The 72,089-nt window shown below is 29.9% G+C and overlaps 3 protein-coding genes and 1 pseudogene across 3 annotated transcripts; 3 read left to right on the top strand and 1 right to left on the bottom strand.

Annotated features, from left to right (window-relative positions):
- The first annotated feature begins 19,321 nt into the window (after positions 1-19,321).
- LOC129289003 (kelch repeat-containing protein At3g27220-like) lies at positions 19,322-24,292 on the top strand. Its single transcript, XM_054925839.1, has 7 exons — positions 19,322-19,644; positions 20,238-20,426; positions 20,665-20,894; positions 21,583-21,753; positions 22,438-22,543; positions 22,764-22,970; positions 23,910-24,292. Exons 1-7 carry the CDS (start codon positions 19,447-19,449, stop codon positions 24,078-24,080), a joined length of 1,272 nt encoding a protein of 423 aa, XP_054781814.1. The 5' UTR covers positions 19,322-19,446; the 3' UTR covers positions 24,081-24,292.
- A 2,210-nt stretch (positions 24,293-26,502) lies between these two features.
- Positions 26,503-36,074, top strand: LOC129287986 (beta-glucuronosyltransferase GlcAT14C-like). Its single transcript, XM_054924287.1, has 4 exons — positions 26,503-27,257; positions 28,765-28,840; positions 33,386-33,501; positions 35,270-36,074. The coding sequence occupies exons 1-4, from the start codon at positions 26,723-26,725 to the stop codon at positions 35,866-35,868; spliced, it is 1,326 nt and encodes a 441-aa protein (XP_054780262.1). The 5' UTR covers positions 26,503-26,722; the 3' UTR covers positions 35,869-36,074.
- A 3,186-nt stretch (positions 36,075-39,260) lies between these two features.
- On the top strand, positions 39,261-47,388 carry LOC129289267 (beta-glucuronosyltransferase GlcAT14A-like; annotated as a pseudogene).
- Positions 47,389-52,293: 4,905 nt separating this feature from the next.
- LOC129288868 (B-box zinc finger protein 32) lies at positions 52,294-53,452 on the bottom strand. Its single transcript, XM_054925671.1, has one exon. The coding sequence runs from the start codon at positions 53,128-53,130 to the stop codon at positions 52,393-52,395; it is 738 nt and encodes a 245-aa protein (XP_054781646.1). The 5' UTR covers positions 53,131-53,452; the 3' UTR covers positions 52,294-52,392.
- Positions 53,453-72,089: the final 18,637 nt, after the last annotated feature.

Raw genomic sequence — 72,089 nt, forward strand, 5'->3', positions numbered from 1 at the left:
TTTTTTAAACTACACAAACAAAAATTTTAAATACATAAATTTGAAATGCAATATTTTAAATATAAAATTCATATCTCAATCCATATAGATAACAATCATAAATGACAGGACTTTACATTAGTTTAAACAAGAAGTGATAATAAAACTTTTTAAGATACCGAGCAATGGAATAAAAAAAAAGAATAATTATCCACACTAATGAAGAAGGAGGGAGAAGGAAGAGAAGAGGGGTGGCTTGTCAACTTATTGCATCAATTTTTTTTTTTTAAATAAAGTATGAAACTCAGCTTGATTGAAACCAAAATTTATACTTTTAAATGAAAATTGGAACTTAGTTTGTATCAAATCAATTTCAAAATTTATAGTATGTAGGAAAATATTTTTGAAACGTAGCATATGGGTAAATAATTTTTGTGTGTGTAGTATTGCAGTCAAATTGCCTTTAATTTACTATTATTTTAATGGATTGAATAATCAAAACCTCTCATTGGGCAGGTTAAATGGAAAAATAATCCAACCCGCTAGAAAATATTTTTAAAAACATAAACAAATAACATATATTTTAGCAGTTTACTTTTAAATGTCTTAAATTCAAAAAGTATATATGGATCTTGCCATGTAAATATAGTGTCACCTTAAACGTCAATATTTCCTCCAGCTCTACCATGAAAATCAAGGATGAGCAACATTCACGGAATTGATATTAGTGAGGGTTTAATATTTTATTTAATTATAATTGATTTGTTTTAATATCACAGTGTGTTAAATGGGTCAATTTGCCTAATTTATGTTTGATTCATTTTTAACTCACTGTACTTAATTTGTCAGGAATGAATCTCATGTAGTAGATTCGGTGCATCGGCTGGGAATTGAAAACAGGTTTATTAAAATTTATATATATTTTTTTAAAAATTTATTTTAATAAATAAAAATTAACAATGACAACTTTATAAAGTATATAAAATGCTTCGGTGCACAAAGTTTTTTTTTTTTCATAAAAAAATTCATATGCATAATCTTATATATATATATATGTGTGTGTGTATATATTTTGCCAAAACTTGATCTTACGCCCTTAAGGTACTTATTTCTAGTTAAATTAAAACATATTGAATTTTTATAAATTGTTTATTCCACAACAAAATATTATTATTAATATTAATATATTAAAATAGATTAAATAAAAATATATTAAGTATATAATGCTATGGTGACTATCACTACTACCATTTCACCATACATCATCATGGTTTGGTAGTAGAAAAATGGAGGGAAGTGATGTAAGGAAGGAAGATTCTAATTAATTTGATTTTTCTAAAAATAGTTAAGCAATGTTAAAATGTTTTAATGAATTTTCCAACTCTTTGAATTGGCATCTTCCTTTTTTAAAATTTTATAACCCTGCTTATATATATATATATATATATTTAAAAAAAATTAAATCTATTATAGCCTTGCCTGCTTGCCATTATCTACACTATTGTACACAACTTGTTCACATAACTAGAGTCAAACCCAGTGTAAAAACAATTGAGAAAAGCTATTGTGGAAAAAAAAAGGGGGGGGGGGGGGACATGAACTTAGACATGTATCTCATGCAAGAATTTTGATCTTATACATAATGATATTAATGTTTTTTACAAATACTTCCTCCGTTTTTTTTATAAAAAAAACTGTATCACACAGTTTAAAAAATTAGTTGATTATATTAATTGTATCTAAAAATAAAAGACTTGAACTAAAATACCCTTCATTAATTGTGTTAATCAAGTCTTCATTAATTGTTTTTTAAGACTGTGAATGATAAAATTATGAGGGATAAATTAAAAAATTTGTAATAAAAGTTTATTGAAAATTATGATTTTACTTATATAAAAAAACAAACTGAAAGTGATAATTTCTCCTATAAATAAATACGGAGGGAGTATGTGGTCATTACTTATATTTATTGCTTCTAAGCATGCATATATGTGTTTAAATTTTTGTATCATAGTTCAAGAAATTTAGAGAATTAATTAGATTGTTTAAAAATGAATTATTTTCCATTTGTTTTTTTAATGAGATATAAATTTTAATAAACCGAAGTGAATACAATTATATTTTTTCAATAGTTATTATCTGATTGGGGAAAAGTCCCCTATAATATGTCAAACGTTTGCACAACTTTTTTTTTTCTTTTTCAACATTTACTTTAAAACAAACTGTAGTGTAATGGCAATCAATGCTTGTTAAAAAAAATGTCAAAAATGAACTCATTGGAAACCATTGATGACTAATAAATTGCTTGAAGTTTTACAATACATTTATTAAATTTCTTAAAAATGCTTCCTTTCATTATTTCGTGCGAAGGAGGGGAAAAAACTAAAAGCAGAAAAAAAATCAGAATTCAATGAAGAGCAAAGAAGGGACATGAAAGGTAAAATGTTTCAGTTTTGAATAATAAAGTGATGCCTTGAAATTGAAGACTAACCACCATCAATTCCATCCTCGCAAATCCAATGACAAAAACCAAATCCTCCTTATCAGGATGATTATTATAACCATGGAAAGCTCGCCAAGAAGGACCATCATGAAATTCACAATTGATGTAGCTTTCCCTGTGAAAATAAAGAGGAGGCTTTAAAACTAATGACATATTAAAAAGATGATGAATATCAAAATGGAAAGGACAATACTAGCCATCTTGTATGATGAACACAATTTTCCAATGAACGAAACCTTTAACAACAATCTTTTTCAAAGGGCCAACATCAGGCATAGAATTAGGAACATTTACAACAAAGATGAACTTAGAGACCAAGCCAGTATAAGGTGTTTTTTTATTAAAAAAAACAAAATCACATTTGTAAAATAGAGAACTCACGAAATAGTTGCTTTTGAATCATCCTCCTCTTAGCTAAAAGAGCCAGTGAAGAGTGTTTGATGGAAAGGATGAAAATAGGTGTAGGGATGAACTATTATCATATACTTGGTAGTGATAAGGTTCAAAGATCAAACCATTTCGAAACGACCAATGTTATAAGTAATGCCTTCTAGCAAAATAGGCCAAATTTGATGAATCAAAGAAAGTTGATTGATTTTCAACATGATACGAGATCCCTAATATGGATAATCTAAAAACAAGTTTTGCATATAGGAAGAAAAATATATACAAGAGAAGATCAAAACACTTGAAAGTCAAAAAGAATTAGTGCAAGTGCATAGAAGAATATAAAAAAAATTGAGAAAGAAGAGACATCAAACAACACTTGAGAGTCATAAGAGATAGCATTGAGAGAGTTAACTACATCACTGAAAACCATGTCATTCTCCTAGAACAAATGCATGAGACAAACACGTATCTCATAATGGACGACACCTTCTTCAAGTAGCCTTAACAAAGTAAAATGATTATATTCTATATGTATGAGTGAAGAGAACGTCAACAAAAATAGAATGTAAAAAGGAAAAGGATGATCAAAACAACTATTTATATATGAAGGATAAAGAATTACATACATTTGCAAAAGGGATACTCGAACACAGAGAGACAGAGAGTAGATGGATGGCAACACAGACAAAAAATGGGACACCTTAGATGAAGAAAATGAAGAGTTACAAGTTGGAAGAATTTGAAAAGGATGAAAGCCGATTGGAAGGGCAGCAATTTCAAGACTATTATTAATAAAAGTAGCTAAAAAAAGTGCATCAATTGAACCAAAAGGCACGAGATAGACCATAGTCTAAATGAATCCAACTAATAAGAGGATTGTAAAATTCCAGTGTGTCCAATCAGATTCCACCAATAGCTAAACAATGGAATGTATTTTACAACTTTTATATAGTAACTAGAGTCAAACCATGTGCATTGCACGGATGTGGGTAAACTCAAATGAACTTACAAGATTTTTGATATTAGGAAAAAAAATTTCAACATGAACTTACACATTTTTGCCATGCAAGATTTTTGATAATATTTATACTGATATTGTTTAAGATTTTTTTTAAATATGTGGTAATTAATGATATTTAATTTTTTCAAGCATGCATATATGTGTTTAAATATTTGCATCACAGTGTTGACCATAAAAGAAAAAAAATCTTTGTATCATGGTACAAGAAATTTAGATAATTAATTAATAATTAATAAGTTAATTAATAATTATGTATGTTGTTTTGAAGTGAATTATTTTCTATTTTCTAAAATGAGTATAAATTTTAATGAATTAAAGTGAATATAAAACTATTTTTAAAACATTTATTATCTGATTGGCTAGCAAAAGTGAATATAATATGTGAAACGTTTTTTGGAAAAAAAAAATTTCAACATTTTTCTATAAACACAAATTGTCACAAATATTGATGAAATTTAATAAGCCATTAATTCCAGTAAAAAAATGTAAAAAAAGGAACAACAGAAGTGAATTCCTTGAAGTTATATAGTATATTTATTAAAATTCTTTAAAAAAAATGCCTCCTTTCATCATTTCGCATAGAGGAGGAAGACGAAAGATTTTCAAACTATTGCTCATTCAGCAACGATTGTGAAGCTTTTTCAAGAATAGTGAAAGACAACTTTTTCCTATTTGTGAGCCTAATTTTTTTTTATGAATGATTCTCACAGTAGCTTTTTTACTACGGAACTACTGTTTTTGTTTTTGTTTTTGGATTTTCAGGGACATTATTCGAGTTATGAGGATGGTTAAGCTTATTGATAAGAGTCTTGCTAAATTGCAATGGCCATGCCACAATGTTCAGATATTAGTTTATGTGGTCCATGTATTCAAATATAGGCAAGTAGTAGACCCATTGAAGATCACTAGACTTAACTACATTCTCATGGATTTTGAGGTACCAAGCAAATGTATTCTTATTATTTCATTTTAAGATTCATTTGAATTTATTATTTATTATCAAATCATATTCCTTACATCTCCCCTTGCCTATGAATGTTTTAAATTTTAAGTTATGAAAATACAAGCTACTTTAAGTGATGAAGAGCAATCTCAAAGGTTTGAAATGATTGTTGAAGAAGGAAGGAGATATATGTTCAGGGATTTTTCAGTAATAGAAAATGATGATGATTACATGCCCTGCCAACACCCTTATGTCATTGTATTTAAAAAGAGTATTGAGATATTCCATGATTGAGGGTAATGACATTTCTTACAATCATTATGAAAGCATCCCTCTGTATAGATTTCTCAAGACAATCGTGGATCATAGAAAACTCAAATGTTACTTATGATTAATTCAAGTTTATTTGATTTCATTTCACTTAAAAGTATGCTAATAAAATCTTATCTCATGGATTTGTTTAATAGATGTTATTGAAATTTTTGATAAATTCAAGAGATACAAACTGTATGATATTTGTGATGGATTCAGATCTGTGTTAAAGTTTTACTTAAGAGATAATAGGTTATGTGTTTCTTTCCAGCAACTAATTTGGAAATAAGATTTAGTTGTTTCTTTTTGTAACTAAATTTTCAAGATCAAAATGTGTTTCCAAGGGAATGTCATTAAATGTTTTTTGATTGATGAGGTAGCTGATACAACTTATCAAAGATTGAGGAATTATGGTGACAAAGTCAAGGTTATGTTATTGCAATTTTGTTAAGTACTCTCTATTAAAGGTTTATTACGTGAATGATCTTCTGCAAATTGTGCTGAATGTGTGAATTTTAAAGTATGTTGATATTTGGATGAACTTATCTTGTATTTTGTAGGTAAGAAGGAAGTTAGAGTTTCTACAACATATCTAAGGTTAATTTGACCTTATAAGTAGAGGTGACAAAGAGTTTAGATACCTCTTTGGAAGAGAATCAGATGAAGATCATACAAATGGTTCTACAAGTTGAGGTCCCAGATTAGTTAACTTTTTGGTTTGACAAAGCATTGTATTTTGAAGATGTTTAGTCATTTATTTTGATTAGTTGTTACCATGATATTAATTATCTTATGTAGGTGGTTTTAGCTGTCAGGATGTTTCTTTATGTAATGAAATATCATGAACATTGATGTAAATGGCTGTAATTATCATTTTATCAATGATATCTGATGTGAATTACTTTTCATTATTATCTCAAAGATGTCAAACTATATCTTTTTTTTTTCAAGTTCTTATTAATGATCATATTTAAAAATATGTTTAGAATATCATATTACATTCCTTGATAGCTCTTCAATGTCAACTTTCTTTTACATGTAATTCTAGTGAATAATATGTCAGACTTTCCTTGACCAAATTAAACCTTTTGATTGTTGGCAACATCAAAAGTTAAATCCACACCATATGATTTTAAGAAGAGAGAAGTCTGGCAATTCTTACTAGCATTTATTACATTCTTGAATATATTATTTAGCTAACAACAGTAATGTATAATTGCAAAAGTTATTTTAGAAATGTCTAATGTATATAAATGAAATATAAATAACTCTAATATAAATGCAAAAAATTTCACACAAACTTGAATATAATTGGACATAAAAAAGATATTATATTTATTTTACAAGTAAACAATATTCAAAATACAATTATTTGTAAGGGTTATTACAACTCAATATTATGAAAAATCTCCCTATAAATTGCCTTGGTTGTACTACTTTGGGGTTTTTGTTTTGCATTATGGATGAGTAATTTTAGACCTTCCTTCCTCTTAACTCTTGACAATGCAACATACAATTGTCCATGAGTAAAAATAGGCTTAGGAAGATAGACTCTAACTCTTGACAGTATTTGATCTTGACTTTTATTGACAGTCACTACAAAAGAAACTATTAATAGGAATTTCCTTCAACGTATTTGGAAAGGAAGCTTTATTTTTGAAAGGTTCATGTCCAACCTATGAATTAAAACTTCATCTCCTTGATTTGAGCCATTCAATGTTACCCCTTTGACAAAATGCTACCCAAGTTGAGTAAGTTTAAGTCTAGTACCATTATAAAGTCCAACTGATTGATCTAGGTTGCGCAACAACATTACTGGCACACTAACTTTAAGTGAAATCATGTGAGGTGGCACACCTAAGCAATTGATTAAATTGAGAAATTCTATGCTATACATATTTTCAAATGAATTTGAATCTTTATTTGCTGTTTCAACAGAATTAGAGTGAAAGTAATCAATTTGATCTCTAAGAAGTAAAACACACATATGATTATTTATTTGTTCAACTATATCTAGTATTGGAGCCAATATTGCTATCTCACAGAAATATTTTAGTTCATTGAACCTGCCGAGCAACATAGGATAAGTACATTGAATTATTACTTTAATTGGATCATCATAATTCATGATTAATAATTTAGGAAGGATTTCAATTTCTATGATTCCTTGGTGTGGAAGACCTAAGAATCCATCACCTACACTCAGCAACCATTTTGAGAAGATTTCAATTTCTTCCTTCTCTATTTCAGTTGTAGAGTTATTGAGTCTCATATTTTTTATAAGTTTGAAAAGCTTACAAGTATACCAAATATAAGAATAATTAATTTTTAAATTAACAACTTCTACATGGCTTTCCTTTAGTATTATAGGTAAAATTTGTCTAAAATCTCTACTCATTATAGAACCTTACCTCCAAATATTTTAATGGATCTCATTATATCCTTCATACTCCTGTCGAATGCTTCTACACAATGTCTTTTCATCATAGTTGCTTCATCCCATATTATTAAATTTGGATTCCTCAGAAGGTTTGCCAGTGGACAGTTATGAAAGATATTGCACGTTGAATCTTCATTTACATTAATGGGAATAGCAAACCTTGAATAAGTAGTTGTCCTTGTAGGTAAGAGAGTTGCTGCAATTCCACTTGTTGTGACATTGAGAACAATCTTTTATTTATTTTTAATGTGTTCTGTCATCATATTCCACAAGAAGGTCTTTCTGTAACACTAGCCTTGAGTGTTATCCAAAAATCACATAATTCAAACAAACTAAGTGTGGTTAAGGAGTTGATCCTCTAACCAACTTAAGAAATAAATCATTTAAAACCTTAAAAATAATTATAGGTTCTACCTATAGCGCACGGAAGCAAGTTAGACGAAAATGGAATAAAAAGATGCTGTCATGACAGTAATTTATTGCTGTCATGACAGCCCTCCTGGGCCAACTTCCAGGAGGCGGTGTTCCGTCATTTGACCTCCGATTGAAGTGATTTTAAAGCTCACACGTCACATTCAAAGGGTACTATAAGTTTACCAAATTTCAAAAAGATCCAACGGTCGGATTAAAAATTAGACATGTTAAAAGATTGACTATTTTTGCTGTCATGACAGCTTTTTAGCTGTCATGACAGCACTTCCGGACCAACTTCCGGAGTGCACCATTTCATCATCTGACCTCCGATCGGAGTGATTCCAAAGCCCACATATCACTTTTAAAGAATACTATTAGCATACTAAATTTTGAAAAGATCCAACGGACGGATTGAATTTTGTGCAGGTTACAAAATCAACACTGTAGCTGTCATGACAGCAATTTAATGCTGTCATGACAGCACCTCCAGACCAAATTCCGGAGTGCGTCGTTTCTCCGTCCGATATCCGATCGACATGATTCCAAAGCCCACACGAAGCTTATAAAAGGTTTTACTTGTGACCCAAATTTTAGAGAAATCCAACGGTCGGATTAAGATTTGGACACCCGGATGCAAAAGTGCAGCTTTTTGGTAAAAACCATTTTCAAAATTGTCCAAATCCCATCCTAATGGTCACAAACCTGTGGAAACACTTTGGACACGTCAAATAAGATTAAAAACACTTGATAGAACATTCAAATGATGGAAAACCCCCATACATCAAAATTTGACCACCCGGGTGCCATTTCCTAAAATGGACCCTAAACCCCCAAAATGTACAAATCATACAAGAGTGGTCACAAATCAATCCAAATACCATGTATTTATATAAATACATATGCTAAACATTTTCACTTGGCTCAGAGCTCCTTGTGGGGCCCACGCACCCACTCTCTCTATCCAAGCTGTATGTTTTCCCATAGCACACCATTTGCAATGCAACCACTTTGCATTTGCTTATAAAATCACATATATATCAAAATAAAGATCTGCTTGTAATAGAAACTTGGTCTACTAAGTAAATCCATCAAAACCACACACCATAACCAAGTTTCCTAGCCACAAGTCTGCAAACAGACAAAAAATTCATACACAAGCACACAATCCACACATATTCACACACACACACACAATCATATCCTACTGGCACCCTAATCTTAAATACATTACAATATATTTGCTCAAAAGAAAGGGGTTGCAGTTCTTTACAAATCACAAGCAAACCCCTAGCTTTGCTCTTTTCCCTGTCCACCACTGGATCCTTCGCCTGGACCTAGAATATTGAAAAGAAAGGGGTGAGACAACCACAGTCTCAGTAACAGTGAAATCTATATTGATTATTACAAAGTAAGCCATAATCAAATAAATGAATAATAAATTCAACATAGTATATAATTTAGCCATTTAAAATGCATGAATGCATGACCTAGGCCGGTATGGCCTTTCATGACCAACAGAATGCCCCCTAGCACTCTTTAACTCGCAGGTAAACCTTATACCTACTTGTACCTCCACAGGCACAAAACATAATCTAAGGCATGATCTAATCTACCGAACCGCCTATGCCCCTTCGACGTGAATCCTGAGCAGTCAAAGCTAACTCCCTCCCAGAGCCAGCCCGACTTACTCTCCATGTGAGGGCTACCTTGGCCTAGGCACTCAACCTCACACTTCATATGTCGGATTCCCTCCCCCACTGAGAGGTGTCGAACACTCAATACACTAACCACTTTAGTGCACTGAGCCCACAATACGTAAGACAACACTGAGTACTGACAGTGTGCCATAGAATATCAAAAATCCACACCTTCTCATTGGTGAACTCCCACCGAGATCATACCTTTTACTCTTGTCTACCTTTCCTGAGTATTGACCATTCAACACTCTAAAGTAGTATAATATTTATAAATCTCATTTCCATAAAAACATTGTTATTAAACAATTAGAAAACATATTTGCACTATAATCAAAGTAGTACCCCATAACCCCTTATAAAGCACATTTAATCTTTTAAAACATGTAATGCATGATAACTAGTAATATTTATTCAAAAATAGCTAAAACAAAGTAATAAGAAATATAAATTCCCCTGTTACCTCAACCCTTTGGTACTAAAAGGGTTCCCCTTGTACAAAATAGGGCTCGGCTTGTTCCTTACTTCTCAATAAGTTCCACCAACAATTTTCTACAACATATAAGTGATCCACATCACTTATCATGACAAATAGTATTAATGAAGACTATAACTTATACCACACAACTTAGGTCAATGAGTCATAATCCACCCTAATGGTCCATATATTAAACCAACCATTCACATAGTATCACTTAACCACCAAAACCATTTATTAGCCATTACTAGGCTAATTTTCAATTTATATAATTTTTTATCAATTAAAAACCTTCACTTAGTGTCACCAACTTTCACCATTAGCCCTTATAATGAAAACCAAACCTTAATTTAAATCTTATTGGGTTCAAATAGCAAAATTATAACTAAATCAATAAGCTTAAACCATTGAAGAGCAAAAACCCAATTTCTCAGGATTTATTTTGTGTCCAAAACACCTCTTTTCATCTAATTATCCACTCAAAATATTAGATCACTATATAGAAACTCAAAACATGCTCCCTAGGATCCAAAGAAACAAAAGCTTACAAGAATAAAGCCTTTGGAATCAAAATCCAAAAATCTCCTCTTCTAAAAATTGAAGAAAATCAAGAGAAAGAGAAGAGGATTGAAGTAGGGAGTTTACCTATCGTGTAGCCGAGCTCGCAACGGTCACAAAGACTCCTAGATCCGAGCCTAACTCCCTCTCTTTCTCCTTTCTTCTTCCTCTCTCTCTCTCTCTCACGTGTTTCCTTTCTTTCCTTGTTTTCTTTTCTGCGTTCTGGTCTGGTTTTTCATCTTATAAAAGCTGATTTAAAAGTTTGGGGAAAATTACAAGAAATGGCCCAACATTTTTTATTATTGCACAAAAGCCCGGGTCAACTTTGGTAATTTTTCCCATAGTTAAAAATCAAATAAAACTAAACTTTTGCTTAGTAAAATTCAAACTCTGGACCTCTATCAAATTATTCTAAATTTTAATTTAATTATAGATATTTTATTTTATTTTTATTTATTTTTTTAAATAAATTTGAGTCTTAAAATTTTTAGGATGTTACACTTTCCAATACATCTAAAGTCATAAATGAAGAAGAACCCTCCTTCATTCCTTGTTACTGCTATAATAATTTTATTGTAGATTATTTTCTATTCATCAATCAGCATTTTCCTATATTTATCATACTTAGTATTGTAATATTAAACATCATAATTGAGTTCTTGAATGATCAATTGATTCTAAGAATTAAGGTGGCAATTCCTTGAAAGTGGAGGCATTGTTGGGAAGTCATTAAGAGATTTTTCATTGGTTATAAAGAACTTCTCTATTTTCAATAGTGCTTCATTTTCTTTATCTTCATGTGAAATTTTTACACCTAAAAAAGCATATTTAAAGTATTGATTAGGTACTATATTGTATACAATTTTTATTTGGAATTTTTGAATGTATGTTTTTTAGTCATTACAAAGCTTTAATTAATAAGTCCTATGCATTTATTTGCAAAATGACAAATTATATAATTTTAAAAGAAGACAAAAGATGTCTATCACTATAATTTTGATCACCATAAGGGATGTAGAAAAGATCTTCATACAGAAGGTTAGATGTCTCCTTCTAAACTGAGTTAGGTTGACTAAGGCAATGGCTAAGCAACATGCTTACCAAGAATTTTCTTAGATATTTACCAGATGCCTAAATTGAGGCTTCCTTTATAACATCTATGTATTCTTGGTCATCTTTGAGGAGACCTAATGCATATCATGCTGATCTAAAAGTCAGATGAATAACATTATTAACTATCCTAATTTCTTCAAATGATTTAGGACCTCTAACCTTAGTTAACAATACTTATAGGTAGTATGATTCTCCTTGGGATGGAGAAGCATGTGCTACTCTTCCTATTGCAAACCCTATTTGCCCTTCTTTCTAAATTCTTAACTTCCTGTTAAAAACACAGTGATGAGGGAACTTTGCGTAGGTTAGAGTTCTTGCAAACCCATCATCACTATTTCTTTGCATTCATAAGTAAACATTGAATCTTTGATTGTTTGGTTATCCACAATACTTTGAACTTTTTAACTTGCTTTGTAAACAACATATTGATAGTTAGGCAAATGATAAGTGATAGTTAGGCAAATGATAAGCTAATCTTTCTACAAGAGGGTATCTCTCATGTATATCATATGAAAATATTCTCTAAGAGCCTTCACACATAGAGATATACCTATAATTAAGGTAGTAAGTAATTTCATCAAACCTTTATTGAGTATCATAATCATTACTGTTATTGCATATGCTAGCAATGACACGGTCATTTCCCTTACTAATATACTTGAAAAGATACTTCATGAAAGTAGATTGATTTGTCTTCTCAACATTCACATGAGCTTAGAAAAGTTCAAGTAACCTTGCATTATAAAGTACAACAAATCTATTATCAAGAGTTATACCATTCTTTATTATTGTTTTGCCATCATTTCTCCTTCTACAAGTTGGATAACCATCATCATTGACAATTGTGTGGTAACAAATTTTTTAGAAAATTACTTGCTACATTTGCCTTCCTTTGCACATGTTGAATTTGAATTTGCATATCCACATGGTTCATGAATCAGAAAGTTTTTCACTAACTCATAAAGAATAGGATTTTGATCCTTGTCTAGAATCTCAACTAAAATAATCTTGTCAACATCATTAGAATCTTTTAATTTGTAACCTTCTTCAAGAAAGAGGATTATATAAGCATGGCACCTCTTTTCTAGAATTCTATTATGTATATATCTGCAAACTCAATGATTATTATATAAGCACATTGTAAGGAATTTGTGATCAAGAAAGAACATATTAATTATAAATTTTTTAATTTTTTAAAGACATACTTGCTTTTATAGCTCCAAATTTTTTTTTCTTTCTCTATTTTCCATTAATTTAATTAGCTTCATATGAAAAATTCTACGCAAGATGTTTGGACAATCACAAGGAAGTACATTCTCTTGTTGACAAAACCTTGTAACCTCTAGCCAAGCAGGATTGCACGTGAAAGCTATGAAAATATCAGGATACCTTGCCCATCTACATATGACCGTCATACCTTAATAGTTATTAATCATATATCTTACACTACTAGTGAATGAAGATGGAAGAATGATTCTTTTTCTAGTAGTTGCAGCTTTTATTTCACCTTTGAAAATTGCATATGATAATCTCTTATATAGATTAACTTGAAGCTCATGTTGCTGAGATTTAATAAAATCCAACCTTTGACTTTCCATCATTGCATAACCATCAATGATGAATTGATAGAGAAGTTTCTTTCCATAGAGAATTTGAGAAAATTCATTTGTCCTGATCACTAATTTGTAACAAAGATTCTTTGATTGATAGTTGCTTTTTCTTTTTAGAAATTTCAACAGATTCCTCCTCATGTTTTGTTTCAGGATCATATCCATTGTTCCTATAAAAGAAAAAAAGTGGGTATTGTAGAGGAAGGCATGCCTTGTGTATTTCATCAATTCTTTTCAATGCTTTACTTCTCTTTTCAACTATCATGTCCCTCTTGGAATTTCTTTCATCAAAGTCTCCTATAGCTAATGCAGCAATTTTTGAAGCTATTAGTAGTGAGTAATTTATATTATCTCTATCATTCTGTCTAATCAAATAGATTCTAACATCAGCATCTACATCTTCTTAGAGAATTTGAGAAGCCATTCTATATTTCTTGACTAATTCATTGTGGTTATCCAGCACATCCTTTATATATGATACTATATGAGGATCTAAATGAGATCCTTACCTATTCCCTTTATAGAAGTGATTTAAAATAGGAAATGAAGTTAGTCTAGATTATCCATACTGAAAATACAAGTTGTTTTGCAATTAATCAGCTATAAAATGATTAATCTGAGATGGCAGTGAAAAATTTACTTGACAACATTCATTCTATTTTTAATCTCATTTTTAGTATCATATATATACAAGTGAGAGTATACAAGTTGACATCCATTAGGAGGTAGAAGGCTTCCTTTTCTATGATAGTTCTGACGTGATAAAATAAATGTATATGGACCACCTCTATTGTTTAAGGAGTTATCAATTTCACCTCCCATTGAAGTAAAAGAGAACGTACTATTGTATGATTTAATATTTGAAAGAAAATTCTTTAAGGCTTAGGATGACTTATTAAAGAATAAATCATATAAAAAATTTGGACATCTCTCAATGTTTGGGACTAAAACTTTCCCATAACAACAGCATATTGTAAAAGAATGCTCATGAGGTCCATTTGATCGTTTTAGTTTTTCTGTCTCCCACATTTTTGCATAAAAAAAAACTAAATATAGGATCTCCTTCATCCAAGTAGTTTGCATTTTGTTCACAAATATATTAACATGAATGATAAATGTATTTAAAGAAATTAAGGGAGACAAAATAAATTTTATTTTGATTAAGTTGAGCACCTAGTGATAACCTTATAGTTGTGTCTGGGTTAAAGAAAGGATCTTCCAGGATAGATGTCTCAAACACAGCTCCATCTTGGCATTCATTTATCATGCTTTCTGTATGATTAATAAAATAAATTCCAACTTAAATATAGTTAACATTTTACATATGATAAACATGCAAAATTTTACCATGAAATCTGTGAAGGTTTCCTTTGAGGTGAGAAATATTTTCTAGCCCTAGTTTTTTCTTGAAATTCTTAAAATACTCTGCTCCACCAATAATTAAAAATGAATCAGGTATGGTGTTCTGGTTATTTGAAGCTTCCATTGTAGGAGTTACATTACTGTTGAGAAATTTTAATATTTGGCAAATTGACCATTTTGTGGAAAGAGGTATCAAACTTAACCATATGAGATATCCTTAAGTGCCTTTCTTTTGTTTTTTGCAGCTTTAAATGAACCATTTGAGTTTTGATAAAATTCCATAGATTAGGTAGAATAGCCAATGCTTTTCCCAACAATTGAAACAAAAAGTAGACTTAATTATGAACTATATTTTAAAGCATACTTTGTGGCTATATGTATCAAATATATAACCATTTGAGACATCATTAGATGCATTTCTTTTGACTTTTGCAAGTTTAAATGAAGCACTTGAAATTTAATGAAGTTCCGTGAGTTGATTTCTTTTATTAGCAGAATAGGCAATACTGTTACCAATACATAAAAAAATTACTACTAATTATGAACTAAATTTAAAAGTACGTTTTCATATGTTAAATAGCTATACCGTTAGAGCTTTCTCCATCTTTTTCTACTAAGTTGATCTTTTTTTTTGACTTGATCTTTTTTTAAGACCACTTGAGTTTTGTTCAAATTGGATAGAAACAAGTGTAAAACTGTTCTACATATAGAAAAACAATAAGAGTTATTAGGACATATGATAAGTACACAAAAAATATTATATGAAATAATTATATACCATTTGTGATGTCACTTAATGGATTTATTGGTATGCATGTATCCTTTTGACCACAAACGGATGGAGTTTCATTTGTCTGGTAATGTACTGCCCTTTTAAAAGAATGTGTTCCTGACATGATCGATCTTGCAGCTTTTTTAATGTTAAGCAATGACTTGATTGAAGTTATACTAATATAACAATTTCAAATCGATGAAGGAAATCTTCAGTTCCTTATCTATATTGTTTTGATGAAAGGGTTTAGGAAAAAGATTGTACTATTGTTAGTATCATTAACCAAATTTCTTATGATGCATGACTGTTGCTGTATAGAAATTGACTAAATCACTTGATACTGGCTATCTCTCTTGAATTGACTTTTGTTTGCTTCTTTTAATGTCATCTTTTCTTTAAATGTAACATATTGTGGTTGTTTAATTCTTTGTTTAATCTTGCAACTTTCTTTATATTAATGAGAGATTCAATTGGATGGGGACCTACAGAGTACAAAATTAGAGAGACAAGTATTGTGAAGAATGTTTTCAAAATATAGAAAAAGTAAAATGTAAAGTGTACCTTTGAAATCCTTCATATCTCCCTGAAGCTTAACCTTAATTGAATGAGGATACTAAAATTCTCACTTTTTCACAGATGTTATTGATGTTGAGCTAAGAAGTATTCAATCTCGACTGAAATACATAAACATTACAAGTCTTAGCTTTGTGAATCAAATTAAACATAGTGAAAGAATGACAAAAGGGATTCAGAAATTGCTGGAACCAGAGCTAAAGATTCAACTATTTAGAAAGGGTTGATTATTGATTACACGTTGGAAACATGTTGAGGCTTTAATTCAATTTTTTGAAAGAGAAGATTTAAAAATAGTATTAATGGTTTTCAATTTCTATGTGTTCCTGACAAGTTGTGTTTATTATGTTTATGTCATATCATCTTGTAAACTTTTCCCTTACATGACATATAGAGTTATTAGCTTATTTTACTATAATCATTACTACATAATATTTTTAAGCACTGCTTTACTTAAGTAAGAGGATGCTAATTTCTATTTGGCATAATATGACAGATTTGTAGCAATATGACAGATAATACTTGGAATTAAATTCATACTAACCATATCAGAATAAGCATTTTTAAGCATAGCTTGACTGATACTTCAAGACGAGAATTTGGATTTGACAGGGATGTCTTAAAGTGTAGGAAGATGAGAGTTAAGAGATAGTTTTCAATTTACAAAAGGCTATCATAAAAAAGAGCATGGCTTTTTTCTATTCAGTGATGAGTTAACTTGATGCTATTACCACTCAATGATTCTTAATGCTGGAATATGCATCCACTCAATTTATTAGTCTTTCTTAATATTACATTGTTAAAAATCCATGCTGGTAAGCTCTATTGTCTTGATGTTTATATGAAGGCTGTGTACGAAGTTGTCTCATTTTTATAGTTACCAATTTAATTCTTCCTTAGGCAAGACATTAAAACACATAACACATAAAACCAAAAGATGAAGTACTTTAATCGATAACTTGATAAGAAAAAATTACGCTACACCTTGAGACAATAATCTGCGGATGATCACTGTAGATATAGAACTTAATTGATAAACCAAAAGTGGCAAAATGGAATTCAAAAGAAGAAAAGACATAGTTCAAGTTAATTCTAATTCAAACTTAATGCAAGTTAATCCTAAAAAAGCATGGCAATCTCCCTTTACTTCTCCTTCTTGATTATTCTTGAATTCTTAGATGTATTGAATGTTGGGGTACACATATCTCCTAAGCCAACCATAGTTTTTTCATAATCACTTATAATGATGTTTGTTCTTTTTTTGCTATCAATGTTAGTAGCTAATAAAGCCTCAGGCGTAGCAAGTTTGACATTATCCACAACCTTGGAGTGTTTCATGTCGCATTTCGATCCAGAAGACTCACTGGGAGTTGAGAAATTGATTTCACTCTCAGAGAATGTAGAAGGAGTTCCCTACATGACAGAACATATAAGATTTTAAAAAATAATAGAGTAATAGAATCTTTGAATGATGACATGTGACATTTGAAAATAAAAATGAGGAAAGAAAAACTAAAATGGTTATTTACAAATCTAATAATGTATAAGTATTTTAGATATAGCAATACTAGCCATAAGGGGAGATTATATAATAGCAAAGAATGACAGACATGGAAGAAAAAATAAACAATTATTAAAAAATGTATAGATGAGTAATCACATAATTAATTAACCAATTAGATAACTGAATTTTTGTAAGATCCATCTACTTGTCCATGGGAGTATGTAAATTTTTTTAATATCTCAAGGTCTTGACTGTATTGGGATACACTTAAAGAAGAGTTTCTTTGACAGATATTGTACTCAGAAACCTTGATTCTCAATACCATTTCTCTCCCAACAAGGCTACTCAATTTCCTTAGGAATGATCCAACCCTTGTATTCTACAAACATGATTTTAGTAATTATATAGTTTGGTTAATAAATGTGCAAAAGATATAATAGATGCATAGAAACATGCACACTTGATTAATCATGCTTTGAGCTGCCTCTTTTAAAAGTTCTACTACAGTTCTATTGAAGAAAACAACAAAAGTACGGCTATAATGATCCGTAAAAGTGTAGTAAATTGTATACATTTGGGAAGGGGATACCCGAACACAGAGAGAGAGAGAGAGATGGATGGCAATGCAGATGAAAAATGGGACACCTCAGACGAATAAAATGAAGAGTTACAAGTTGAAAAAATTTGAAAAGGATGAAAGCCAATTAGAAGGGCAACAATTTCAAGATTGTCATTAATAAGAGTAGTTGGAAAAAGGTGCATTGGTTGAGCCATAAGGCACAAGATATACTATAGTCTAAATGAATCCAAGCAATAAGAGGATTGTAAAATTCAAGCGTATCTAATCAAATTCCATCAATAGCTGAACAATTGAATGCATTTTACAACTTTTGTATAGTAATTTTGATGTTGATTCTTTCCCATCATTCTTTTTTGGTTCTTAAATGTGATTTTCAAAGCAACTCACTCAACCAAGTTTTTATTCCTTGTTTTTTTCTAAATTTATTCTAAAAATAATTTTGCAAAGAAAATAAAAGTACAAAAATTAAATTAAATAAATTACTTTTCTTCAATAATTATCAATATCAATAATAATAATAAATGTAGATTCCTAATTGCTGTTATATCACTGTACACATCAATTTTTTATTTTCTGCGTGTGTGTTTATGTACATACTTCCTTCATTAAAAAATATAAAGTATTTTTTATAGGATTGGATGTTAAAAAATATAAAATATTTTTAATCTTTTAAGATATAATCATTATCTTTTTTCAAAAGTGTCCTTTTTTGAATAAATCACTTTATATTTATTTAGGATGTAAATAGAGGTAAGTATGAAAAGATAATGTTAGTTTGAACATAAGTAATTATTTTATTAGGATGTGAGATTTAATTAAAATATCTTATATTTTTAAACAGGAAGAGTATATATTCTTATATACTCTCTCCATTTTTATTTATAAAAAAAAATTGTATTGTACAATTTTAAAAAATTAATTAACTATATTAATTGTATTTGAAAATAAAGAAATTTGACTGCAGTATTTTTTCTTAATTGTGTTAATTAATTTTTTATTAATTATTTTTTATGATTATAAATAATAAAATTACGAGAGATAATTTAAAAAATTTACTATATAAATAAAAGATCTATATCGGTGAAGGTGAAGTCTCGCTTTAGCTCAGATCTTTGGAGCAGGCGAGCTTCGATTCAAATTCTGTTCAAAGAGCAATTTTAGGATTTGCAATCTCAGTGAGGGCTTTATCTTCCATATGAAATGGTCAGGCCATCGGCGAAGCTTGGTTCGGCCAAGTTGGTTGTGATATGCATCTGCCTTTTAGGATTCGCTCTTGTCGCTGACTTTCTCTGGGCTTCTTCCTCTACATTGGCGTCTAATTGGACCTCTCAAGATTCTTCCTCCCCCAAAATAGTTGTGTCCCACGACGCCATTAATAAACAAAAACAGAACGAGTTGGTATGATATTTTTTTTTTCTCTGTCTTCAAATCTCTTTTAAGATTTCTGGTTGATGCTGGCGAATTCACCGATTTCTAGTTCTAATCGGATTTCTTTTCCAGGAAATATGAATGGATAAACTCGTATCAGGAATCTCCATTGCTTTTGAACGATTGTGATGAATTAGAATTGCTCTGTTTCTTGCGTAAAGAGAATGAAAGAACGCTAATAATATGAGCATAGGCATTAGCAATATCCTTGTCTGGCCCATTCTTGAGATGTCTGAAAAGCTACAATCTTCGGCAGGTTGATGCAACTAGCATTTATGGATCATTTTAAACTAACTGAAACCAATCAGCATATCTTTGCACACTGCTGTGTTCAGCTTATTGCTATTGAATTTAGTTTATCGTTCATGAGAAAATAACCTAATGTTTGTTTTGTATTGAAGAATTGGCCTAGAATTTCTGGTTAAGTAGACAACAGTTGTAAATTTCTTTTGTGTATTGGTTAACTCGACTAAACCTGAAGTTATGGATGGTTTAAGTGAAGAAAATTTACTAGCTATCTTATTAAAATTTATAAGTTATTGATATCATGGTGTTTTTTACAGGGAAAACATGTTAAAGTTGAGAAGGATGCTGCCTCTGGAAGAGTTCTAGCAGCAGCTTATGCTGATTTGCCTGCTCCAGAATTAAAATGGGAAAAAAGGGCAACTGCACCTGTGCCACGTCTTGATGGAGCAGCAATACAAATTAAAAATCTTCTTTATGTTTTTGCTGGGTATGGCACGATTGACTATGTAAGAACCATTTTCAGACCTTTTGAGTCTGAATTCTTTTTATTCATCTTGAGAGTTTAGACCTTAGTGCCATCCAAACTAATGGAATCATACAAACCTTCCACTAAAGCCTTCATGTGTTTCAATTTGAGACGACTAGATAACCACTTATTAGACTTCTTATAGTTGGTATAACCTAATTATGTTGTTTAGTTCATTGACATAGACATCTGAACGTTTCCATTTGGCATATTTTAAGGTACATTCACATGTTGATATATATAATTTTACTGATAATACTTGGGGAGGAAGATTTGACATGCCTAAAGAGATGGCACATTCACATTTAGGAATGGTAACTGATGGAAGATACATTTATATAGTAACTGGTCAGTATGGCCCACAGTGCCGGGGGCCTACCGCTCATACATTTGTGCTTGACACTGAAACAAAGCAATGGCAGGATCTGCCCCCTCTACCAGTCCCTAGGTATGCATTATCTGGTACATATGCATCTGATATGCTGCAATAATTTTTTTTGATCTTCCATGGAAATTTAAATGCTTTGAATTTGTCCCCTAAAATATAATATCTCTGAACTAAGTGTACGCTTTTATAGTTTTATTATGCTTTTTAATGTCTCTGCTGTTCTGTCACAAAAGGTTTGGTGTTATGTTTCCCCAGGGGGTGGTTTAGGTTCTCTGACAAGCACTCCATTGGTTAACCCTTAGGGGAGAAGAAAGGATTCCAAATCTTGATATCTTAAAATCATACACATATTAGAATTTTTATTAGTAATAAACTGGATCCTTGGGTATAGATAGTTTATGAGTTTAAATAGAGAAACCTATTAAAAGGTTATCACTACATTAGCCGTGGTTCAGTGGTCTAACTTTTTCAGTTCGTAGCAAATCATGTATGTAATTTGTAGAAATATCAGTCAGCAGGCTCTGATTTCATGCATTAACCGAAAATTGAACAAGAGTTAGGATAGAAAAATAGCAATACAAGGCAATAACATGGGATTAAACCCCAACAACAAGAAGTTGACTTTAATCCTAAGAGATCATGAATTAAGTTCTTGAAGATTTGGGTGAGATATGGGAAGATTTCCCAACATACCTTTTACTTCCTTGTGTCATTTGTTGGATGGAAGTTTTAACTATGCAATGTTCAGATATGCACCAGCAACTCAACTTTGGAGGGGCAGACTACATGTCATGGGTGGCAGCAAGGAGAATCGACATACACCTGGATTAGAGCACTGGAGTCTTGCTGTAAAGGATGGCAAACCACTGGAGAAGGAGTGGAGAACTGAGATACCCATTCCCCGCGGTGGACCTCACAGGTTCATGAATTGTCTCTTAAAAATTTGATGGAAATATGATTTGTTCAGCAGATTGTATAAACATAAGATATTAATAGTATTCTTTTTTATTATAGTTGATATAAAATGTATAAATTGAAACTTATAAATTACAACGTTTGTTTCTCAAACTGATAAGTAGCACTAGTATTTTACTTTTTTCTTTATGATTTTTCCTGATCACACATTATTTATTATAATCTTGTAGAACTGCTACATCTTAATGATTTTGGATCATCTTGGCCTCTGAGGCAGCCTTGGAGATCATGAATCAACCTTACAATTAGCAGAACTTCATTGCTATACTTGCCTGTGATTTTTAAATTATCCAACAAATTCTGTACTCCCAATTTTACTTGTATTGTCATTTTATATCCTTTTACTCATAATGTTAAATGGTTCATCTGACTTGTATACCCTAAGGTGCAGTCAAATGTATATAGCATTAAGGAGTCAAAATTTTTATATTCTTTCAAGAGATAGGTGGGGTATAAAATTTGGAATTTTGAAACAGCAGACATTTCTTGAGTCTATTTTTTTTTTTTTTTGGGCCAACTTTCTTTTTAGTCGAACTAGTTGTCTAGGTTTGTTGACATAATAATATGCCAATGCAATATGCATATATCATCTACAAGTTTTTAGTACCTTGCTCTCCTCTTCTTTTAGGGCTTGTGTCGTGGTTGATGATCGTCTTTATGTTATTGGTGGTCAAGAAGGTGATTTTATGGCCAAACCTGGCTCACCTATTTTCAAGTGTTCACGCAGGCCGGAGGTAAGGTGTGGGTAAATTCTTGTTTCCCCCCTAATTGGTCTTACGGTGATAATTCGGTAAACCCAATGCATGCATTGGTTTGTTTTTTCCTCTTCTCAAAATGGAATCAATACTATACATGATTGACCTCGTAATTTTCAGTTATTATAAATTGCAATTAACCCTGTTGCCACCATTCCTATGGTTTGGCACTTTGATTCATTTTCTATTGGTGTCTTAGGTGGTTTACACTGATGTTTACATGCTGGATGATGAGATGAAGTGGAAAGTGCTGCCTCCCATGCCAAAACCAAACTCACATATTGAATTTGCTTGGGTGGTTGTAAACAATTCTATAGTTATTGTTGGAGGCACGACAGAGAAGCATCCTATAACCAAAAAGATGGTTTTAAATGGAGAAGTAATGCAGTTTAATTTGAATACTCTGGTATTGACTTAACTCTTATAAAGCACATTGGAAATCTATTTAGTGTCTGCATGTATATTCATATTTTATTATCAATGCATATATTCCTTCATCTGCGCACTTGCCCATTTTAGTAATTTTTGGTAGAGCCTGACTATTGGGACCAGCCAAGAAAACTCTTTCTGCTTTCTTTTTGTGCCATGATTTTTTTCCTTGAAGACTACAGTGGGTGTGGTCAGTATTTTTAGGTGTTTTGAGGGGATTAAATACATTAATTGTGGAGAGAAAAATTGTAACTGTGAGGATGAAAGTCTTAACCGAAAAAAAATTACACTGTAAAGATTTTAACTGTATACAGTTAAACTTTTAGGAGTGTAATTTTCTTTTTGTACAATTATTTTTTTCATTCCCCTAAAAATACCCTTAGAAGCACAGATTGCATTCCCTGCTGGTGTCCATACCACATTAGAGGATTCCGATTGTTAGAACAATGATGAGTCCACACAATAAATGAAAATTTTGGATGTTTTACCTCCTAAAAAAATAGTCTGCCAGCTGGAAGCCTATATTTTTCTTTGCGTGAAGTTGTTTCCCAAATTAACTGTTATCTGCCAGTTTATGTTATTATACTGGGGTGCACTTATTACAGCAGTTTGTTTTAATTTTAGGATACCTGTGCTTGTCCTAGGTTTGTATTCTGCAGATAGAGACAAGAAGTTTAGAATCTTATTGCAAGTGGGAGACCATCATACTCTGTTGTCAGCTTTTGTTTAATTATATTGGGGTGTACTTAAATACAGCACCTATTTTGTTTTAATATAATTTCAGGATACCGTGTACTCGTCCTAGGTTTGTATTCTGCAGATCGAGACAACCACCTTAGAATCTAATTGCAAGTGGGAAAACATCATTCTATGTTGTTAGTTTTTGTTTAATTGCATTGTTTTATCTGTTTTGCAGAAGTGGTCAGTGATTGGGAAATTACCTTACCGTGTGAAAACCACTTTAGTTGGATTTTGGAATGGATGGTTATACTTCACTTCAGGACAGCGAGACAAGGGCCCTGATGATCCCTCTCCTAAAAAGGTCATTGGAGAAATGTGGAGAACAAAATTGAAATTCAGCTCTTGATCATATCTGATTGATCATGGAATATTTTTTCACTTTGACACGCCATCATCATCATTCCTTGTCGTTTTATGTTTCTAGCTCTTTAGCATTATGCTCTCTCCTAACAAAAGGAAGTGAAGCACTTATTCTTTAGCCTTATAATGTTTATTTATTCTTGTATTCTCCGTTCATTACAATTCATTACTAGTATATCCACCGAATCGTTTTGAAAAGGGTCATTGTACTTTTTCCTTATATTTTAGTTTAATGATGTTTATCCCAAGGAAATATCAATGTTAATATAAGAATTTTTTGAATCTGGACTCTTTCTTGTGTCCATTTGAATTGGTGGGTAGCAGATATATATTCGGGTTAGGTATGCATGATTGTTATGTAATGATTAAATTATTGAAAAGTGAATTCGTTGTTAGCTTATCTAAACGATCGAATTTTTATATGATCGAAGTTTGACATGACAGGTTCAAAAGAGTTTCAATTTACTCTTCGATGTAAATCTGGTCAACAAAAGCTGAAAATGTGGTTTATTTTGAAGGGAAAATTACTTTAGGTTTCACACAAGCAATTTAAATACAAAAAAGTTTTGTGAAATTACAATTACTTTGAAGTTCCATGTTGCTTTACTAAAATTGTCAATTATTATTAAATATTTGTTAATTATTATTACTCAGTTTCTAATAGAATAACTTCATTAACAACTATTCAACAAGACTTCAATAAAGACACGAGATTTCAATTTTCAAAATAATTTTATGATTTTATGAGACTTTCTGAGTTTATAGATGTTTTGTGTGGGGTGGTTTAAAAGTGATATTCTTTGTTTTAGAATTACCATTTTTTTAACATAAAAAAATTTAGGTGAATTAGGTTTTAAAAAATCATTAAAGGCAGGGCATATTTTCATATTTAAGTATTTACAGTATTATTTATATATTGCTCATCAATAAAATTTTCACATTAATGGTGAGATTTGAACCTACGATCTTGTAACTTATGAGTTAAATTTTTACCAAATTAATATTTGTTAGTAAACTACTTCTATTTTTACCAACGATTTACATTCTGAATGAAACTTTGGATGCTAACTTTAATTTCATGATATAATGAAATCATACATACTTTGTGCAGTTTAAAATCTTGCTATGTATCTAATACAAATATGCAGCATGAACATTATTCCTTTTTCCCCCCTCCCTTTTTTTGATACCTGTTTAGCTTTGATGTCTTGTAAATACCGATATACTATCCAAATAGAATTGAACAATATGATTGGTCAATAATAGCCTTGTTTAGTATATAAAAGGTTTGCCAGAAGGGGCATGCCAACTCAAAAATTAAGTGTTTTGGTCAGCTGTGTAGAAAGGATAAGGATTATCAATATCAATATGATATGAAACAACTTGGAAAAATAAAAAACTGTGTAGTATTCATAAATCACAAACTGCACGATTTATTTCTTAGACTTCACATAATACAGGAGTGAAAGTGGAAGAACCTATAAAGTAAAAGAAATAAGCAGGACTATAACTTTTTAGAAGAATGATGGTTACGTCCTTGATAAACTTTTTTTAAAAAATGAAATGTAAATATTTATTCAAATAGTTATGAATAAAAATTTTTCTTATAATTTAAGAATTATATTTGATATTTAAATACTTATTTGTAATTGAAACTCTTAAATTTATAATTTTTTTATCAATATTTTTAAGTTATTTTTTTTAAAATTTTTATTAAGAATGTTTTAATTTAATATTTTAGGACCTAACTGTTATTTTCTTAATTTTTATGCTGGTGTTGGTATAGAAGGTGTCATCCAAAGTTCTTAATGAGTTTCATTTAATTATAATGCTTTTTTTTGGTCAATAAATGTAATTATGATGCTTGCTGTGTGATGAAATGCATTAGATCTTCATACTTCTGTTCACTGATCTCCTTGCAACCCTGCGTCCCTTTCGAATTATATTATGAAAATAGAATAGAGCTACTTCAAATTAGACCCAACAATGTTTAAATCTAACTCAATCAGATAGTTATATAAAAAAAAAAAAACATAAAATGACAATGACACCTTATCTTATTTTAAAAAAACCAAACTCTAGCTTGTAAGTGGAGAGATACCGAAAATTTTAGAAAAAAACCAGAAACTTGGACTTCTACTATAAATATGACAAAGTGAAGGGCTTGATTTGCAACCATATGAAACTTTAAAGAGCGTCAGACATTTTTTCTTTACGGAAATTGTATACAGACCCAAGTGGCCCAAAAGGTTCACATTAAATGAATTTGACCATTGAGACTCCCTCCCTTTTTTTTTTTTTTAATTGATTGTTAGTTTTAACCTTTTGCTCCCCAATGAATGAATCCATGCTTCTTGTTCTCAAAAAGAAAGAAGAAAAAAGAAAAAGCTCTGACACTTTTTGGTAGCTTGAAGTTCAAGTTTTCAAACGTTTGGTACAAGTTTCCACATCCCCAAGCCTCTCATTCTCTCTCTCTCAATCTAAACCTTCTTCACACTGATTTTTCACCTTACTTGTCTTCAATCCCTTAAACTTGAATCATTCATCCACAACTCATAATCTCTACTTCTGAATCTTTCAACCTTACTTGAAATCCCCAGAAAGAAGGGGGAAAAAAATCCCACTTCAATGAGAACAATCAAATTCCCATGCAGGGGATTGAATTACACTTTCTGTCTTCTCAGTATTGCTGTGAGTATTCTTCTGATCACAACAGTTTCAAGATTCAATATCCCAAAAGCTTCTTCTGTCACAGTCAACAAATTGAAGCACTACAATTCAAAGAGATCGATGCTGGTATCAAAAGGAAAAGGGTATCCACCAGTTCTTGCATATTGGATTTGTGGGACTAAAGGAGAGGGAAAGAAGATGATGAGGCTTTTGAAGGCAATATATCATCCAAGAAACCACTACTTGCTTCAGCTTGATGATGCTTCTTCTGATTCTGAGAGATTGGATTTGGCTCAAATGGTTCAATCCTTGAATGTGTTTGAGGCATTTGGGAATGTTGATGTGATTGGCAAGAGTTATGCCATTAATAGGATGGGATCTTCAGGTCTTTCTGCTGTTCTTCATGCTGCTGCTTTGCTTCTGAAACTCAATGCAGATTGGGACTGGTTCATCACTTTAACTGCTTCAGATTATCCTCTCATGACTCAGGATGGTAAGTATGATTAATATTCTTGAGATTATGAATTGCACTTTTTATTTTTTTGTTCAAATGTTTGGTTTATTTACAAGTTCATAAGAAATTGATTGTTAGGAACATTAGTAGATTGGTTTCTTTCTAGTTTGGGAAGTTATATTGAGATCTGAGAGTTCCTTTTGGCACATGGAATGGAAGGAATGACAAGAGAAACAGAACTGAAAAAAGAGTTATTTTGTAGGTATAAAATGATTTTTTTTTTGTCCTAGATAAAAAAATGTAATAAGAAGAGAATTACCGGTAAAGGGGTATACTAAAGGAAATAACGAGAAACAGAACTGGAAAAAAAGTGATTTTGTAGGTATAAAATGATTTTTTTTGTCTTAGATAAAAAAAAAATGTAATAAGAAGAGACAATTACTGGCAAAGGGGTATAATAATTTACTTATGTCAATTTATTTATTTATCATGGAAAAAGAAAAAAGACATGCTTCACCTAAGGGGATACTCCCTCCATTTTGAAATAATAGTCACTTTAGAGTTATACATATGGGTTAAGAAAGTGATAAATAACATGTACTCTCTCTGTTAAAAAAATATAAAGTATTTTTAGTATTTTAAAGTGTAATCATTACATTTTTTTTAAAGGTACCCTTATTGAATAAATTATTTTTTATTTATTTTAGAGTGAAACACATTATTAAATATGGGTAAATATGAAAAATAAAGTTAGTTTAAAGATAAGTAACTATTTTATTGAAAAGAAATTTCATTAAAAATGCCTTACATTTTTTAATGAAGAGGGTATTGTAAATAAAATGTGATTGTAGTTTACAAGTTATCCTTATTTATTATTTCTAGAAGATACTTTTCATTAATTATTATTGTCATTATTGAAGGGAAAAATGTTCAAGAAATAATGAATATTGTATTGAAGTTCTAACATGATAATTGTTTCAACAGTAAGAATTATATTGATTATTGAAGGTTTTTTTTTAAATCCTTTTTATAAGGTATTATAATGTTTATTTATTACAATTTTTTTCATTTACCTCTGTCCAATGTTAATGTAGGAAAGTAATAATTTTTTTTGAGGATGTTATTTGAAATTGGCAAGATAGGGAATTTTTTTTTAAAAAATAGACATAATTAATGAATTTTAAGTTTTTCTTGAATCTGATAAAAATATTAAAAGTAATCTATAAATAATATAGAGGAATTATTCTAATCATATTGTAGCACAAGGCACAAGATATATAATATTTATTATATTTTTGCTATCATTGCTATTGCTATTTTTATTATTTTTTAATTTAAGGACACAAAATATTTCCCATCCACAAAAAATCACCTTTTTCATGCCGGCCGTAATTGTTGATATTCCTCCTCACTTATGTAAATTAAGATCTATATATGAACCTTGGAGCACAAGTTCTCTAATTCTATTGAGTTAATGAACTTTGATTGTGACCCTATCAATTAAACTAAAATATGCTTTAATTAATTTTATTATTATATTATGCAGATCTGTTGCATGCTTTTACTTTCTTACCAGAAGATCTGAACTTCATTCATTTCACAAACAAGACAATCCGGAAAGAGTAAGTAATTATTAAATTAAGGTCAGGTTTCTTCCCATAATCATGTGCTTAAGTTATTGATGTTTCACTTAAAACATATCATTATCAATTATTTATAGTGGTTGAGATTGCCAATCGATTTAGTCTTTTCACCCTTTCAGTAGATGGCCTCACTTTACCTATTTGCCAACTCATAAATGCTTTTAATTATAATCTATGAACAATGTGGTTGATGACATACTCCATCTTGTCTTAATTAATACTTTTTCTTTTTAAATTATAAAATATTTTTAAAAAATATTCGACATCTTAAAATATAAAAAAATCTCAGATAATTAAAGTTCAATTAATGAGCTTATTTTGATATTACTCTTTTTCTTTGCATTTAATTTCGCTCTCTCTCTTTTTAATATATTAAATGATGACTGTTTTTAAAAATTTATATGTTATTTTTTTAAAAATAAAATTGTTAAATATATTTAATAAAATTTATTGGCATGTGAGATTTTGTTTAAAAATGTCTTACAATTTGGGACAAAAAGAGTATAAGGCAAATTTTGGAAGTTTTTTCCTTCTTAATACTCCCTTTGTTAAAACAAAAATACGTCCCTTATTTTAAATTATAAAATACTTTTAAGTAGGATTCATATCAAAATATAAGATACTTTGATAAAATAATGTTTCATTAATAATGCTTTTTGAATATTACCCTTCTCATAATATTCTTGATCTTTAATGTTCTTTAACAAGTGAAGTATTAAATGAAGGATATTTTTAAAATTTTATATTTTTATTTAAAAATAATGTTGTAAAGTATTTTTAATGAAATTTATTGATATATATATATATATATATATATAATTTTGTATAAAAGTGTTCTTTGTTTTAGGAGGGGGAGTATAAAACAATTTTAATTGAATTATACCCCAAAAAGTTAGTTAATTATTTTTAAATTACTATCCATTTTTCATGTTTGTCCTTATTTAACAGGGTGCCTCATTTAAAAGAGAATAATTGAATGATTTATTTATTAGGATATTTTTGAAAAAAAAATTAATTATACATTGAAAAATTTCAAATGTGTTGTATTTTTTAACATCTAAAATAAAAAAAATATCTTATATTTTTTAACAAAGAGAGTATAAAGCAAGGTTAGAGTAATTACTTTTATTTTTTAATTTTGTCCCTTGTTTATTTATTATGATTTGAATTTTAAGATCACAATTTATTATGATTATTAATTGTAAAGAATGATAAAATTGAAAAGACTTAATTTTTTTTCTTTCACAATTTTAAAGATGTAACTAACTTTTCTTAATGAACATGTAGGTGCTTCACTTTATTTTATATTAAGAACAGGAATATGGTTTTAAAAAATTTGATCGACCAATCTATTTGAGAAAATTAAATTAACAATTGAGCAAACCGGGCAACCGGCCAATGAAGCATTAGGATTAAGTGTAAAAAAATTTAGGGGGAATAAAAATTATATCAGGAAAGCTATACCCATTTGAGAGTTGGGACTCAGTAATACTCAAATTTGGATTAGAGTACATAATACCATAAGTTTGTTCGAAAACATTAATAAGACTAATGTCCGAAATATGATTAGATAAAGCTAATATTAAATTATAAACATGCACATACAACATTTTTTTTAATGTGCTTTTGTATCGTAGTCACATGTTTGATGTTTCTTTATTAGGTTGGTGTGTTAAACAAGTTATATAAAAGTTCACCAGATATCTGAATTTAATTTAGAGAAAAAAATAGATTATTTAAACTAATTAACATATAATATTTGAAGAAAAGAAGAAAAATTAAATCTCATACAAAATCTTATTCTATGTGGTTATCGCTTCATTTAAAGTACTTCACATACATCTTCATTTCAGAATATTCAAGTTATTTTTTTGAAAAATAATATTAATTTCTAAGGGTTCAACATAATCCTCAATGAAAAAAAAAATGCATGACAAGTTAAAATTATTGCCCACAACTCATCACATATGATTAGATGTTTCAAAATTTGTGTTCACATGTCATGTGTTGATGGAAATAAAAACCTAATAATCTTTGCAAAAAAAAAACCTAATAATCTTACTTGATTGTTATTTTTCTTATTTATTATTTTATTGCAATTAATCCTAATTATTTCTTAAATCAAAAATGTCTTCTTGCTTTATTTTTAGGATAAATTACATATAACTCCCCTAAACTTTGGACCATGTACGAATAATCTCCCCGAACTTGTAAAATTTAATAAAAAAATTCTTTGAACTCTCAAGTTTATGTAAATAATTCCTAATTATTAATTATATACTCCTTTAAACTTTATTTTGTGTGCATTTAAATCTCCAAACTTTGATTAATATATGGATAATTCTCTAAACTTTAAGTCATGTATAAATAATTAATGTATATAAAAGTAATTATATAGAATTATTTGCATAAATATAAAAGTTAAGGAAGCTTAATTGTAAAGTTTCAAAGGTTAAGGAGGTTGTATGTATATGATTCGAAGTTTAGGAGAGTAATGTATAATTTAAATTTATTTTTATTTATGGTTTTTACTCCATAAATTATTTAGTTTCTAATGTAATATATACTTGGCTGTTAATTTAATCTTTTAGAAAAAAATTTCTTCTCAATTTAATTCATAAAATATCAAAAAAAAAAAATACTTTCTTTCTTTCGATTTGGTTTTTTGCCATCCTTTCAATTTGATATTTCAAAGATATTCTGTCAATTTAGTCCATAAATATTTTCCTCCAATCAAAATAGCCCATCTATTTCATTGATGTAATAAGTGCCTTCAACTCCCAAACTGTGTGTTTGTTTACCTGTGGACTTAAAGGCAATTGACATTGACACAACAACGATATCAAAATCAATATCAAATATCAAATCTTCTTATAAAATAAATAAATGTTACAATAAGATGCATAATTAGCTGGACCCTACAGGATTTATGTAGTGTTTCTCTCATGAAATGCTATTAAAAGGAGGTCTTTTATTTATTTATTTATTTTGGTAAAAGAAGTTGGCCTTTTATTTAATTAATGCAAGTTGATACAAGTCATGGTAAAAAAATTAAATAAGACTTATATATCTTATTTATATTATATGGGTTCAAATCCTTCTTTGACCACTCATGTTTTATACTAATGATAGCATCTTTGTGCATAAAGATTTCTTATTGATAAAAATAATAATAATAAGTCATTGACTGTGTTTTAAGATTGACCTTACCTTGTGCATAAGTGTCAAGGCCTTTAATGGCCATCTATGTCACATTTAATATACAATGATTTTTTTATTTTTACAAATTAAAACTAAAGTTTTTGAGTAACTTAGAATTGACTCATGCCTATTACATAGATGTCAATGCTTTTTTTTTTTGGAACAAAAGATGTCAATGCTTTTATTAATGGTCTATGTCATGAGGAAGTGGATTCTAGATGCTCACCACAAATAGGAAGTTAAGTTTTTTACAATTTAATTAATCCAATCATGATTGATTAAAGAGGTGATTTTTTTTAATAACAAATCAAAAGAAAAATTTGTTTTCCAAGAATAATTATTTTGTGGGTTCATTATTATCATTAACTTGAGCATTACTTTCTTTTTTGTTTGTTATCATTCACATATTCACTTAATTCATATGATATTATCTTAATTATAAATCCTTCTCTACAAACTTTGCTTGTAATCTTTTTTGGTTCAAATCTTTCTATGAGTACTCAAATTTTATGTTGTTAACTATATCTCTTTGTATGAAAATTCCTCTTCGCTCAAAAACTAACAAGTCTTTGAGTGACTTGAAATTAACCTATGCCTAATACATAAGTCTCAAGGTCTTTGATAGCGGTCTATGTTTATGTCTATGTCATGAGGACGTGGATCATTGATCCTCACTACAAATAAGTGATTATAGGTTAAGTCTCTTGCAATTTAATCCAATGATTTTTTAGTAACAAATTGAAATAAAAAATGTTTCTCAAGAATATTTATTACTTATGGTTTGTTATCATTAAAATAAACACTACTTTCTTTTTTGCTTGTAATCATTCACATATTCATTCAAGTTTTATATTGGCGACATCTTTTTTTCTACTAAAAAACTAAGGAGTAATTTGGGATTAACTTGTGCTTTGTGCATAAATAGGTGTCAAGGCCTTTAATAATAGTTTATATTAGGAGGTTGTGGATTTCTGGTCCTCAAATTAAGTTATTTATAATATAACTCAATTATTACTGATCAAAAAGGTGAATTTTTAGTAACAAATCAAAAGAAAAATTGTTTTTTTTCAAGGATAATTATTATTTTTGATTCTTTATCATTAAAATAAACACTATTTTCTTTTTGCTTGTAATCATTCACATATTCACTCAAATCATGTATATGATATCATCTTGATCATAAAATGCTCAACTAAGTGACTAACCCATCAAGTTGGCAGGGGAAAAAAATAAGTGAAGAGGCATTAGATTTATTCTGAAGTATATTATAGAATTTAATTGGCTATATATAAAATAACGAAAAGATATGCTGTGATGATGCAGGCAAACTGATCTGAATCAAATAGTTGTGGACCCCAGTTTATATTATGAAACCAGCACTGATCTTTTCTTTGCGGTCGAGTCTCGAGATCCTCCTGATGCCTTCAATATATCTGGAGGTCAGTTATTTATTTGTTTCACACCGCAAATAAAAAAAATAATCATTCTCTTAAATTTTGGATTCAGCATCTCTATAAATAATTTTTATGATTTTTAAAATTTAAGAAAAATGATAAATAAATCTCTTCAGAATAGGCAAATGACAAAAGAGTACTACAAAATGAGAAAATTATTCTAAAGTTTCTAAGGACTTCTTATCCTAAATTTTTTTGTGAAATTACATTCCCAATCCTCTACAAAATAATAAAAAGCATAGCTGTTAAAATCTAAATTGAAGTTGTAAATAATAAAGATAAAGTTGTTAATATATAAAACGTAGGTATTATTGCATAACAAAAATGAAGATATGGACAGCCGTATTATTAATACCTTAACTAAAGTTATTAATCATTAACTGAATTTATTAAGATAAGTAGCAAACTTGTTATTGCATAATTAAACTAATAACTACATTTTTTATATTAACAATTTTATCTTCGCTATTAACAAGTTCATTTTAGGTTTTAATAACTATGTTTTTAATTATTTTGCTGAGGGTTAAAAACATTATTTTACAAAAAAAATTATGTCAGATAAATCCTTAGAAACTTAAAAAAATTGCTCTTTTATCATTTTCCTATTTCAATAGGATTTATTTGTCATTTTTTTGAAAAAAAAAGGTAACAATAAACCTTTTTAATTATACTTTTAAATTTATGTAAATAATTTATTGATCATTAATGATTTTGCAATTTTATTAATATGGTGGAAAACTTCGAGGAATTTATCTATAGAAGACAAAATTTCAGGAAAATTATTTGTACATAATCAAAAATTTAAGGGGTCGTACAAAAATAAATTGTAAAATTATAGTGTCACCAATTTATATATATCATGGTTTGTTAGTGAAATAATAGAATCATGCATAACAAAGGGATTATTTTAACAAAAATTAAAATTAAGAATAACTTATAATTAAGTTTTGAAGATTGACATGATTATCTATGTACGACTCAAAAATTAAGGAATCCATATATCAGTATAAATTTATAGTAAGGCGTATTATTTATAATTACATACTAAATAATGTGACTCATTTTTTACATTTCAATTAATGAATAAAGTATACAGTTAATTAAATACATTATTCATACATGGTATGAATCTGAAATAAGTTGCACAAATAATAACTTATGACTTATGAGTAACTCTATATTCAATATATAGTGATATTGATTAGGGGAAATGACACTTAGGTCCTAAAATTTAATTTAGTAATTAGATCCTAAAATTTTTTTGCTAGAATATGAATGGTAAACAACTAAACATTGACTTAAACACTTGAAAATATAATAATCTCAATTACAAATCATTGCAAGTGATTACCTATAAAACTTAAATGCTTGATTTGTAACTCGCGGAACCTGGTGTTTGCAACAATTTGAATCAATTTTTGCAATTTATCTTTTTAGAATTATTTTAAAAATATTTATTATTATTATTATTGCTTGAATATGGATTGTAAACATTCATGATTCAAACACTTGCAAGTATGAGAACTTTAATTCTAAATAATCAAAAGTGACTTATAAACTTTAAATTCTTGATTTTTCAACTGACATAATATATTCTTATATTTACAACCATCTGAATCGATTTTTATAATTTATCTTTTAACAAATTCTTTAAAATGCATTTACTTTTTATTTATTGAATTGAAGTCTCGTTTCTCCTATATTGGTTAATATATCAATATGTGATGTAACATGAAATGTAATGATGATATAGGATCACCATGGATGATATTTACAAGAGCTTTCATGGATTATTGTGTGAGTGGATGGGACAACTTACCTAGGAAGTTGTTGATGTTCTTCACCAACATGGTCTACCCTGTAGAGTCCTACTTCCACACATTGTTATGTAACTCCATAGATTTCCAAAACACATCCATAGACAATTTCCTCATGTTCTCTCTCTGGGACATAGACCCTTCTGAGTCTCAGTTCCTTGATCTCTCTCACTATGATTCTCTATTGGAAAGTGGCGCTGCCTTTGCTCGTCCCTTTGCTGAGAATGACTTGATTCTTGAGAAGGTTGATGATATGATCCTTAACATGTGTTCTAATGGTCTTGTTTTTGGACAATGGTGCTCAAAACCAGCCACCAATCGTAATAATCACACCATGGATTCTTCTTCTTCTTCGAAAGATGATGATGATGATGATCAAGAATTGTTGTTGTCTTTTGCTAATATTGATTCTGTAAAGCCTGGGCTATATGGGATCAAGCTTAGAACTTTACTTTCTGATGTTGTTAAGAGGAGGGAATATAGTACTAATCAGTGTAAAAAAACTTTGAATCCAAGTGAAATTAAAGTTAATTAGTTTGATTTGATTCACAAGTTTAATTAAACAATGAGAGGTTATCTTGTGAAGTTTTCTTTTTCCTCTGAAGTGAAGTGAGAATGCTAATATTTGTAGGTGGATTTGGCTTCCCTCTCCTCTTTTCTCTTCTCATTTTTTAGTTCAATTACTAATTATAGGAATTTAAGTTTAAAGGAAAATATTATTGTGCATGTTTCTTGTTTACATCTCTTTATGTGCAATATTATTATTTTTTGTTTCCTTTTGCCTTCAAGTATTTCAACTTTTTTAGTTTTTGGCAAATCAAACATGTTAGCTTTACTCTCTAATTAAGATTATCATCAATGAAAAAAAAAAATAGCACCCATTAAGGATTAAGGCCAATCAAAGTGAAATTATATCTATCAAATAATCTTTGCCCTCGATGGTAAGAAGGAACAATAGAGATTAGAAAGTATTCACACAAGTTTGATTCACTTCTCTTTCTGTTTTTTTCCGCCCTCTTTTTTTACACTTATTGTTTTGACATGAATCTCTTGAAATAATTTTAAATGAAATCAGAAGAGAGATAAATAATAATGAATCATGGGTTTTACCTCTGACATTTATTGGGATCATACGAAAAAAAATCCACTATTTTGTATTTATGTGGTGTAAAACGGGGAGAGGAGAGAAAATAAATATAAAGATAATAAAGAAGAGGAAATGAAAGAGAAAAGAGAAACTCAAAAGAAGAAAACAATTCAATGTTCAATTCCATTCATGTAAAACTAACTTTAATATAATTGAGAAACTCTAAAATTATTTTTAAAGTCCTAGAAATATTAAAATAATTAAATCTTAAAAGATAACAAAGATAATATATATTTATCTAGATTTTATTTTATTAAAATAAATAAAATAAAAAATAATTCGTAAGAAAGATACTAATAAAAAATATAATTAAATCTTAAATAATCTAATAAATATTCTAAATATTTTTATTTAAATGATCATAATAAAATAATCTTAAATATTTAAAATAAACTAATTATATCCCATACATATCCATCATTATGTCTATCCTAACTGGAACTAATGCAATATGAGGGAATTTATATTTTAAGATTGAACAATATATATACATATATATGCCATTTCTTTATTAATTTTTTTCCTGTGCAGCATTAATTATTATTCCCTTCTTTATTACATTTGACACACAAATGAAATGATTAACAAGTGTAAAATGAGGAGATTTTGTTTGTTTTGATATGTGGCTGGAAAAACTCCCAAGTATTCCACACGCAATTTAAAAGAGAATAATAATTATTTAAGCTTTGTGACTCATCTATTTCCATTTATATTAACAGTTAAGAGTTTACTTGTTGGCCAGCGAGTCTGTAACCACAAGTCTAGGATACAAATTAAGAACCCAAACATATGGTTAAGAATGAAGCAGGACAGCTAAGCCATCAATTAATTCAGGTGAAATATGTGGTTTAAATAACCCCATAGGACACAAAAGAATCTCCTTAATTATTATTATTTCTTTTATTATTATTTTTTATTTTTCAAACATACACATATTGGAATTGGATACTTTCGGAAAAGCCTTAGCTGCAGCCATAATGAAGATTTGCCCTTTTCTATTATTATTTATTCAGCCACCCCTTTTCAAGCACCTCATTTACACCGCACATCCACTTCTATTCATTTTACCACTCTTAATTTACCCCCATATGTATATATGGAGAGAGACAGAGAGCAATAATTAGCCGTAGGATTTCAGAAATGATTGGTCCCCAATAACCCAAAAAAAAAAAAATCATAGTATTAAAATCCAATCCTTAGTTCAACTTGTGAACCAGTGGATTAGTATTTGATCGATTCAATTAAGACATTTGAACACGCCAATTAGGTTGGATTTTTCTTTTCTCCCCTTTGTGAACTTGAAATGACATTGTTTTGTTTTGAGTTAAAAATAACAAATACTTCTCTAATGCTATTTATATGATAGAGAGAGAATATTAATTTTTGTTAAAAATAACAAATACTTCTCTAATGCTATATAATGGTAGAGAGAGAAGATTAATTTGATCATATTTATAGGATATTTATTTATTTTTATTTTCTCATCTTTATTAAGTGTTAAAAAAATATTAAAAATAGTTTTTTTTGTCTTTGTTAAATGTAGGGGTGAAAATTTATTAAATTTTAAAACAGTGTTAATGAAATTTAAAATTTTTTTTTGATTTCAATAAACTATATTAAAAATAATTTATAAATATCATTAGAGAAAAAACATCATGTCAAATGTGTGTTTGTTTGCCTGTAGAATTAAAGTCAATTGACATTGACACAACAATATCAAAATCAATATAAAATGTCAAATCTTATTATTAAAAAAAATAAATTTTACAATAAGATGCATAATTAGATGGATCATACAGGATATATGTAGTGTTTCTCTCATGAAATGCTATTTGGTTATTTATTTATTTATTTTGGTTAAAAAAAGTTGGCCTTTTATTTAACTAATGCACGTTGATACAAGTCATGGTAAAAAAAATAAATTAGATGAGACTTATATCTCTAATTTTTGTTGTATGGGTTCAAATCCTTATTTGACTACTCAAGTTTTATAATAGTGACAACATCTTAGTGCACAAAGATTTTTTATTGATAAAAATAATAATGATAAGTCATTCAATCTATTTTAGGATTGACCATGCCTTGTGCATAGGTGTCAATGCCTTTAGTGGCTGTTTATATCATATCATATCTAGTATACAATGATTTTTTTTTTTTTACTTTTACAAATTAAAACTAACAAGTTTTTGAGTAATTTAGAATTGACTCATATGTCAATGCTTTTATTAATGGTTTATGTCATGAGGAAGTGGCTCCTAGATCCTCACTACAAATAGGAAATTAAGTTTTTTACAATTTAATTAATCCAATCATTATTGATTAAAAAGGTGATTTTTTTAATAACAAATCTAAATAAATTTTTTTTTCAAGAATAATTATTTTGTGGGTTCGCTGTCATTAACTTGAGCATTATTTTCTTTTTTTTCTTGTTATCATTCGCATATTCACTCAATTCATATGATAGTATCTTGATTATAAATCTTTCTATACAAACTTTGCTTGTAATCTTTTTTGGCTCAAATCTTTCTATAACTACTCAAATTTTGTATTGTTGACTACATCTCTATTCATAGAGATTCCCCTTCGCTCAAAAACTAACAAGTTTTTGAATGGCTTGAAATTGACCTATGCCTAATGTATAAGTTTGAGGGTTCTTAGTGACAGTCTATGTCTATGTCATGAGGACTTGGATCATTAATCCTCATTACAAATAGGTGATTATAGGTTAAGTCTCTTACAATTTAATCCAATGAATTTTTAGTAACAAATCAAAAGAAACAATGTTTTTCAAGAATATTTATTACTTATGGTTTGTTATCATTAAAATAAACACTACTTTCTTTTTTACTTGTAATCATTCACATGTTCATTTTAGTTTTATATTGGCAACATCTTTTTATATGGAGATTTTTTTCCGCTCAAAAACTATCGAGTAACTTAAAATTAACCTGTGCTTTGTGCATGAATAGGTGTTAAAGCTTTTAATAATAGTTTATATTAGGGGGTTATGGACCCCTGATCTTCATATTAAGTTATTTATAATTTAACCCAATCATTACTTATTAAAAAGATGATTTTTTTAGTAACAAATTAAAAGAAAAATTGTTTTTCAAGGATAATTATTATTTTTGATTCATTATCATTAAAATAAACACTACTTTCTTTTTGCTTGTAATCATTCACATATTCACTCAAATCATGTATATGATATCATCTTGATCATAAAATGCTCAACTAAGTCACTAACCCATCAAGTTCGCAGGGGAAAAAAAATAAGTGAAGAGGCATTAGATTTATTCAAGAATTATATTATAGAATTTAATTGATTATACGTAAAATAATGAAAAGATATGCTTTGATGATGCAGGCAAAGAGATCTGAATCAAATAGTTGTGGACCCCAGTTTATATTATGAAACTAGCAGTGATCTTTTCTTTGCGATGGAGTCTCGATATCCTCCTGATGCCTTCGATATATTTGAAGGTCGGTTATTTATTTCACACCCCACACAAAATATAATCATCCTCTTAAAGTTTGGATTCAACTTCTCTATAAATAATTTTTATGATTTTTAAAATTTAGGGAAAATGATAAATAAATTTTTTTTAAAATAGACAAATAATAACAAAGAGTACTACGAAATGAGAAAATTATTCTACAGTTTCTAAGGACTTCTCTAATATTGTGAAATTACATTTTTGATAATACAAAGCGTAGTCATTAAAATTTAAATTGAAGTTGTTAATAACAAAGGTAAAGATATTAATATATAAAACATACTCCTTCCATTAAAAAATGTGAGGCATTTTTAATCGAATCTCATCCCTTAATAAAATAGTTACTTACTTTCAAACTAACCATATCTTTTCATATTTACCTTTATTAAATACCCTACAATAAATATAAAGTCATTCATCAATAGGGGTACTTTAAAAAAAAAACAATGATTACACTTTGAAAGACTAAAAATGCTTTACATTTATGAACACCTAACTTTTCAAAAAATACTTTACATTTTTGAACGGATGGAGTAGGTGTTATTGCATAACTAAAATGAAAGTATGGCCAGTTATATTGTTAACACATAAACTGAAGTTATCAATTATTATGCTAAAGTTGTTAAGGCAAGCATCATACTTGTTATTGCATTATTAAACTAACAAGTAACAACTACATTTTTTATATTAACAGTTTTGCTTTTGCTATTAACAAGTTTAGTTTAGGTTTTAATAACTATACTTTTTATTATTTTGTTGCAGGTTAAAAATATAATTTTGCAAAAAAAAAAATTACGTTAGATAAGTGCAATATCCTCCTTCTCAAATCATGATTACCTCCAATTCTCAATTAATTAAGAGTTGGATTAAGGTAAAAATAAATTTACCAAGTTCTCAAATAAGTCGTAAAGGTAGGATCTCAAGTTTTCAAACTTAAAGCCATTTCAAAAGACTTTACAACTAATAAATCAGAGTTATTAACTATGTGAAAGTATGAGATCACTTTAAGGATCAGTGCATTTGCTAGGGAATCATAAAATAATTTTGTGGTTTTCAGGGGCATGCGCCACAGCTTATTGAACAAGCGTTTGTGGCTTGTTTACCTTTGTCCCATGCATTGTGGTGCATTGCACAGTTCATGACAGCAAACTTCTACTGTTAATTGGACAATTTTCAGGGAAACTTCTTACGTGTTCCATTCCTCCGTCCGACATTTAATTGATGTGAACTAGGTGTCTATAGAAAGCTCATTTCAAACTTTAATTAATGGCTTAGGTTACATACTCAAATTATTACTTATTCAAAACTTGGACATTTTTTTTAAAACTTACACTTTTACAAAATTTTCCACCAAAACAAAGTGTCCAAAACTCATTCCACAAGCCAAAAGCCATAAACACCTTTCTAACCACATATAATTGACCAAAACTAACCTATGCAGTGCGCCACATCATACTAAATACTTATAAATTATATTTTTAATGCTCAATGTAACAGCCCTCCTGGGTCACCACTGCCTCTCCAGGGTCTTTTCCCAGGCGCTGGACAACACACATGTCACCACATGATTGCCGGCTTTCCCACTGGTGGTACAGTGGTTATTCCTCACCCCACCCTCACGGGGGTCTTTTGGAACCTCCCCAGACTCGAACCTCCAACCTCTACCACCTTAACGAAGTTGAGGCGAAGTCTGGTACCATTGAGTCAAGTGGACTCAGTGGTACCAGACTTCGCCTCAACTTCGTTAAGGTGGTAGAGGTTGGAGGTTCGAGTCTGGGGAGGTTCCAAAAGACCCCCGTGAGGGTGGGGTGAGGAATAACCACTGTACCACCAGTGGGAAAGCCGGCAATCATGTGGTGACATGTGTGTTGTCCAGCGCCTGGGAAAAGACCCTGGAGAGGCAGTGGTGACCCAGGAGGGCTGTTACATAAAAGGCGCCTTTTATGTAACAGCCCTCCTGGGTCACCACTGCCTCTCCAGGGTCTTTTCCCAGGCGCTGGACAACACACATGTCACCACATGATTGCCGGCTTTCCCACTGGTGGTACAGTGGTTATTCCTCACCCCACCCTCACGGGGGTCTTTTGGAACCTCCCCAGACTCGAACCTCCAACCTCTACCACCTTAACGAAGTTGAGGCGAAGTCTGGTACCATTGAGTCAGTTGACTCAATGGTACCAGACTTCGCCTCAACTTCGTTAAGGTGGTAGAGGTTGGAGGTTCGAGTCTGGGGAGGTTCCAAAAGACCCCCGTGAGGGTGGGGTGAGGAATAACCACTGTACCACCAGTGGGAAAGCCGGCAATCATGTGGTGACATGTGTGTTGTCCAGCGCCTGGGAAAAGACCCTGGAGAGGCAGTGGTGACCCAGGAGGGCTGTTACATAAAAGGCGCCTTTTATGTAACAGCCCTCCTGGGTCACCTCTGCCTTTCCAGGGTCTTTTCCCAGGCGCTGGACAACACACATGTCACCACATGATTGCCGGCTTTCCCACTGGTGGTACAGTGGTTATTCCTCACCCCACCCTCACGGGGGTCTTTTGGAACCTCCCCAGACTCGAACCTCCAACCTCTACCACCTTAACGAAGTTGAGGCGAAGTCTGGTACCATTGAGTCAAGTGACTCAATGGTACCAGACTTCGCCTCAACTTCGTTAAGGTGGTAGAGGTTGGAGGTTCGAGTCTGGGGAGGTTCCAAAAGACCCCCGTGAGGGTGGGGTGAGGAATAACCACTGTACCACCAGTGGGAAAGCCGGCAATCATGTGGTGACATGTGTGTTGTCCAGCGCCTGGGAAAAGACCCTGGAAAGGCAGAGGTGACCCAGGAGGGCTGTTACACTCAACCCCTTAATTTAAATAAAAAGGGGAGCTCTAAATCTCGTTAATCAACAATTTATCCACATGAAACACATTTCTAACACAACTCTTATTTGCACTAGTATTTTGGCCCTGTTATAGATATCTCAAGCCATATGCATACATCCTAAGACCTAAAATACGCTTTACAACTCACAAAACATATAATGCAAGTAAACTTCATTATGGATTAGTCCTAGTTAACAATATTAATTATCATATACGCATGAATACTCAAAGGATAAAAGACACCTACTAATAGGATGACAATCTTATGCCTCTAGTTGTTTTCCTCTGTCTCGTCCTCTTGAGCTATTCTCTGTAATATTAAACCACTCAGTGATCAAGGTCCAACTAACTCATACTAATACATGTCAATTAATTTAGATGCAAGTGACAAGTTATTAAGCAATTTCAAAACATGGATATATTTAGAGCATAACTTAACTATTTAGTTCTCATCAATACATACATATGAAATAGTGATTGACAACAAATCATAAACATGTTTCAAGAGCTTACAACCTCATTCTCATTTACAATGGTACATACTCTTGAGATGTTAATCAAATAAATAATACTTCATAAAGAACAGGCTTTCACACATTTTATTTCACTAGGGTCAAAATATAGCAATCATGTGCCCTTTCTCACTACATGCATGATTACACCTTCCTTATATCCTTCTTATTCATTTGACATGAAATTGTGGGCTATTACACATTAGGTTCATTTATACACTAAGACTATCCTAGCAAAAATACTTATGAGTGGTTACCTAGCTAAGGTTTCCCTTCTCACTTGTAGGTCACAGTTTTCCTCATTTCTCAGACTTTGGAGTGTCATTCTCTCTAGACTAGCTTCCTTATTGAACAAGTAGATAATTAGTTAGGATCGAGTCTTTCATTGAACTAATGGGATAATCCCTCATTGAACAAGTGAAACAATATATATACAACAATCTAGGTATGCCATCAATTCAGATGGGAGCCTTATCATGTAGATTTAAATCTCTACCCCTCTAATTAGGTGAACTCTCGTCTCTCAAGATCATGCAATGCATAGATATGCACAATTCAAAGCATGCATGTACTCAATTATCAAGCATGCATCATCTAATTGTTGCATCCAATCATATATATGATAATCACAATAATATAGACAATCAAATTGTTGAACTCTGCGTTACCAATCTCATTGAATTCTGCAATTTTACAAATCATTGAACTCCTAATAAACACATATCATTGAACTCCCAATAAATCACAATATGAGAATCCATTAGTATTGTTTCAAGAATTTCATATAACAAATCAATGAACTTGCAAAAATCAACATAGTAGATCCTCAAACAATTCATACCACAAATGCATTTCATTTTATTTCACATATTTCAATGATCAATTATCAATCAATAAACTAATTAACATAAAAAGGTATAAGATGGAATTCTCTCGATTATCTCAAACCTTTGAGAGATCATATGTTTCACCCCTCAATTATTCATTTCCAAAGCTTCCAAGGAGCTTGAATGGTGTTATAAGGTTACTTTACAAGCATTTACAATATGATTCATCAAAATCCACATTTAGGCTAATTTTCACTAATAACTCAACATTTCTCCACTCTCAAGATTCATTCTTTATCTTATGAAAATACTCGTAGGGTTTCTTAGCTTGCTCTAACCCTCATTAACATCATTGAACTCTTTAATGGCCATTAATGGAAGCATGTTGTTCCCAACCATCATATTTATGGTGAAATTTGCATATTCAATGCTCTCCAACCACCAATCCTCATACAACCATAAATACTAAATTTCATTAACTTAATCTACTCTCGTTAACTCTATTTAAGTCAATGGGTTTGGATCCATAACATATAAGAACGAAAAAATCATCATCCTTATCCAAACTCTAACTTTCCATATCAAGAAAATAGATGAGAAAGATAGATTTAGGTATGGAAAGCTCATCTTTAATGTTTATGAGCTCCAAAATATTCTCAATATTTGGATTCCTCAAGCCTTAGCAGAGCATTTTTGTCTCTCCTTCATTTCTCTTTTTTTTCTCTCCTCTTCTGCACAATTTCATGATTTTATTTTGCAAAAAAAGTGTCTATGTGTTGTGGCACATGGCACAAAGAGTATCTCTCCATGTGTGTTAGCATACATGTGTTGCAATGACCTAATCCATGAGCTATGGCGTGTGGCATAGAGCCTTCTCTTTCAGATTTTCTTCCTCTTTTCATTCTTGAGTGACTTGACTTCCTTTGGATTCGTGTTTAGAGCTAAAAATGTAAAAACATGCCCGTTAAACCTTTCTAGCTACACACCTTAGTAGTAAACTTACATTACTCTAATTCAAGTTTCATTAATCCGATTTAAAATTTGAGGATGTTACAATAAGTCCCTAAAAACTTTAAAGAAATTATCTCATTTTATAGTACTCTTTTGTCATTTGCCTATTTCAATTGGATTAGTTTGTCATTTTTTGAAAAAAAAATTTAACAATAAACCTTCTTGATTGTACTTTTAAATGTATGTAAATAATTTATTGATTATTAATTATTTTGTAATTTTATTAACATGGTGGGACACTTTAAGGGATTTCTCTACAAAAGACAAAATTTCAAGAAAATTATTTGTACATAATCAGAAATTTAAGGGGTTGTACAAAAATAAAGTGAAATTATAGTGTCACCAATTTATATATTTCATTGTTTGTTAGTGAAATGGTAGAATCATACATAATAAAGGGATTATTTGAACAAGATTAAAAATTAGGAATAATTTATAACTAAGTTTTGAAGATTGACATGATTATCTATATAAAACTCAAAAATTAAGGAATCCATATATCAATATAAATTTATAGTAAGGCTTATTATTTATAATTACATAATAAACAATATGACTTATTTTTTGCATTTGAAGTAGGGTTAATGAGTAAATAGGACTTTGAACTCTTGCTCAAAACTCTTCTTGGACCCTAAACTCTTAAAATATGTAAAATAAACCCTAAACTTTTAAATTCATAGCAAAATAAACCTTGACTGTTAACTTTCTAATGCCATTATTGTCCATGTGGGTATTATAACAGTCAAAGTCAAATTTGAAAGAAAATAAACCCTGAACAATACCTGCATGGACAGTAAAGGTATTAAAAAGTTAATGGTCAGAGTTTATTTTGTTATGAATTTAAAAATTTAGGGTTTATTTTGAATATTTTAAGAATTCAAGGTCTAAGGTGATTTTTGAGCAAGAGTTCAGGATCTTATTTACTCATTAACCCTTTCAATTAATACATAAATTATGTAGTTAATTAGATACATTCTTCATATATGGTATGGAATCTGAAATAAGTTGCACAAGTAATAACTTATGAGTAACCCTAGATTTAATATGTAGTGATGTTGATTAGGGGAAACGACATTTAGGTCCCAAAATTTAATTTAGTAATAAGTTCCTAAATTTTTTTGCTAGAATATAAATTGTAAACATTGACTCAACAGTTGAAAATATAAGAATCTTAACTACAAATCATTGCAATTGATGACTTATAAAACTTAAATGCTTGATTTGTAACCACCGGAGTCCAATGTTTGCAACAATTTGAATCAATTTTTGCAATTTATCTTTTAAATTTTTCTAAAAATATTTATTATTATTATTGATAGAATATGGATTGTAAACTTCGATGATTCAAATCTTGCAAGTATGATAACTTTATTTCTAAATAATCAAAAGTGACTTATAAAAATTAAATGCTTGATTTTTCAACTGACATAATATATTTTTATATTTACAACTATTTGAATTGATATTTATAATTTATTTTTTAGCAAATTCTTTAAAATGCATTTACTTTTTATATGTTGAATTGAAGTGTCGTTTCTCCTATAGTGGTTAATATATCTAATATGTGATGTGACATGAAATAAAATGATAATATAGGATCACCATGGATGATATTTACAAGAGCTTTCATGGATTACTGTGTGAGTGGATGGGACAACTTACCTAGGAAGTTGCTGATGTTCTTCACCAACATGGTCTACCCTGTGGAGTCCTACTTCCACACATTGTTATGCAACTCCATGGATTTCCACAACACATCCATAGACAACTTCCTCATGTTCTCTCTCTGGAACACAGACCCTTTCGAGTTTGAATTCCTTGATCTCTCTCACTATGATTCTCTATTGGAAAGTGGCGCTGCTTTTGCTTGTCCCTTTGCTGAGAATGACTTGATTCTTGACAAGGTTGATGATACGATCCTTAACACGTGTTCTAATGGTCTTGTTTTTGGATAATGGTGCTCAAAACCAGCCACCAATCGTAATAATCACACCATAGAGTTTTCTTCTTCTTCTTTAAAAGATGATGATGATGATGATCAAGAATTGTTGTTGTCTTCTGCTAATATTGATTCTATAAAGCCTAGGTTACATGGGATCAAGCTTAAGACTTTATTGTCTCATGTTGTTAAGAGGAGGGAATATAGTACTAATCAATGCCAAAAAACTTTGAATCCAAGTGAAATTAAAGTTAATTAGTTTGACTTGGATTCACAAGTTTAATTAAACATTGAGAGGTGGTGAATTTTTTTTTCCCCCTCTGAAGTGAAGTGAGAATGGTAATATTTGTAGCTGGATTTGACTTCCCTCTCATCTTCTTCTCTTCTCATTTTTTTTGTTCAATTACTAATTAGAGGAATTTAGGTTTAAAGGAAAATATTATTGTGCATGTTTCTTATTTACATCTCCTTATAGACCCTATTATTATATTTTGTTTCCTTTTGCCTTCAAGTATTTCAACTTTTTTAGTTTTTGGCAAATCAAACATGTCAACTTTACTCTCTAATTAAGATTATCATCAATAAAAAAAATAGCACCCATTAAGGATTAAGGCCAAATCAAAGTGAAATTATATCTATCAAATAATCTCTTCCCTCAATGATAAGAAGGAACAATAGAGATTAGAAAGTATTCTCACAAGTTTGATTCACTTCTCTTTCCATTTTTCCCCCCTCTTTTTTTACACTTACTGTTTTGACATGAATCTCTTGAAATAATTTTAAATGAAATCAGAAGAGAGATAAATAATAATGAATCATGGGTTTTACTTCTGACATTTATTGGGATCATGCAAAAAAATCCACTATTTTGTATTTATGTGGTGTAAAAGGAGGAGAGGAGAGAAAATAAACATAAAGATAATAAAGAAGAGGAAATGAAAGAGAAAAGAGAAACTCAAAAGAAGAAAACAATTCAATGTTCAATTCCATTCATGTAAAACTAACTTCAATACAATTGAGAAACTCTAAGATTATTTTTAAAGTCCTAGAAATATTATAATAATTAAATCTTAAAAGATAACAAAGATAATATATATTTATCTAGATATTTTATTTTATTAAAAATAAATGAAATAAAAAATAATTCTTAAGAAAGATAATAATAAAAAATATAATTAAATCTTAAATAATCTAATAGATATTCTAAATATTTTTATTTAAATGATCATAATAAAATAATCTTAAATATTTAAAATAAACTAATTATATCCCATATATATCCATCATTATGTCTATCCTCACTGGAACTAATGCAATATATGAGGGAATTTATATTTTAAGATTAAACAATATATATATATATATATGCCATTTCTTTATTATTTTTTTCCTGTGCAGCATTAATTATTTTGCCCTTCTTTATTACATTTGACACAAAAATTAAATGATTAACAAGTGTAAAATGAGGAGATTTTGTTCGTTTTGATATGTGGCTGGAAAAACTCCCAAGTATTCCACACGCAATTTAAAAGAGAATAATAATTATTTAAGCTTTGTGACTCATCTATTTCCATTTATATTAACAGTTAAGAGTTTACTTGTTGGCTAACAAGTCCATAACCACAAGTCTAGGATACATATTAAGAAGCCAAACATAAGGTTAAGAATGAAGCAGGACAGCTAAGCCATCAATTAATTGAGGTGAAATATGTGGTTTAAATAACCCCATAGGACACAAAAGAATCTCCTTAATTATTATTATTTGTTTTATTATTATTTTTTATTTTTCAAATGTCCACATATTGGAATTGGATACTTTCGGAAAAGCTTTAAACTGCAACCACAATGAAGATTTGCCTTTTTCTATTATTATTCATTCACCCACCCCTTTCAAGCACCTCATTTACACCGCGCATCTACTTCTATTCATTTTACCACTCCTAGTTTACCCATATATATATATATATATATATAGCAATAATTAGCCGTAGAATTTCAGAAATGATTGGTCCCAAATAACCCAAAAAAAAAAAATCATGGCATTAAAATCCAACCTTTAGTTAAACCAGTGAACCGGTGGATTAGTCCCTGATCGGTTCAATTAAGAAATTTAGACATGCCAATTAGGTTGGATTTTTCTTTTCTTCTCTTCATGGACTGGAAATGACATTGTTTTGAGTTAAAAATAACAAATACTTCTTTAATCATATTTATATGGTAGAGAGAGAATATTAATTTTAGTCATATTTATAGAATACTTCAATATTTTTTATGTTCATGTTCATTTTCTTATCCTTATTAGATTTTAAAAAAATTATTAAAAATAGTTTTTTTTGTTTTTATTAAATGGTAAGGGTGAAAACTTATTAAACTTTAAAACAATGTTAATGAGATTTACAGTTTTTCTTGATTTCAATGAACTATGTTGAAAGTGATTTATAAATATGACTAGTGGAAGAGCATCATGTCAAATTTGTACTTTAATAACTATGCTTATTTAATTACATATGGTTTATACATGAATGCTTTAATTTCTAGTTGATTATTGCCTTTTTATTTATATACTTCCTCCATTTTTATATATAAAAAAATTGTATTACATAATTTTAAAAAATTGATTAATTATAATAATTAGGTTTAAAAATTAAAAAATTAGACTAAAATACTCTATATTAATTAACATAAGCATGCATTAATTGTTTGTCATTAATGTAAATTACGAGGGGTAATTTAAAAAATTTGTAATCAATGCTTATTGAGATATTCCTTCTGTTCAAAAATATAACGCATTTTTTGAGGAGTTAGATATTAAAAAATGTAAGGTATTTTTAATCTTTTGAGGTGTAATTATTATTTTTTTTCAAAAGTGCCCCTATTGATAATGACTTTATATTTATTGTATGGTATTTAATAAGGGTAAATATAAAAAATATGATTAATTTGAAAGTAGATAATAATTTTATTGAAGGATGAGATTCTATTAAAAATGCTTTATATTTTAAACGGAGGAAGTATGTGATTTTGCTTATAACAAATAAATAAAAATTAATAGTTTCTCTAACAAAGAAAAACGGAAGGAGTACTGTTCATTTTCAAAGTTATATGTAAATTTTTTTATATTTTAATTAAATTACATTATTTTAATTATGACTAGATTGACCTTTGTTGAATCACATGGGTCACTAACCTTTGAATCACTTCTTCAATTAGTTTAATGATCAACTTAGTTTTGAGTACCTTGAAAAAATTCTCTTATAGCAAAAAATGTTAATTTAATTAATAAAAATTTAATTCATAACCTATAAAATTGTTGGTTTATATGAGGACATTGTTATTGACAATAAATGACTATAAGTGCCTTTATAAGTATTCTGTGAGCCCAACTCATCCTCACTTTTTTTTTTTGTGGATGAAAACTCATCCAAACTTTTTATTTCACACACACACATGTAAACTCTTTAAACATACTTGACTCCAACAAATCAACCATTGTACATCTGATCACTCTATTTATACATTAATTGATGCCAATTACCTCTCATCTAACTAGATATCAATCAAGTATAAGAAAAAATAAGGGTTAAAATTTATTTGTATAAGTATTTTTATTATATATTGAGCGTTTTGTACTATGTATAAATAAGACGCTAGCTAATGTTGATAGTAAGTATTTTTCTGATCTTATTTATAAGTCATTTTTAATATATTTTATTGATATTAAAAAAATCTTAGGCCTCATTAACTTTGCTTAAAAATTTACTAAGTTCATAATTTTGCCCCTATTAAATATATATATATACTTTAAAAATATATTTTTTTTTTAATATCCAATGGAGGATAAAAATTAAAATTTTTAGTAAAAATTTAATGATATGACTTATAAATAAAATAAGAAAAAATTCTTCTCTCTTTAGTCTCTCTCGCTCTCTCTCTCTCTATATATATATATATATGTATATATGTATGCATGGGATCCAAAGAAGTAGGTGATAAGTTAACATAGAAACTTAGTGTAGTGGCTTAGAAACGTGCAGGCATAATCATAAACTGTTGGGATGTCTTTATTGAACCAAAAAAAATGAGAAGACGAAATAGAGACGAATGTCATTTGATGATGACATTTCATTCATCCTCTACTTTGTAAATTGAATTCAACACTAATTTTTCTTTTTTTAAATGTCTCTTTGTCTTTGTCTTCAACCAAATACCTTCCTCGTTTCCCCTTCGTTTTTTGTTTGGTTCCATTGCCCCAAACAGATCGATTTGTCCATTTTCCCCCAAAAAGCTTGCATCTTCGATGATCAACCTCGTCTTCTCGGATAAAGAATATACATGTCTTTATGTTTCGATTGCATTTTGTTTTTAGTTTTGATATAATTTTATTCCACTATTTTCAATCAACTTAATTTGATTTTTCTACAATGTTTGTTTGTTTTTTTACAATGTTTAAAGAGTACATAAGAACCATGACCCATTTTTATGACCATAGTTAATTTCATTGACTCTGCTAACCCTTTTGCTATCATGAAAAAAACGTTAATATGTAAATTAAAAAAAAAGTTGGTGAACAAAGCTTTGGGTAGAGTTGTGGAGAACATTTTTGTCCAAAGTCCTAATTACTCGAAGACGAAAAGGTTAAAAACCTGTCAACGAAATTAACTCCATTAAATATGTCAAGTTCTTATGCGTATTTTTAAAAATACACTAACGTTGTAAATGAATCAAACTAAAAAAACCAAAAACAATTACAAAAAGAAATTATAAGAATTAAAGACAAACCGCAATTAAAATATAGAGACTTATTATGATGTTTTATTCAAAAAATTATTTATCACCATACATTTGAAAATTCAACTATCCGATTCAATTTGTAGTAGTATTAATTATAATTTAGTTGTATCTTATAGAAGCAAGATATAGTATGAATTTTAATTTTAATTTGTTGATGTAATAGATTGAAATTAGAGTCCATACGTGTTAGCCAGAGTTTAATGTCTTTTGGGATTAGATTTGACATAACATGAATTTAATTTGTTTGACGGATTTGAGCTGGTGAAGTATCTCTCAAACTAAGTAGATTGATTATAGAACAAAACACAACAAAATTAATGTACTTTTTTTTTTTAGATCAACAACAATGGGAAAAGAAAAAAGAGATCAAGACTTGACAATAGGGAACCGTTTTCCAAATCTCTTTTTATGCTATGAGTAATTAAAAAAAAAATACAGAGAGAATATTATATTGATAATCTGATTCGAAGGGTTAACACTCGGCCCAGCCTTCCTCGAAGTCACGCCTCGCTCTTTTAGGTCTCAGGACACGTGTCAGTTTCTCCTCGGCCGCCATGATCACCTTGCCTGGCACTTTCGACATTTCCTCCAACTTCCTCAGGTTCTGAACCGTACGTAACCGCCCGTCACCGCAATATCTCAGACCAAACCAAAACGACGTCGCCGCCGCTACTCTAAACGGAACCACCGTCATTAGTTTTCCCACCGCTTGCGACGCCAGCGACGCCACACAATTACTATTCACCCCAAACTTTCTGCTCCAATTCACGAAAACCTCCTCCGCCGCGCACCGTCCCGGATCCTTCTTCCCTTCCGCTGTGCACTTCTCGTTCGTGACGGAACTCGACGACACCGCCGTCTCCTCCATCCGACGCTGAATCTTCTTCTGACCTGTAGAACAGGACTCGGTACTGGAAACACAGGCCGAAATCGACGATGAGGATAAACAATCATTGTCCTCATCATCATCGGAGTGATTCTCGGGCGAGCAAGACGGACAGGTTGAGATTTCAAACGGAGGCACACTACCGGAGACCTGTCTTCCAGCGAAACACTTACAATTGCAGCAGAGAACCTCCCGGAAATGTCGAGCAACTAGAAAATTAGCATCGTGAACCTTGGCATCACATTTCCAGCAGAGAAACGCAGAATCAGAGTCACAATACAGGTATGCCTCTTGGTTACACAACTCACAAATCCTCGGCTTCATTTCCACGGATCGAACCAAATCAATAACGAAACACACTATCACAATAGAATTCTTCAAAAAACCAGAGAGAAAATCTGGAATAGAAACGTGTGAAAGTTGAGAAGAGATGTGAAGCTGTTTGGTTGGAAAGAAAAAATGTGAGGGGAGAGAAAGAGAGATCAAAGGGATACCCTAAGATTCTGTGGTTTCAATGGAGGGTCAATAGAACGAGAGAAAAAGATTTTAGGGAAAAATTTAACACTGAGAAGGGAGAGACTTGTGGAGAGAGAGAGAGAGAGAAAGATATATATATATATATATATATATAAAGAGAGAGACACAGAGGCGGTGTCGACACACAGCTTAGGTGTTATTCACTGAGTGAAGGATATGGATTTATGGCTCACACTCATGTATGAAATTTATTTAAATACTATACAATTTGTTCACACTAAGAGAATTTCAAGGAGCATATACAAACCAAGTCTTGTGGCGGGTGCTTTCTATTTATTTTCTTAAAAAAAAAATATATTATTTTCACACGCATACATTTCTAAGAAAAATACAAGAAATATCAGCCACAAGCACTAAAAGATCCAAATATTAGCGCATAAGTCCCAAATGTAGAAATAAAACTTTCAGGGACCATGGTCTCAGAATAACAATATATTTTTAGGAAAAAATAAAATAAAACATCCTTTCTTTTTCTGTACCAATATGTTATAATCATCCACAAATTTTTGATAATACATATTCTGACGAGTATAGAAAAATACTATTTCTTTTGATATTTTTGCTGAAAAAAATATTATGTCTCAATGATAGGTTTTGGTTCTAAATTTGAAATTTATATCTAAATACTTAAGCATTTTGGTCCTTATGGAAAATTTTTTAAAAAATATATGGTGCAGTATGTTGTACGGAATTCAAAAACTATGTTGTACTATTTTGACTTATAAATAATAATTTTGCTATGGGTTTTTATCCTATGTATTGAATAAATAATGTTAATATTGATTAAAAATTATGTGATCTTTCCTTCCTAGTCAGAAAATTTTAAGGCAAAAAAAGAGTTGGAAAACTTGGTAAAACTAGCTTATCAAACGCGAAGAATAAGGCGGCTTACCATAGTTGACTCAGTAGAAGAAGAATTGTACGGAATTTTGAAAAAAAAAGAGTTGTGCTATTTATTATTATTATTATTATTGTTATTCTTGGATAAGCATGCATTTGTGATAAATCTTATAATCTATATTGATATTAATGTTGATTAAAATTACGTCATCTTTTTTCTTGCCAAAATTTACGTCATGTTTTAAAGCCAAAAATTTCAGGTTTCGAAAAGTTAGAAAATTGAGCATTTTCTTGTTTATTTTTATATCGAAATTATGTTTTTTATGTATTTTTTTTACCAGAAATTATTTTTTTTTATATTGAGTGAATGAAACCGTATAAATACAACAGAATGCGAAGAACAAGTCAGCTTGAGATAATTTCGTTTGCATAAAAAATGTTTGTAATGTAAATTAATTACGTAAATCATTATTTTCACAATTAACATTGCTATAAAAATTATATGGTCAGTGTTATAAAAAAAAATTACATGGTCCGTTCAAGGTACTTAATCCCAAAAAAAAAAAAGAGCTACACCATTTTTGACCCTGCAATAAATTTTCAAGCCAATAAAAATATAAAAACTTTGATAGCTCTATAATATTATATATAGTTAAAGTGAAAATTTTTCCCAAAACTGTCTTTCAAAGCCCAAATCAATATCCTTAATTTTTTAATATTGCTATATCATATACATTTTTAAAAACAATGAAATTTCGCCCTGCACTAACGGATTCTTCTAATGTTTGATTATTAGTTGACCTAATTATACTTACATGTACGCCGCATGACATTCATCTCTTTTTTTTTTTTTTTGTGGCCTCTCTATCCTTCGAAGGAGAAAAGAACTACGTGGAGGCAGAGCAATAGCGGTAGGAGAAGTTGAACCTCTAGAATCGTAGATGAAGGAATCATCATAGTTGAGCCCTCTAAGCTAATATGAGAAAGAAATGTCTTAGAATGGAGATGAAATGATGGATCTCTTGGAAGGAGTAGAAGTGAGCCAATTCCACGTGGACATGCCATACAAGTATTGCTAGTCAAAATAAACAGTCAACGTCTTCCTTTCATCAGCATAGGACGATATTACATTATTTTAAAAACATTAGAATGACATTACACCATTGAATATTTAAACCCTAAACCGTTTTAAATATCTAATTAACTTTATTCTACCTCGAGTTAGTGAAACTAGGTAAAGCTAAACACAACAAAGCCCGAAGAATAAGTTGGCTTAGAAACAATTATGCTGGCATAAAAATGTATGTACGGAATTGGAGATACAAGCTCTACTATTTTTATCCCCAAATAGTAGTTTTTTTGAGTTTATAATATATATTGATGTTACTAACATTTATATTGATTAAAATTATGTGTTCTTTCAAAATTAAAAAATTCCCAAGCTAAGAAAAGGTAAATTTTTTTTTTAACATTTTTATAAATTAATATATCTAAATAATGTTTTCTATTGAGTGAATTATGTTAAATCAAGAATATGTTTGGTTTATATCCAAACCTCAGTTTGGAGCTCAAAAATGAGATTACAAATGTTCATCTTGTTTAGAAAGATTTGATGGGAAATGACTTTTAGGTCAAATGTGAGGTTAGATAACAAGTTGAATTTTTGGATTCTGTGTTATTAATAGAAATATAAATAATATTAAGAAAAAAGTTTCTAAACATGAATTACATTAAAGTAAATTTTATGAAAAAAACATCCAAATATAAAATCACATTACTAAAATTTGAAGTGATGACAATGGTTCCAATGATGAGGCACCAACACACATGTCTATTGCAAACTAAACGCCGGGGGATATACGTTGCAAGGGAGGGGGGCCTCCCCACCAAAAGCCTCAACTTGCAACTAGGAATGTCCATTCATTTAGAAGAGGACACCAACTCCAAAACCCTAATCTCTTTACACTTAACGTCAACAAAGAGTCTCAAGAGATTTAAAAGTTGTGGCTTTTGCCACATCCCAACCCAGCACCCCATCATCCCCTTTGTCAATATTTGGAGATGTTTCATTGGCAACAAGGTTGGTATTGATTGAGAAGACAAACCAGTATGAGAAAGAAAGGTTTTAGAATGGAGATGAAATGGTGGATCTCTTGAAGGAGTGGAAGTGACCAATTTCACGTCGACATCCCATATAAGCATTTCTAGTCAAAATAAATGGTCAACGTCTTCCTTTCACCAGCATAGGATGATATTGCATTATTTTTAATACTTAAGAATATCAATTGTCTCGTTGAATATTTCTAAGGCAAATTTGCAATTTAAACCTTATATATGTAAATATAATTTAATGCTTCTCGAGTTAGTGATACCAGCTAAAGCTGAAGACAACAAAACATGAAGATCAAGTAGGCTTAGAAATAATTATGCTGGCATAAAAAATTTTGTACAGAATCTAAAAAGTGAGCTCTACTATTTGTATGCCTAAACCTCAATTAGAGGGTCTAAATTGAGTTTGTCTCAAACCTGAGATTAGATCATTTCCATCTTGTTTGGAGGAAATTAATGGAAAATGGCTTCTAAGTTAAAAGTGGGATGAGGTAAATTGCTGATTTTCTTGGATTTTGTGCCTATTTTATAAAAATATAAATGTAAATCATATTAAGAAAAAAAGTGTCCAAATAAGAATTACATTAGGGGAAAATCACAGAGGGGTCCCACATAGGAATTATCATTAACAAAAAGTCCTACAAAACATAACTCTAAAGTTGCATGAGCTGTAATTGTAAATAAGTTTTAACATGCATTACCAAAATACCCTTATTCCTAATACTCGTCCATCAACCCCTTCCCTGGTGTTTAATTTGTCAGTGACATTGTGGAGTTGGATTCCACGATGATAATGGAAAAATAGAGTTTAGGGTTCATAGTGAAACTGTGAGCTTTTTTAACTATGGTGTGAGCCACACTCGAATATCGCCAGAGTTTTTGTGGGGTTAATTTCGACAGCAATGCCAACAATGGTAGAGACAAGGAGTAGAGTAGTGAGAAGTGAAGAAGAAGAGTTTCTTGTTCTTCTTGGACATGATAATATAGTTGCCGGAATAGAGTATTCTGACAGAGACTTGTTTCGTTTTGCTCACACCATGATTCATACCTATATTTGTAAATAGTATAGAGAGATATCAACAATAAACCTAGAGTCGGAATAAGAGTCGGGCTTGACGGGCCGCCTGTTTAAGCCCGTTTTAATAAGGGTTCAGGCTTAAAAATTTGGCATTTTTTATGGTAATCAAGCTTCGAAGCCCGGCCCTTTTAAGCTCTAGAAAAACGGAGTCGGGCCCGGGCAGCCCGTGAAGCCCGTTTTACTATTCACAAAGTATTGTTTTCACTTCTTTTCAGATAATGTATAAACATGAATTTGTATTTTGTACCAGCAATTGGTTGAATTGTTTTGTGCCATTTTATAGTAATTTTTATATTTTATCTTGTGATATATGTATAGATATATATTTGATAATAAAACAATTTAATTAATAATTATTATAGGTGAAGAAGCTGCAGAAATAATTAATATTGAGCCTCCGCCTTCATCTTTTACAAGTGGACCTACATCTAAGGGTTTTAATATTTTATTTATGGATGATAATGAGGGAGATTTTGATTAAGATTAATGATGATGTTTGCCTTCATCTTATTTGGACTTTTAAATTTTTTGTTCATTTTTTAGATTATGTGAGAATTTGGTTTGATATATGTTAAATTTTAAAATATTCTAAATAAATTTTAATGTTTAATTTAATTTAATTTTATTTTATTTTTATCCGAGCTTACGGACCCGGCCCTAAGCCCTATGAATAAGGGGAAGGCTTCAATTTTAATATAAAATTGGGGTGATTGGGCTTTAGGGCCTAGGCCCATAAGGGCCGAGCCCATATGGGCTAGGCCCGCCCGTTTACTAACTTTAAATAAACCTTAATCAAACTCCAATAATGCAAACGAAATAAAATTCAAAAAAATCCTAGCAAATCTAAATCCCACTTACACTAACTTATTTGTAATTAAAACTCACGAGACTTTAGAATTAATTTTGGATTTTATGGGATTTTTGTGATTAAAATTTTCATATGAGGCCCCTATATGGTCTTCCCTTACGTTAAAGTAAGTTTTAAAAGGAAAAAAAATCCAAATATAAATTACATACAAATATGTGCCTTCAGAGTAAATGAATCTGTGGATCGAGGTAGATGCAGATATACTTTCATTTTCTATGTGTCTTTCTCTTTCTCTCTCTCTCTGGATCTGTTTTTGTTTTTTATGCCCAGAACTTTCTCTTTCTTACTTCCAGCACCTTTTATTATCACTTTTCATTCTAGAGAATTCGTAAACCTCGTTCATCTCGAGCCTATATATTCTAAATAAACCTTAACCAATTTTTTTTATCCACGTGCCCCTTTCAGCTATATTTATAATCATATCAGAATATTTTTATAAAAAAGTTGGGTGGAATCAATTCTTTTCGTGGACATGTAGCCCACTACGTGTATGTAATAAAATAATCACATTTAGATATTTCATATTCATCTATTGTATGAAAAAGAAAATGTTATAAAGAATGTTTTATATTCATACAATCCGACCCACACGAATTAGTGTCAACATATGTATTTTTCAAAGAATCACAAAATTGAAAAGTTAAATATTTTTTAACAATTTTAATGATGTAGTGTAACATAGGTCCAGACAGCTCAATATAAAATCCAAAACTGAATTAATTAATCAAATCAAATTGTTAAAATTCAGTTTGATTTGGTCTAAATTTTAAATGTTGTTTGATCGATTGATTTTGTACATTTTGATATGAACCGAATAAAATCAATTGACACTCACTTTTAATTATTATGAGTATAAATTTAAAGAGAGAGTTATTCAAGATCAGATTATTAAGAGGATGAGAACATTGAACTTGTAACAACCAAATGCATTTGTTCTTTGAGAGTTGATATAGGATTCATAAATCATAACAATAGATAATTCAATCCAATTAGATTATGAATGGTTGAATTTTAATATAACTTTTTAGAAATTGGTTGATTATATATATATATATATAAAAGGAAATTGAATTTGAAATTTAAATGATAGAGGAAGGAGTGAATCAAAATATCAAAATATTAATTAGACAAGTTGAGATGTTAGTGGACATGATCAATTTAAGAGTGCATAGTTGACAAAAGGCGTTGAATAATGAATAAGAAATAGAACAGTGTACACGAAGGAAAGAAGAGTATGCATGTACATGGAACAAAAATATGTGGTGGGGAGCTCTGAAAATATCTGGCTTTCTCTGCCTAACGGTCCCCCACGTCATCATCATAATTGACCAACACGTCAAAAAATTAAAAAAAACAATACAAAAAAAGAAATTGAAAGAGGCACTAGAAGAAATTAACAGGTGTAATGCAATGCTCCCTCCTAGTTTGATATATTAGGTGTCTTGTCAAAAAAAAAAAGATAAAATAAGAATAAAAAAAAACTTACCTCAAGTATGTAAATGACACCGAAATCACGTGAAATATTATAATTGTTTAATTATAATAGAAGAAAAGTAGGTACAGTTTAAACTAAATTACTCACGTATGTAATACTTAAATTTTATTAAATCAAAATTTTATATAAAAAAAGTTGTAATTACTCAACTCATTTTAGTTATTGTTAAAAAATAATAATTATAATTTAAATTAAAGTAGTAATTAATATTTATTTTTGAAAAGCAATATTTTTTATTTTAATTTAAGAAAATTTTAGTTATTTTACCAAAAATTATTAATGTTAAAAATGTCTCCAAGGACTTAAAAAAAATTATGACATTCTACAAAATTTTATTGTCATTTTCATATTTTAGAAAATTTTTTTATTTTTACAAAGTAAAATTGGTTAAATTTATAAGGTGTTATTTTTCAGTTATAAAATATTAAATAAACAAGGTATTTTAAATCTTTTAAAATAAAATTAATGAGACTTTTTAAAAATACTCTTAATTAGGGAGTGTAGTTAATAAAGTTTTTTAATAGAGACCCCTATTAAATAAAAATAAAGATGAAAGTAGTGTATAATTTTAAAAACAATTAACTAGCTTATTTAAAATATACTTTAATTAAAAATATCTTATAATATTGGAGGGATTGGAGGGAGTTATATATTTAATAGAAATAAAGTTAAAAATTTAAAAATTTATATATATATATATATACATATAAATATATATAGTTATTTATAAATAGAATTGAAAGAAATGTTTGAAAATGTTCAAAAAAATCTTGTAAGAAGCACAAGAAGGAAAGATTTTTATGGATGAAGATGGAGCACAATTTGAAATTCAAAGGTGGCGTCGTGGGATAAAATAACGGCAAGAGCGTAACAAAGAAGTAAAGAAGTCGGAGCCACATAAGGCGAAGGAGCGTCTGATTACCACAAAATAATTTTTTAAAAAAGTTAAAACAAAAAGTGGGGAGCCCACGTGTCAGGGGGCAGCTTGAGCGGTGGATGATCATCAGGAGATACTTGTGAATCGGAATGAATGATTAGGCGTGGGGCCCATCCGGCGGCGTAGATTTTGATTATTCAATATGGGCCTTTGCTTTCCTTGGACAAGAACAATTCTTGAAATCTATGGTCCAGATTTAACTTGTTCACTGTTGGCACGTCAGATCCGATTTATAAATTTCGAACACGCCGTTCCGTGTCTCTCTCCTTTCCAACCACATGCACATATTTTTTTTGTCATCCGAGAATGAAATCAACGGCCTTATTAATGCTCACAAGGTTATTATTGGTAGTGACAAGCGTAATTGGATTCCGAGCTTCATCCAAAAGCTTTGCTGCACATTCCACCTACTCATGCTGAGGGTATGGGAATTCTTAAAGGATTAATTCTTAGCAAAAATCAAGGGCACAATTATTTCAATTATTAATGTCCTTTGCCCTCTTAGCGGTCTTAGCATTTCTTCTTACCCTGATGTTATTGTCCTCCATCTTGCAGTAAATACGTGGTATAATATTGACAATGAGTGACCACAGGGCAAGGAGAAATGACAATAGGGCAAAGTACATGTAATTGACATTAATTTATATATATATATATATATATATATTTTGCATATATATTGTTGGCTCAATTTTATATATATATATATATATATATATATATTTTGCATATATATTGTTGGCTCAATTTTTGGAGAATGAATTGGAGTGTTGTACCCCTTGAAGGTGTGCCAAGTATACCAGAGGAGCGTGTCCTCAAATGTGTCAATTAGATCAGATGATCGAGCAAATTTTTAAGGTTCTTTACTACAATTTCCTTGAAAAATTAAGTGAATGTAAGAAGTTACAAGTGTGCCAAGTGATGTATAAGACTTGATTGTATTATTGTTTCATTAATACAATAGGTGCTTTGTGGAGACCGAGAGAAAAAGAGAAATACAAAATAACTTAGGAAGTCATATAAGGTTGCCCTTACTAATATAACACTTACACTTTTTATTAAGGTAATCATGGGATTAACATAAAAAAATTACCCAAGTTATTTAAAGAGACAAAGTCCAAATTGTAAAATTAAACAAATGAGATTTCAAGTTTTCAAACTTTCAAAATACTCTAATATACTTTTATAAATAAAAAAATCAGAGTATATTATGTATATAGAAGCATGAGATACCTATTTGTATCAACGCATTTGCATTTAAGTTAAAAGACAGTAAGTCAACACAACAAAGCAAAGGTGTGCCACAGCATTCCTCCCATGTGCACAGCACTTTCCTCTCTGTGCTAGTATTGGGCAAACGGGTTACGGGCCAACCTGCGGGCTAGCCCACATGGATTGGTATTTTTACGGGTCGGGTTGGGTTAACCCGTCAGATAAAACAAACTGAAAAATTCAACCCAACCCATTTTTGGGTAGGCTGGCGAGCCCGTGGGCTAGCCTGCAAAAATTTACCAGCATTTTTTTATAATTTAAAATTTATATAATATATATATATATATATTTATTTCATATTTTAAAGAAAATTAGCAATTAAGGAACTTATAAGAAATAAAATGAACATAGAATTCAACCAAGTAAATTCATTTTGCTAGATTTTTATTATTAATCATCTTCTCGCCTAGGTGTGTTATCTTTCTCACTGAGAAAGAAAATTTGAATATATACTCATATTATTTTTTCAATAAATTTTTATTTATGATTTCAATCAATAGATCTTATGAGATTAATAAATAATATATATTTAAAATATTTTTATAAAAATTAATAAATTATCGATTTACAAACTATAATAAAAATTTACAAACAAATTGTAAAAGAGATTTATATTATATTTTAAATGTAAAGAACATATTTGAAAGTCATAAATTATATATTTAAAAAATATTATCATTATTGTAGATTTATAAAAAGATATAATGTGATTAAAAAATAAAAAATTATTTTTTAAAAAATTGTGCTAGCTCTTAGGCCAACCCATTTAGCTAGCGGGCAAGCTAGTTTTAGCCTGCTAGTTTTGTAGGTTAGACTAGCCCAACCCATTTTTTAATTTATTCAACTTAACCCATTAATTTTTGCGGGTTAAATGGGCTAGCCTGCGAGCTCAACTCATTTTTTCAACTCTACTTTATGCTATGCACCACAACGTATTGTACAGAGTTGACAACAATCTTGTTGTCATTTAAAAACAATTGGGGTGAGCTTTTGATCCACCCTAAATCTTCATCTAATATCCGATTGAGGTGATTTAGGTGTCTGTAGAAAATTCTTTTAAAGCTCTAGCTAATAGAACTAGTTTCACTCACAAATTATTTCTCATTAAAAAGTTAGATACCCATTAGCAAACTCACTCTTTTCAACCTTTAAAATACAACTTGGATGTTCAATTTCATCCCTAAGCGCCAAAAGCTCCCAAATACCCCTAAATCACACTCAATAAAGTAGAAAGGACTTGTAACACATCACAACATTCTAATAATACAAATACCATATTTTTCACTCTCAACCCCTTAATCACAAAAATAGAAGGGAGAGGCAAATTCTCATAAAATCAACTCATAAACCATCACATCCAAACATACATAGTTTCTTATTTGCACTAGTATTTTGACTCTATTTAGACTTTACAAGCATGTCATATACAAAGTAAGGCCTAAAATATAAATTTAAATCAAATTAACTAATAGTGCAAGTAAGTCAAAATAATATGATAACTTATTGGAAAATTATCAAACCAAAATACACATAATTAAATTTGTGAGTAGCCTACAATTAGGATATAATAGATCCTAAACCTCTAGTGCTTTCCCTCGACCTTGACTTGAGCTAGCTCCTGAAAATAGTGAAGAGAGAGGGATGAATACAATCATTCATTAATCAAGGTTAATCTAGCCAATAAAAGTGCATGTCAATCAATCATAATGAGGCAAGTGACATTTATACATCTTTCACAAGCTTATACTTTTCTTTTTGAATTACCATCCACAACTACAATACTATCAACCATATGAGCACAACTTATAACATGTTATACATTGAGATCAAATATCAATTAATATAAGGGAATACAATAACAATAACCATGTGCCTTAAATAATAATAATGTGTAAGACTATAACAATAACAAATATGTGGTCATATTTTGATATACATGATCAATGTCATCCTTATACCATTTTGATATCTTTGACATGAAATAATTGGCTATTTAGTGGGATTCGTCCACATATTTGGACTCCCCCAAGCCTTTCATTTTAAGGAGCTGCCTAACTAATGCTACTATACTTACTTAGAAATTACGGTTTCTCCCAATATCGGTAATCATGGGCTATCATACACTTCAGCTAACCTTCTTATGAATCAATAAGGACTAGTTAGGTTTAAGTCCCTCAATGAATAAGTAGGATAGTCTCTTGAAGAATAAGTTAGATGATAAAGAAATAGAGGCAAACTATTAAGCTCCAAATGGCTGCCAGACCATGTGGATTTTCAATATCTACTCTTGTCCTTATAAGCAAACTGCTACCTCAAATGATCATGCAATGAAACTTATGTCTAACCATAAAGAATGCACCTTTTCAAACATGTTACTTACATGTGAAATTACAATAGCATATACATGACACACAATTGCTTAACTACCATGCTCAGTACATCACACACTCCACTATAGCAAAGTAAGCTGTTTAAACCCACATATCTAAATCGGTTAATGCACTAATGGTTTAGAAATGGGCAATAGTGGCATTCTCATTAATAAAAAGGAAGGTGGGATGGTTTCTAAACTAGTTGGAAGAGGAATAAGTTTAAAAATTGATATCTAAACTGGTCATAACTTATAACCAATTTAGATATATATTTATATTTTTTTATTTTTTTTATTTTGAAGAGATATCTAAACTAGTTATTAAGAGTAACTAGTTTAGATATTGATTTATAATTTTTAAAATAAATTTTGATTTAAGATATCTAAACCAGTTATGCTTTGTAACCAGTTTATATATTCTCTTGTATTTTCAAATTAATCTATCAGTTCGTCTCATTCTCATTGTCAAAGGTGCAAAACCCAGAATCAATTCTCCCCTCCTGATCAAATCAACCTAGAATCTTCCCCAAGCACCTTGAATCAATCATTGCCACCCAAAATTTGTTCTTCTCCTTGTTCTTTTCTCATGCCTGAACCCAAAATCAGTTTTCATCATCGTGTTTTTCATCTTCTTCTTCCGTTCTTTATTTTTGAGATTGCTTGAAATGAGAAGCTTGAAACCTAGAATCCTTAAGCTTTAAACCATGAATCCCTTGCTCGTGGCCTAAAATTGAAGCTTTAAATCCTTGGACATGTGTGGTTTGTGTGCTCTAGCTTGCCCAGGTTTTTTTTAATTTTTAATTTTTAATTTTTAAATTATGCATAAATGTGTTGTGTGGGTTTGATATGATCATTATGTAAATTTGAATTACTAAATATATTGGGGAAGAGAGCACTTCCTCTTCCTTGTTCTCAATATAATTATTAGCTTATGTTTGTGATTTTGGGTCACAGATGATACAAAAAAAGGTCTTTGTTTTTTCTTAATCAGATGTCATTATTTATGTCTCTTGATTACTTATAGGATATGATAATGCAAGTTGTCAATTTTCTTTATATAACTTAAGCTACTGGATGTATGTGGGATGGGTTTTCATTCTACACTAAACTCATTCTATTCTTGTATTGTAATGGAATAATGGTTGTACATATGAATTTTTGTATTGTTAATAATTAAGAAACTTGGAGTCTTGCATTGAATTGATCACTTTGTTCTATTACTAGGTTAAAATATTAATTAGGGAGAATTTCTAAAGATCATGAGTTCTTGAAAACCTATTGTGATTTTATTTACTTAAGGTAATCTCTAAAGACTTATTCTTATTTTTATATTGTGGTGTTGTATGATGTGTAAATATTTCTTATGATGTGGCAAATCCAAATTTTAGAATATGCCTTATTAATTTTATAGTTTTGAAATTAATTCGGTTTAGCATTCTTGCTTCCTACTTTTTTAATATTAAATTATTGTGAATTAAATTGTTTTGACTGCATGACTGGCTTATTTTATGTATGCTAGTGGAGTGTTGGTAAAGGAGACCTAATGCCACTAGGCATTGTATGTGATTTTGTTTTGCTTAAATAGTATTATTTTCTCCTTATACTGTTATTGGACTTGAAAGTTCAAATTTTAGGGAAGACTTTGTCAAATTTTTTTTTAAACTTACTATTTAGCCCAAAGTTTGTGTTTGAATTGTTAGCTTAAGATAAAGATTTTTGTTGGCTAGGATGTGATTTATTAAATTTTATTATTGTATTTTCAATTGTAAAATCCGAGCACTAAAAGGAGTAACATCATTCTACTTCCTTCAGAGGATGACTCTACTCTTGACCTTGAACTATGCTTCTTATATGTGGAGGATTCAAAGAAACACTTAGTAGTACAAACACTTAGTAGTACGCAGTCGTATCTGTGAGATGTCAAAATGCCACTTCTAGGAAGTCCAAGAAAATGTTGTCAAGGTCATCATTTGTCGCACCTAAATAGTTCCTTTCTCAGAGAAAGAAGGTCAATAAATGTAAGAAATAGGAATCGCCACCAAAGTTTTTAGGAAACCTTAGAAAACTATATAATGAAAAAGGATGGTCTGCAAAAAGGATTCGAGAATTGATTGTATGTGGGGAAAGTGTTAGGCACCTTACGACACCCCTTCATAAAAAGGGTTACCCTAAGTTCATTGCATAAATTAATTGACCTTTTAATAATATCTTAATTGCTTTTTAATCACATGCAAAAATGAAAAAAAAAATAAAAACATTTATTTATTTATATGGGCGGACTTGACTTAGAATCAAAGCCTAGGGCCTATGTACTTTATGATGAGGATCAAAGTCCACATAGTTTGAAATATTGTTATTTATGTTTTCTTTTAATTGTTTATTAATTTATTTTATGAAGAGAATGTTATTTCATGTTTTTAAATAAAAATTTGTCATCAGGAAGTACCTTTGAGTAAAAGAAAAATAATCAATATTGGAACTTATGGTGATTTAGTATCACTCACAATCTATTGGTTGATACTTTAAGTACACACGATGATTTAGTATCACTTATGGCAAACCTTAAAGAAATTTTCAAAGTAAATTTTCTATAAAATAATTTAATTATGAAATTTTCATACAATATTTGATACATGCAATGACTTAGTGTCATTCACAGTATCTCATTTGAAATTTTTAGGAATCTATGGTAACTTAATATTACTCATGGCATGTCTTAAAAATTGCTTACCTGTGATGACTTAGCGTCATTCACAGTATCCTGTTTAATATTTTAAAGGATCCACAGTGATTTAGTATCACTTATGGCATATCCTAAAAATGTTAAAATTTTGTTATTTTAATTATTTTTAATAATGCACAAGAGAGGAAAATTTAACCAGTATTGAAACTTGTGGTGATTTAATATCACCCACAGTTTACTAGTTGATGCTTTAAGTGCACATGGTGATTTAGTCTTACTCGCTGCAAATCCTAAAAGAATTTTCAAAGTAAATAGTTTAATTATTTTAATGCAAAATTTGATACCTGTAATGACTTAGTGTCACTTGCAATATCTCATTTGAGACTTTTAAGTATTCATGGTGACTTAGTATTACTCATGAAAAATCTAAAATGTGCCAATAAATTTTACTATTTTCTTGAAATATTATAAAAAGAGAAAAAAATTTATTTAATATATCACTTATAGTATATCAATCCATTGAAATTCAAAGTCAACAGGAAGTGTGAAAACCCAAAATCTCATGGCTAAGTGACATTAACCATGTTGATGGAGATTATCCATGCATCACATACTTTTTATGACAAACATCAACATATTACACATAAAGAACATCAATAATGTAAATGCACTGAAACAACAAAAATAAAAAAAAATGAGGGTGTGCATGAGGAAGCATCATTTTGGGTTGATATCCATAATATAATAATACAACTATTTTAAGGATGATTTGTGAAGATAGGATTACAAATTCTCGGTTGTATTACACAAGACCGAGGAAAAAAAACAAGAAAGAGGATTACAAGAGGTTGATCACATACCAATGATCGAAATCCCCCTCCTAATTGGTTATCTCTTAATCAAACTTAAGCATTGTGAGAGTAAAATAAAGAATGGCAAAAAATTTTTCTACCTATGCCCTGTCAAAATATTTTCTCGTCTGACTTTCTATCCTCTCAAATTTTTCTATCACTTTCACCTCCTCTCTAAATTTTCCTTTATCAATTTTTCCTCCATCTCCTCTTGCAGCCTCCAATCCACCTTCCTTCTCTTATGCCCTCTTCTCTCCCTTTTATAGGCACCAACTAGGGTTTTCCTCTTAATGATAGAATCAATTCTATTTTGACTTTTTTTTTTCATTTTTTCAAATTTCAAATTATATTAAAGGAATTTAATTTGATAGAAACAAAATTAAGGGGATTTGGGAGTCAATAAAAAAAGAAAAAAAATCTTTTAAAGTCAAGAAGATATTATTTATTTTTTAATTGTTTTTATAAAATCCTATTTTTCCTTATTTATTTTGTTTATTTATTGTCCTTAATTTTATTAGGCTTTTTATTTATTTTTAATCTATATCTAGAAGCTTGGACAAAATGCGATGTTCACACCATTGAAGAGGTCAAAATTGACTATGCTCTTGTTTCATTTCCCATTGATGAGATCAAGACGATGAAAGATGCAGAGGGGGCACTTTTACCTTATAGCCAAAGAGACTTGTTAGGATGCCTTAAGATCTAGTAACAAACTTAGTTCTTGTAATGCATTCCTTAAATTTAAGAATGGTTTACTAATTTTTTTTTTAAATTTAACAAGAGACCTCATTGTTTGATAAAGTAGGTTGAAAAATGCAATTGCACGAGTTGAGTCTGTAGAACCAATTTGTTCTATTGGCATATGGTGGATCATTTTCTTGTAGAGTTTTTAAAGTGGTTTCTAATCTTGTTGGCATAAAAACGTATCAAATCTTTGCTAAGAGTGAGGATCTAGTCAAATTCTCATTGATTGTGATCAAACCATGATGAACATTCAAATTGAGATTAATAAGTATCTTATTCTAAGTGTAAAATTAAATGAAATTAAACAATCAAGCTCTTGAAACTAACTTGTTTTCATTATCGTAGGTTTTTACATCAAATGTTGGTTTCCTCCAGTAAAGACAAATAATACAGATATCTTTGCTTGCATTACATTAGTGATAAGAAGACCACCATAGAGGTAAAGGATGAATACATGAATCAAAGGCTCAGTTAAGGCGGTAAGGAGTATTACTTTTTTCTTTATTTCTCAATCTGTAAGTAAATGTATTTGAATTTATTTGTAATGATATTGAATATTTGCTTAAGTCATGTTATTATTATTATTATTATTTTGCAATACACACTATCAATTGTTTGTTTTTTTATGAAGAGCAATTATATCATCTTTTTATGATCATAAACTCAATCTGGTAATGAAGAAGTCTTGTAAGTAGTAAGTCTGTTTTTGTAATACATTATTTTCTGTGATTAAGTTACTAACCATGTGATGTTGACGATAGCCCTATGAGGATTAGCTAGCAAGTCTGGTTGGGCAAGGCGTCATATGATGTCAAGGATCCTACATGGATAACACCAAAGGTAATTAATACATATATGTTTTTATTCTATGTAATTTTAGTGATATAGTTTTCTTTGAATTTAATTTTAAAAATGTTGTGTTATTCTAAACAGCCTCTGTCAAGCCTTACTAACTTGCTCGGCTTTTATGTGTTAAGATGTGTATAACATCATCATGGTTAGCTTGATAGAGTTTACTGAAGAGGTAAATTTAATTTTAGAGGTCTAATCTATTTTTTTCCTTTACTTGGAATTGCTAAGTTAAATTCCTTGTCCTTGATCTTTTTATATGTTCAATGATTCGTCTTTATTTTCACAATTAGATCTACAAGAAATTAGAAGACATTGAGGATTGTTTATGCTTGATCTTCACAACAATAATCCATTGAATGAGTGAGTTTAGGATATGTTTAGCTAAATTAAGAAAAATATTGAACTTATTTGGATATTGAATATTAAATGAAATTGTATATATTTTCCATTAATTTGATTGAATTGGACTGTATTTTGATTGGCTGGATGTATATATTGCTTTTAATTTGTTAGTTTGTAACCTATTATGGCTGGGTTAAGTGAAAAAGCAAATGAATTTTATTAAAAAAAACCATAGTTTGTAAACCAGTTATGACGTAATAACTAATTTAGAAGTGTATTTTTTAAAGTTAAAAATTTTAAAATATTTTTCTTGAACCTTTATCTAAACTAATTTAGAATATTCTCATTCTAAACTGGTTATATGGCCGATTTAGATATGCTTTACATATCTAAATTGGTCTTATCAAAACCAATTTAGATGACTAATTCTAACCGGTTTAGATAAGGTCTTTTACGTTAGTAACTATTTCACACATCAAAATATCTCATATCTACACATATGATGAACCCTTAGTCGCCTTAGACCAGCAAATAAAACTTAAATGTAGTTATAAGCATTCAAGGCCATCTCCTTAGAGAGCAATACATATAAATCTTTGGTTCAAATGCCAACAAGTTAAAGGAATGAAGGAAATGGTTTCAGCTATGTTTAAATGCAAGAATTAAATGTTTGTAATTTCTGAATTTAATGAGATGAAATAAATGAGTGAAATGGAGAGACCAAGTAAGAATCCCTTGCAATTATCCTTGAATTCCATATTTGAATCCACACAAGTAATCTCAATTAGCCTAATGTAGAGCACTTTAAAACTTTTAAAGTATTGTGAAACATTGAATCTAATGATCACTAAAAAATTTAAGCTAAGTGAATCAAAATTAATAATGTGTTCAGCCTTGTTCATAGCTACATAATCTAAACCAAAATAGGTGGTGGAAAAAGCTCTTAAACTAAATTCATACAAACTAATATGGATTTTGCTCAAGCTGAAATGAAAATCTGAACAAGAACACCAAGAACACTCAAAGTAGTTCATGAATTATAGAACTGAAACACACTTAATAATCCCAATTTAACATCCACAACTTCAATCTAAACATGAAAATGAAATCAAAATCATAATCCAACCAGAACAATAATTTCAAAATCTTAGAAGAAGAAGAAGAAATTGTAGAATTAAAAATACAAATGAAGAATACAAATCTGGAGCTCTCAAATTGCTAAGTCATCTTCCTTGAAGCTCAACATATGATCAACCACTCTTGCTCCTCTCCATCACTTGGTTGAGTTCTTGAGCTTGAGAAGTTTCCATAGATGAATGTAGATGAATATATAAAAGCTAGAATTGCAATCTGGAAAATGCTTGAAGTGTTAGACGAATTGGTGCTGGAGAAGAAGAGAGAATGAATGAAAATCTGACTGTATGAAGAAGAGAATGGCTGGAACGTCATGAATGAAGAAGCAAGATGATGAATCAAATCTGGAAAGTATGAAGAACAATGCTGGATGTAAATCAGAATGAAGAAGATGAAGGAATGGATCTAGAAAAATAAAAGAAGAAAATGGACAAAATTGAGAGAAAATAAAGGGGGAAAATCTAAAGAGAGAGAGTGGAATGTGAAGAATGAATCTGAAATTGAAAAATAAAGGCTCATGTAGGTTTGGAAAATGTGAAGGTGATAACATCAAAGTGGATAGTGATAATACCAAAGTAAATCCAGATTTGGAATGGGTAATTTCTGGCTGGTAAATGAGATTAATTTGGCTGAATAATAAGCCTGGAAATTAAATCAAATTGGCACTTATGAGAGCTGAATCATGAGGCATAGGAAATGTGATTGAAGTGTAGAAAATGTGATCCTCTTTGACTCGTCTTCAGCTACCACCTCATGTTCACAAATTCAGCACTTATGTCACACAACACATGCTCCATTTAAGCTTTAAGATGATGTCATCCTATGCTTTCCATTGAATCAGACTTCATTCACGGACCATGTGCTCTTCTTTGCCTAATGATGATGTCATCCAATGCATTCCATTTTCTTTGGTTTGTATTTAATTAATTCTCCACTTAATTTTTGAAATTAACAAATCAATTTAGCATTAATTAAATTTGAAAATGACAGCATTCAGCCCTTTAATGTTCTTAACTTCTTCCAAGAATGTTGACTTAGTCTTCTTGCTTATTGATCCAATTTTGCTCTTACAAAAATCTAAAAATAAAAGACACAAAACTAAATAAATTCTAAAAATAGAATTAAAAAGGAAAAAAAAAAGAGAATTAAAGCCCAAAAATCTAATTTAGC

This window comes from Prosopis cineraria, unplaced genomic scaffold (genome assembly GCF_029017545.1).
Source record: "Prosopis cineraria cultivar Desert tree isolate PC_DT_omini unplaced genomic scaffold, ASM2901754v1 PC12, whole genome shotgun sequence".
NCBI classification, from domain to species: domain Eukaryota; kingdom Viridiplantae; phylum Streptophyta; class Magnoliopsida; order Fabales; family Fabaceae; genus Prosopis; species Prosopis cineraria.

What these genes read in the sequence shown, in the direction of transcription:
- LOC129287986 (XM_054924287.1), top strand. Translation starts at nt 26,723, where the DNA reads ATGAGAACAATCAAATTCCCATGCAGGGGATTGAATTACACTTTCTGT. An exon ending in TCCTCTCATGACTCAGGATG is followed by an intron (nt 27,258 to 28,764) that starts GTAAGTATGATT and finishes TATATTATGCAG; the next exon opens with ATCTGTTGCATGCTTTTACT. An exon ending in AACAAGACAATCCGGAAAGA is followed by an intron (nt 28,841 to 33,385) that starts GTAAGTAATTAT and finishes GTGATGATGCAG; the next exon opens with GCAAACTGATCTGAATCAAA.
- LOC129288868 (XM_054925671.1), bottom strand. Translation starts at nt 53,130, where the DNA reads ATGAAGCCGAGGATTTGTGAGTTGTGTAACCAAGAGGCATACCTGTAT.
- LOC129289003 (XM_054925839.1), top strand. Translation starts at nt 19,447, where the DNA reads ATGGTCAGGCCATCGGCGAAGCTTGGTTCGGCCAAGTTGGTTGTGATA. An exon ending in GGTATGGCACGATTGACTAT is followed by an intron (nt 20,427 to 20,664) that starts GTAAGAACCATT and finishes GCATATTTTAAG; the next exon opens with GTACATTCACATGTTGATAT. An exon ending in CCCCCTCTACCAGTCCCTAG is followed by an intron (nt 20,895 to 21,582) that starts GTATGCATTATC and finishes TGCAATGTTCAG; the next exon opens with ATATGCACCAGCAACTCAAC.